This window comes from Aulostomus chinensis, chromosome 20, assembly GCF_037954235.1.
Source record: "Aulostomus chinensis isolate RoL2024-O1b breed Wild chromosome 20, RoL_Achi_v1.0, whole genome shotgun sequence".
In the NCBI taxonomy this organism is placed as follows: domain Eukaryota; kingdom Metazoa; phylum Chordata; class Actinopteri; order Syngnathiformes; family Aulostomidae; genus Aulostomus; species Aulostomus chinensis.
The window spans coordinates 7499865-7571953 of NC_141339.1; the positions used below are offsets into that span (position 1 = coordinate 7499865).

The 72089-nt window shown below is 40.7% G+C and overlaps 2 protein-coding genes across 2 annotated transcripts; both read left to right on the plus strand.

The window, feature by feature from the left end:
- Positions 1-9551: 9551 nt before the first annotated feature.
- ufl1 (UFM1-specific ligase 1) lies at positions 9552-30014 on the plus strand. Its single transcript, XM_086190213.1, has 19 exons — positions 9552-9759; positions 9905-10050; positions 10193-10221; positions 10355-10452; positions 10973-11087; positions 11427-11557; positions 11716-11774; positions 11873-12019; positions 12857-13032; positions 13133-13312; positions 13435-13561; positions 13678-13800; positions 13984-14104; positions 14189-14355; positions 17068-17198; positions 17297-17377; positions 17464-17549; positions 18006-18186; positions 27659-30014. Exons 1-19 carry the CDS (start codon positions 9683-9685, stop codon positions 27881-27883), a joined length of 2400 nt encoding a protein of 799 aa, XP_086046339.1. The 5' UTR covers positions 9552-9682; the 3' UTR covers positions 27884-30014.
- A 39019-nt stretch (positions 30015-69033) lies between these two features.
- LOC147242703 (uncharacterized) lies at positions 69034-70478 on the plus strand. The gene is made up of 2 exons (XM_086189289.1): positions 69034-69130; positions 69225-70478. Exon 2 carries the CDS (start codon positions 69527-69529, stop codon positions 70475-70477), a length of 951 nt encoding a protein of 316 aa, XP_086045415.1. The 5' UTR covers positions 69034-69130; positions 69225-69526; the 3' UTR covers position 70478.
- Positions 70479-72089: the final 1611 nt, after the last annotated feature.

Genomic DNA, 72089 nt, shown 5'->3' on the forward strand with positions numbered 1-72089 from the left:
ATGGAGCCAGGCTGGATGTCTCCAGTGGAGCCACACCTAGGCTGACGGCAGCGCTGTGCCGAACCAAGACCCTGGTCCTCGGACAACTAGTGGACATTGCGGGGCCGGCACTGGTGGATTCCCAGGCTGTGGCCTCTCTGTTGGGTATCAAGTCCACCAGAGTAGCTCAGAAGGTCCTGGGCTTTTGGAGGCAGAGGCTCTCTGGGAGGGAGAGAAGCCTCCTCGTGGACCACAACCGAGGCACCGAACCTGATCAAGATGATCCTTTCCCAGAGGTATATATGAGTCCTAATTTTGGAGAGCTGGATGGACCTCTCCTAAAAAACTCCAGGATGCTCAGCCTGCACACAGCCGACAGAAAAACCCTCTACAAAAACTGCGTGAAAGTGTTGAACAGTAAAGGACTGTGTAGCAGAGCGGCCACTGCATGGACCGACAGGCTGAGAGGAGATGGAGTGAGTCCACAGTGGAGAGTTTTATACAAACCTCCCCTCAAGAAAAGAACAGCTGACCTCCAGTGGAGAATTTTACATGGCCATCGCCTCAAATGCTTTTATTTCTGTTCTTAATCCTGCTGTGTCAAACCAGTGCCCATTCTGTCACCTCCGCGAGACAGTATTTCATGTTTTTAAGAGACTCACAGTGCTCTTCACTCTTTTAACAAATGTTTTTAATTTATTTAATGAAACCTTTTGTATTACAAAGTTAATTTACGGTGCAGGGTACCAGAAAACCAGTAAGGAAAAATGGCAGCTCCTAAATTTTATTTCTGGCGAAGCTGAGCTGGCAATTTACGTGTCCAGAAAAAACAAGTGGAGGATAAAGCAGGTCAGGAAGCAGCCTCAGTGTGGCGCTGCAATATGAGATGCAGACTGAGGCTAGAATTTGGGTTTTATAAGATAATCAATGATCTAGACACTTTTAAAAACTTTTGGTGTCACCAAAGTATCCTTTGCACTGTTTTTAAAGACAAACTGCAATTTGCACATTTTTTACGTGAATGAGTGTCTCTTTGATTTTTTATGCATATTTTATTTATTTTACTTATTTATTCTCAGGTAAAATATATATTTTATTTTTATAGGTGAAATGTATATTTTTTCACAAGTAAAATCTGAGTAATTTCTCAGGCACTCCGTGCAGTTAATGTTAAGTGAATTTTGTGAAATGTAAATAGTGTTTTTTAAAAATCAAAAATCTTCATTTCCGGCAGGCCAGATGCCTTGCGGCATATTGCTGCCTCTCACCGGTTAATCACGGAAATGCTTCAAATGGAAATAACTCCTGTTGCTGAAATAAAATCCAGTACTGCGTTGATAATTATGGACTGGTTTCTTGATGGGCTTAAAAGGTGCTGAAGAGATACATGATCTATTCCTGTATCTGATACCACAGCAAACATTTTCCCTCTTTGCTCCTTATATAATGGACATTCCATCAAGACGTGTTCCACCGTCAGTTGTTTGTTGCAGATCCTGCAGAGTCCATCCTTGTTTTCACCCATCTTTGAAAGATCCCATGCCAGTCCACAGTGACCTAACCTGAGTCTTGTCATAATTACAGTTAGCCTCCTTCCTTTTCCAAGATAGCATGGTTTAGTGGTTACGCTGTTCTGAATGGAGAAAAAATTGTGTCCTTTCTCCTCATTCTCCCACTGCTTCTTCCACAGTGCTGCGCAATTGTCTTTGGTGACAGATTGCCATTCACTCACCCCCATACACACCAGCAAATCAGTCTTTCTTCTTAGAGCCAGTTTAGCTGCCAAGTCTGCAGTCTCGTTTCCATCCACCCCTACATGGGCAGGCACCCAGAGAAACCCCACTGACACTCCAGCCTTTTCAATCCCATACAACAGAATCAATAGTTCTATCACAAGGTCTGGCCGGGCACCTAAATCTCTCTTTTGCAAAGTTTCTAAGACTGATGCTGAATCAGAGCAGATAACAACCCACTCTGGTCTGACCTCCTTCACCCACTTTAGAGCCCAGGTAATTGCAGTCAACTCTGTTGTATAGACTGACACCCCCTCAGACATTCGGATGAGCTTTACAATGTCACATTCTGGAATGAAAAAAAACAAAACCAGCTCTGTCACTCTTAGGATCTTTGGCACCGTCTGTATAAATTTGAAGAAAACCTCCCCAATTAGTTTCCTACCTTTGTTTCACCATACTTTTATAAGCAATGCTCTGAACAGATTTCATATGATTCAAAATACTAAAATCTACCTCTGGATTGGGCAGTACCCATGGCGGTACAATTGGCCAGAGGATACGAGGGGCCACTCCTTCTCCCAATCTCAGTTTCTCCAATTTTCTGCACATATTAAACACAAAGCTTTCTTTTTTTAACTTTTGCCGCTCCCCACTCCCAAGCATCGTTCATCACAGATTTTGTTGGATGTTCACCTTGATATCCTTTCAATTTCACGACATACTACCGAAAGCCGTTTTGTGTGCTACTGAACCATCCTGCTTTCTCTAATTTGTACACTAATCTATCTGTAACCATCCTTTCCATGATTTTACAAAGCACAGGAGTTAGAGCAATAGGTCTATAAGATTCAGCTCTGGAAGCATCTTTCCCAGGTTTTAGAACTGGAACCACTACTGCTTGTTTCCACAAACTAAGAAGAGCCCCCTCTTTCCATACGCAGTTAATTCATGATAATATTTCATCCAGCACCAAGTCATTTAAGTTCTGAACAATCTCATAGCTTATACCATCCTTTCCAGGAGCTGATGATTTTCCTCTTCCAATTGCTCTACATAGTTCATCTTTAGAAAAATACAAGTTACAGACATCTGCGTTTTCCTCATTCATCTCCATTACAAATTTGTCATTTTTAATGTTTCATTCCTTTTATTTACGCCCTCTTCACCTTTGTTTTCACCACCATGAACTGCTTCAAACTTGTTCTCAAACACTTTTGCTTTTTCAATATCACTCATTTCAAACATTCCCTCATTCTCTAAGATCGTGATTCCAGATCTCCTACACACCCCAGACATACGGCATACTGCCCGCCATATTTCAGTTACGGATATTACCACACTCAATCCTCCACAATATTTCCTCCAACATTCCTTTTTAGCTGACTTAATCACCCTTCGTTCTTTTGCCCTTAATCTTTTATATTCAATAGCTTTATTTTCTTTCGGATATTTCCTTAGTGCTCGATATGCACAATTTCTATTTCTCACAGCTTTGGTACACTCACTATTCCACCATGGTACACTGATTTTCCTTTTTGACATTTTCCTTATTGGAATACTTGTACTTGCACTATTCATGATCATTTCACACAGACTGTTATTCCACTCATGAAGTGATCCTTCACCTTTCACCCTTACAATGGCTTCATTGCTATTATCCCTGAACAAATCCCAATCTGCTTTATGGCACTTAAAAATCCTGGACTTTTCTGCTTCTCTACTTGTAAGGACTTGCCGAATCTCAACAGAATCAGAAAATGATCGCTACTTATTGTATAGCAGTCCAAGGAGTCCCATTCCCCAATCCATGTCAAATCTCCAGTTACTAATGCTCGGTCTATGTGAGATAGATTTCCTGTCCTAACATCAAACCTTGTGGGTCTACTATCATTTAAACAAATTAACTCCCACCTGTCCATGAATTCTTCCACTGAATAACCATTATTATCTTTGGCTGAACTGCCCCATAAAGGATTGTGTGCATTAAAATCCCCCACCCAGATAACTGGGGTCTCTATCTGCTCCATAATGCTCTCTAGTTCAGTAATATTTAACTGTTTACAAGGGTTATAGAAGTTTACAATGTGTACCCAGCTGCTTTGCCCCCATACCCTGACTGCCACACATTCTAAGGTAGACTTTAAAGCAACCTTCTGATATTGCAGATTAGATCGAATAAATGTTGCACACCTACTGATTTCTCATATCTGTCAAATCTGACACTGTCATACCCTGGAATCACAAAATCAAGCTGTGGTTTAAGCCAGGTTTCCTGGACGCAGATTATCTCTGGGAGACTCTTAAATTCATCTACAATCAATCAGTTCATCTTCTTGGCATTTCGCCCTGGGCTCGATCCCTTGGTGACAATAAAGGCGACTTATACTTATAAATCTTTTAAATTCTTGGCTATTAGACTCCTTGCATTCCATTGTTGGATAAAAAACATTAATAATTCAACAATCATCTTCAAAAGCGTCTTCTCCTCACTTCTATCTGTACACCTTCTTTCTCTCCTTCCCCTCTCATACTGCTCTACCCTCTGCCTCATGTATTTGTGTAGCTCTTCTGGGTCTAGATATTTCTCCTCCAGGAATCTCTCTCCAGCTTCCACCACCACCCTGATGATATCAGATGTCCTTGTTTGACCCCTAACAGCCCACAACACATCAACCATGAAAGCAAAAAATGACTGGGTTCCCACCATTTGTCCTCTTGCCTCCCTACCAGGCGGCATCACAGAGGGTGCAGCAGCTGCCACATGTCTACCAGGGTCCCCTGCTCCCCCCACCTTTTTCACTGCTTCTGCATATGAATGTTTGCCTTCAATTTTCACTTTCTCTATTTCAGCAGTCCTGAAATGGTGTTTGCACCCTCTGAAGGAGGACATATGGTTTCCCCCACAGTTACAACATTTAACATCCACACTTTGACATGGTTTAAATTCATGACTGCCTCCACATTTCCCACATCTTTGGCTTCCTCTGCAGGCTGCTGCCATATGCCCAAAGCGCTGGCATTTGAAGCAGCGCACATATTGCCTTACTGGATAACTCATGTACCCCAAACTCATTCTAGCTGGCACAGTGTCTCCCCCAAACGTTATCAATACTGCTGTACCAGATTCCTTGAACCGATGAAATTCTTCAACCTCAGCTTCTTTCAACTCTTTTAGTTAGGCAATCTCTGATACCTCAGGGCTTACTTACACTCCTTTGGCTTTTTGAGCCTGGCCAGGAATGAAACACTTAATAGGCCTTTCTAGCAGCTGACGAACCTTCATGGCATTTTGCCTCTGAGCCTCACTTTTACAAAACACAAGTATGTTACCATTCAACAGCATTTTCACATTCAGCAAACCTTTCACTATTTTATTTTTTAGCTCATCCGATAGCCTGAGAAGGTTCAAGGCCTTGTCACTTCTATCCTTGAATTTAATGATAAACTTAAATTCAACACTGTCATCCATTTTCGACACTTTCCTTATTTCTAGAGAATCTTCACTCTCACTACCATTGGTGGACCTATCTCTTTTCTGAGCTTTATCAGTGCTTTTACTGTCACTCTTCCTCATTTCTTTTTGAGTACCTCCTGGAGGCATAGCAGCCTAGCTCACCCCAGTGGGGAAGTCTGCCAGCTGTTCTCAAAGTCCATAATCCAAGCTCGTTATCCTTGTACCAGAAAAAAGTCAGAAAACCACAAACCAGTCCCAGTTTTAATTCAGCAAGTCACTTAGCTTTGAATATCCCTCCAACCTTCCATCTGCTTCCGACCACACTTCCGCCGACCAGTGGCAACGTCCCGGAAACCGCCTCCCGTCTGAAAGGCGCTTAAGAGCCGCATGAAACCAGCCAAAGAGCCGCATGAGGCTCGGGAGCCGCGGGTTGGCCAGGCCTGTTGTAGAGGAATAGCTTGAATGGCTATTCCTCTGGTGATTGATCCTCTGATGTAGCTCCACCTGTTGAACTTCACGAGGTCTTGCAGAGTTTTGGCCCTGGTGATGTCGTCAGCAGGGTTCAACACTGAATCCATGTAATACCAGGCGTGTGGGCTAGGTCAGTTCTTGTATTTTTGTTACTCTGGTGCCAACAAAGATCTTGAAGCAGCAGGACTCCAACTGCAGCCACATCAACACAGTTGTGGAATCTGTCCACATGATGGTCTGGTCTTTCTGCAGTGTAAGGTCTCTCTCCAAGAGTTTAGCCAATTTAGCTCAAGTGACTGCTCCACTCAGTTCTAGTCAGGGCATGGAGAGAAGTCGCTTGAGTGCAACTCTGGACCTGGCCAGGAGGAAAGACAGGTGGACTTGACCTTGACTGTTTGCTGTTCTCAAGTATGCCACTGAGCCATAAGCTTGCTCAGATGCATCAGTGAACACATGGATTTCATGGGTGACACTAGATTTATCTACTTCAGCAGGCACATGCTTGTGACAGACTGAGTTGAGGCAGAAAATGTAGTTCTTTAACCCAGTCATTCCAGGGTTGTAGGACGTCTTGGGGGAGGAGAGGATCATCTCAGTCTTGGTGCTTGTCCTAGAGGCCTCTGATCAACACTTTGGCCCCGGTGGTGTAAGGTATGATGAACCCCAAGATGTCATACTGACTTAATAGGACCCAATAAGTGTTCCGCATTGTGGGAACACCATACTCTATGGGTCAATGTTTGTAGCCTATGGTGTCTGTTTCACAGCACCAGCTGAGTCCTAGGGTGGATTCGGGGGAGTCAACTCTGTCTTGGGTGAGCCCGAGCTCAAGGGTGTCAGACCTGGCCTCCTTGGGTAGGTGTTTAACGACTGTTGGCATGTTGTTGGCCCACTGGCATAGGTCAAACTCACCGGATGCTAGGAGCCCGTGAAGTCTGGCTGTCTGTCTGGCATATTCAGCCATAGGCAGACTCTGCAAGAGGTTGTAGAAGCATCTCTCTATAGAGAACATCACGTCTTCTCCTGGATGGCTATGGTCAGCTACATGGTGCTGCAGGGCGAGTGTGGTGAAGCATGGACTGTGAAGCCTCGACTGTGAATTGTCAATAGAGCGGTGGCGATGTTCTGAGACATCGTTGGTATCAAAGTCACAGCCAGGGGTTGGGCATTCAACGACAACCATGGCTTCTACACGACTTTACTTTATGACAGAGCTTTCAGTTAGGACTAGTTCAGGTAGCTCTGGACCAGTGATAGCTTTGCTGCTATAGGCTTAGACTGCTGGGGGACACATCAGGTTACATGGAGCCCTCTCCTCTCCTCTCCCCTCCTCTCGTCTCCTCTCCTCTTTCCTCCTCCCCGCACATTTTGGAACTGTCATTACCATTACTTGTTGCACTTTGTAGTTTGACCTTGGTGTCTCGCAGTCTCCTTGTGTTTCCACAGATCCACCGGAGCTCCATCTCTCTGCTCCAACCGCCGCCTGCATCGCCCCCCCACCCCCTTTTTTATCCCCTGCTGTTACGCCAGCCTGAGCTCCCCTTCCATGAGCCAGTCTGCCATCCAGTCCCCCATCAAGCTGGGTTACTCTCCCTGCCTCCCCTACCAGAAGCTTCCTTCTTCAACTGTTATTAACATTTCCATGTTTTCCACATTTTGTATTGTAAACTGTTTTCTTCTCTGTAACAGCATCTACTGCACGTCTGTCCGTCCTGGGTGAGGGATCCCTCCTCTGTTGCTCACCCTGAGGTTTCTCAGACTTTTCCCTGTTAAAAGGGTTTTCTATGGAGTTTTTCCTCAGTCGATGTGAGGGTCTGAGGGCAGAGGATGTTGTTATGATGCCATGTGAAGCCCTTTGAGAAAAACTGTTTGTGTAAACGGGCTATACAAATAAAACTGCCTTGCCTTGCCTTGCCTAAGACTTGGTTTACAAGTCTTTGGTCCTGAGTGGGGATGGTCGACTTACCTATTAGAATGTAAGTGGGGAATGGACCGTGTGGTAGGTAGGCAAGTTTTAGTTTAATGTGTATTAGTCTTTGCGAGGGAGTTGCTTGGAAGGAAGGAAGCCTCTGGTAGGGGAGGCAGGGAGAGTAACCCAGCTTGATGGGGGACTGGATGGCAGACTGGTTCATGGAAGGGGAGCGCAGGCTGGTGTAACAGTAGGGAACAAGGGGGGGGGGCGATGCAGGCGGCGGTTGGGGCTCTGGTGGATCTGTGGAAACACAGAGAGACTGCGAGACACCAAGGTCAAACTACAAAGTGCAACAAGTAGTGGTAATGACAGTTCCAAAAATGTGCAGGGAGGAGAGGAGGAGAGAGGGGGAGAGGAGAGGAGAGGATAGGAGAGGGGGGAAGGGCTCCATGTAACCTGATGTGTCCCCCAGCAGTCTAAGCCTATAGCAGCATAGCTATCAATGGTTCAGAGCTACCTGAACCAGTCCTAACTGAAGGCTCTGTCATCGAAGAAAGTCTTAAGCCTGGACTTAAACGTAGTTAAAGTGTCTGCCTCTCTGACCCATGGAGAGAGCTGGTTCCATAGTAGAGGAGCCCGGTAACTAAAGGCTCTACCTCCCAGTCTGTTTTTATTGATACTGGGAATCACTAAAAGACCTGCATTCTGGGAGCGGAGTGCTAAGGTAGGACAGTAGGGACTAATGAGCTCTTTCAAATAGGATGGAGCTTTATCATTGAGAGCCTTATAAGTTAGCAGAAGGATTTTGAAGTCGATTCTCGATCCTACAGGAAGCCAGTGGAGCGAAGCTAAAGTGGGAGAGATGTGTTCTCTCTTCTTAACTCCCGTCAAAACCCTCGCTGCAGCGTTCTGGACCAGCTGGAGACTCTTTAGGGAGTATTTACTCTCCACATGACTGATATATGAGAATACAAGGCACGATCTGTGTAGGCCTAGAGCCCAAAATGCTTAGTTGTCATACACCCAGAAGGAAGGGATTTGATATATATATATATATATATATATATATATATATATATATATATATATATATATATAGTAGATAAATTTATTCATATATTTGCTTTAACTGTAGATTAATCCATACATATATATTTGCTTAAACTGCAGTTAAATTTATTCATATATTTACTTAAAATAGAGTGCAGGAAACACAAGGCAGTGAAGCACAGACCAGACTGTTTAAGAGTGGACAGGTCAGAGTGAAAAGGTCACATCAGGGAATAGCAGGAGTGTAGCTCATGGCTAGCATCACTCCCTCAAACTAATTAAGTCAGAACAGAGTCCACAGAATTTCTACGGTGGAATGAAGTAGAGGGAGATAATAGCAAGGCCGTGAATCAAGGAGAGAGAGGTTTTAATTCACAGCTGCAATTATTGGCTGGCACGAGGTCAGACAGAAGATTCTGCAAAAGAACATGAAGATCAAAAATACACACTTACATGCAGAAGCGATCACGTAAGCACCTCCCTATAACACAGAAAACTGGAGAAGATAGTTCGATCGTTGGACTTCTTGCCCCAACGACAGAGACGACGCATCTGCGTATGCTGACTCCAGGATAGGGGAAGACGATCTCCAGAGCTTTGTATTGTTTCCTGTTAATCTGAATAAATTCTTTTGAACCAACTGGAAGGTGTCCTCTCCGGATATTGAACAGCGCAATATAGACTCTGTGGGTCCTTCTGATTGATTAATGACGACTTGTTGAAAAAATCCTACAATATATATATATATATATATATATATATATATATATATATATATATATATATATATATATATAAATAAAGCCCTGCCTTGTCAAAAAATCCTACAATATATATATATATATATATATATATATATATATATATATATATATATATATATATATATATATAAATATATATAAAGCCCTGCCTTGTCAATGGGCGGCGAGTGAATGAAATTTGACCCTTCTGGCTGGCCGTCTAGGTCGCTGCGTCAGTGTATGTTGACGTGTGATTTTACCGTGCTGGAGCTACGCCGGAGTGTGGAAGCATTGCAGTAACGACTGATTGTTTTAGCAAAGGAATACGCTTATAACAATGGCAGCTGACTGGGAAGAAATTCGACGCCTTGCTGCAGATTTCCAGAGAGCACAGTTCGCTGAGACTGTATTAAGGTGACCACATATAACGTGTATCGCAACTGGTAGTCGCAAAGCTAAAGCTAGCCAACACTAATATTTAATATAATGTTTTTTTTTTATTGTGATTCCCTTTCCAAACATACGTCCTTTAACGAAATATGCCTCTACTTCTTGACAGGCTATCAGAGAGGAACTGCATTGAGATTATTGCAAAACTTGTTCAAGATAAGAAGCTTGATGTGGTTCACACACTTGACGGAAAGGAGTACATCACCCCAGCACAGATCCATAGAGAGATCAGAGATGAACTTTACGTGCATGGTGGTCAGTTTTAACACAATGTGCAGAAATTTCCGTTCCGAAAATGTTACGTAATCTCTTGACATGACCCACGAATAATGTATAATGTTAATAACAAGATTAAACGTGTAAAAAGTCTCAAACACCCTGTAATTATATTCCGCAGGTCGAATCAACATTGTGGAACTTCAGCGGGTATGTATTAACAAGCTAAAATAAGTTGAATCCTGTGCCCCTTACCTGCTATCGGCTATGACTCAGAATCATGTTCATTGTAGTTTTTGAAGTACATATATTCAAATATTTTATCAATATTGTCTCCCTTCAGATTATCAATGTTGATTGGGTTCATGTTGAAAACAGAGCCAGTGACATTGCAAAATCGGATAAAGGTGTTCAGCTTGTTCTGGGCCAGCTTATAGATGAGTGAGTATGACATGATCCTAAGACATGTTGTGAAATAATGTTATTGAAATTCCTTATTATGTTGAATGATAACTATACTACTTCAAGTAATAATAAGCTTAATAATAATGTTCCTGGTAAACTGGTTGGGTGCAGCTGGAGTTTAATCCAAACTGTATTTTTCCTTAATTCGTTGATTAAAATGGAAGAGCAAGCATTACCTTTCATTATATATGGTCCTAAAAAATTTAAGTAATCTTAAACTTAATTTGTTGAGCCATGCACCTGAGTTTTCTGTAGTGTTTCACTAACTGGCAAGCCAATGAAATAATCTATTAATCTATTTGTATTTCACTTCAAGAAAATAAATTGTTAGACTGAGTCAGTGATGAACATTAAGAAAATGGCAGTTTTTCCAGTAATCAGCCCCCATCTCTGCCAGTAGCCAATGCCACACCAGTTGTAAGAGTACCGTGCATTTCACAGCAGAAATTTGAATTTTTACCGTTGTCTCAATAATTTGATCATCCTGTATTTGTAGCAACTACCTGGACCATTTAGCTGAGGAAGTAAATGACAGACTGCAGGAGGCTGGCTTGATCAGTATTTCAGAACTGTGTAAAAACTATGACCTTCCAGGAGATGTATTAATTGAGGTGAGTCACACTACAGCTTTGACCTGTGAGTAAGACCTTCATGTCTTAATCACAAAATATCAAGGTGAACAGATTTGAAGACTATATCATTATATATTTAAAGTATTATTGTATTTTTTATTTGCGCAGACAGTGACCTTGCGTGTCCTAAAAAGCGCCTTTAAATAAAATGTATTATTATTATTGTTGTTTTTATTATTATTATTATTATTATTATTATTATTATTACTTTTATGTCATCATTTGTTATTACATGATTGATCTGTCTTGGCATTCTCAAACAATGTCAGCTATTTCTTACAATGTTGGAATAAGGTAGATTAATCTGTATTCTGTCAGGAGTTGTCAAAGCGTCTTGGGGGGATCGTCCAAGGAGAAATGGATCAGTACAAAAAAGGGGTGATATTTACATCAGCTTTTGTTGCACGCCACAAAGCCAGGATACGAGGGCTTTTCAGTGCCATCACACGGTATTTATATCTAAAATATGGAACTCCTTCTACAATTAATCGACTGTATTTTACACATTGCCTAATTTATTTGTATGTTAAGTTTACAAACTCATCAACTGATTTGTATTTGAGAAAAAAAAACTATAGGTGGTCAAAACACTTTCTTTATACTCTAGGCCAACGCCTGTCAGCAGCATGATCAGCGCTTTTGGATTTCAGGAACATCTCCTGTATTGTAAGTAGAGGATGTGTTATATATTACCAAAAAAAAAACAACAAACAACAACCCACAAAAAAGTGTACTGTTTTGATGATGGATTTTGTTGTTGCTAGCTGTCCTGGAGGAACTGGTGAACTCTGGCAGACTAAAAGGAACAGTGGTGGGAGGGCGACAAGACAAAGCTGTGTACATCCCTGATATTTACTCCAAAACACAGAATGCATGGGTGGACTCTTTTCTCCTGCAGAATGGATACTTAGGTTGTTCTCATTATTTAAAGATTGTATTTGGCACATTACTGATGCATTGCATTTTCTTTTTTAATCAGTTTTACTGGGGTTCTCCCCTCCAAACTTGCAATATAGAGAAAGGCCTTATACCATACCCTGCCAAAGAGAGAGTGTGGGAGCACTGCAGGTTTTACTCTGTCCATATCTCTGTCACACACACACATCAGTGAGAGCCAATGAGATCATAGGTAGATTGTTGAGATTTGTTAGTTTTACCTGAAAGGTTGAAGGATTTAAACAAAAAATCAACTTGTGGTTATTTTGAATAATATTGCAATAACATTATGATTCACAATAGGATATGGAATTAATGTTATGCTATTATTTCCATTTGAATATAAAAAAATGTATTGAAATTATCATTTCAATGCTTTTTGCTTACTGCTGAGATGCTTTTTTTATTGTGCAGCATACTATTTTCATGCAGGGATATTGCTGCAGCACCAAAATACTTAAGAATAGTATTTTGATATACATTGCAATTTATTGTGATTTCAGATTCAGATTCACTTTATTGTCATTTAATGAGTACAACGGAAGGTAAAGAGCAGGCTTTGCAGTGCAGAAAAAAATTTGCTATTGTGCTAAGACACACTGCAATGTAATAACATTTCGATATATTAAGTCCTATTTAACAGCATTCACAGAGGCACTGTGCATTTCAGAATGTTTTCTCTCCTCCTGACCTGCTGGTATAGTGCCTCTGTTGTAGGACCTCATGCTTTACAAAGTGATTACTGCCACGCTCCTCTTGGACCAAAGTTTTATTTTGTGTCTGCAGTGACAAACTAAGTCTTCTTCCCATAGAGTTTGATGCCTTGGCCAGGCTGGGGATTCCTGATCCCACCAGCTACATCAAAAAGCGCTTCAGGTCCAACAAGTTGCTGTTCCTCAGAGCAGCCTGTGTAGGTCAGGCTCTGGTTGACCAGGTGGAGGCTTCTGTGGAAGAAGCTGTCAACTCTGCTACATGGACTGATATACAGGTGCCCAGTCTTGCCCTTTCTTTGCCATTACATTCATTGTCTTCATTGGTAAAGGGTATTAGTCACTCTGCTTTCTCATGCCCATTGTCATTCTGACTAGCCAATTTTGCCAAGCTGCCTGTCGATGGACGACATTGGAATTTTGATCAGCCAGGCACTTAGGAACATTAATGTGCAGTCCTCTACCAGACTGCTGGGTGGCACAGTTGTTGTCAGTGACAAATTCATCGGCAACTGCTTATCTGTATTTGATGAAGCCATACAGCAGAAAGCTCAGAAGGTACAGCTTAATTTGTCACACAATTCAATGTGAATGTGCTCAGCTTTGTAGATTCAACAGTTGAAATGGCCAAATGAAGTTTGAAATTCAAACATGTGTCTTTCTATTATTTGGCTCTTAAGGAAGTCAAGAGTAATCTGGTGTTTCTAATAACTGAAGAGGATCCGAAGCAAGCATGTGTATTGGCAGAAAGCTCAGTGCTGTCGAAAAAGGAGAAGAGAGAAGCAGAGCGAAGAAAGAAATCCACAGGTCTGCTTAATCTCTGCAACTCACCCTCACATTTAACACACACTCAACAGAAGTCCTTTAATATTCGGTGGATTGAATAAGATTATTTTTTTCATGTAATCATTCATGTGTCCCAGAGGGCAGTGGCAATGTGAAAGCAGGGGGAGGAGGCAACGCTAGAGAGATCCGGATTCGTAAAACCAAGAAGAAAGGGAGGAAAGACGAGGACACAGATGAAGAAACTGGATCTTCTCAGCAAAGTATATCCATGGCCACAAAAACACATTCATATCAGAAAAATGTTTCTATATTCATATCAAACTTGTTCAATCAGAACAAGGGTGTAATAGCTTTTTCTTTGGTTGTTCAGCTTCTTTGTCCAAGAGAAAGGTATCTGTAGTATGCCTTTGAGAGTAATTAACTTAAATTTCATGTTTGCCAAGCTTGCAGCAAACAGGCTGAAGCCTTCTTCATGGCCCAGGAAGAGATAGTAGCTGTATTAGAAGAGCAAGTGAGGGACTGTCCCCAAGAAATCCTTTCAGAACTGGCAGAGCATTTAGTACGGTAATGTATACAGTTTTTCAAATGTTTCAAAACTTGTCTAGCCTTCCAAATTATTCTCACTGATGAGCAGTCCTGTCTTTGCAGGCCTTTGACGAAAACCTATCAGGAGGTGCTTCGGAGTGTGTTCATGTCCTCCACCAGCACTTTATCAGGGGCCAACATGAAGAAGAGCATCAAGGATCTGCAGGAAGAGATAACCAACCTTTACAACAACATACGGTTGTTTGAAAAAGGCACAAAGTTCTTCTCAGGTAAGTCTATCATCTAGCCATGACCCAATGTTCTTACAGTCATTACTCAGAGCAGAATGCACAAATTTCATACACTCAGGAGGTGTGAATATTCATCATTGAAACAATAAAGCACCTCATTTAAACAGTAAGATACAACTGCTTTGATTCACCCAGGCTGTATTGATGTACAGCTGGATGTCAATCATGGATATAACATTGGTGGATCAATGCATCGTAATATGACTTATCTGTGCCACCTACCCTCTCCTGTTTTTTCTCTTCATGTCTTAAAAACATGGAGAGTTGACGGCATGGCACCAAAAGTTAATTCATTGTGGATTAAGGTCAGAAAGATGTAAAACATTAAAATCAAAACATGAGATAACTTTAGTCTAATCTTCTAACCCACCTAAGAAATATTCATAAAACTGACAAAAAACTGTTATAGAGATTATGTACAGTATCTGTTTAAGCCACAACGTCATCATTAACCCCACTTTTCTCTTGTTACATGAACTAAGAGAGCTTTCAAGAATTTTGTTTTGCATCTAAAAGTAGAAACAGAGCATGCTTTATTGTTTGTTGTATTGGATATTAATATTCACACTTATATTACATCATATTGTACTTTGATGTGAATTTGTATCTCAGTCATCGGGGGGGGGGGCGGGGCTGGAGCCTATCCCGGCGGCTTTAGGGCGAGAGGCGGGGTACACCCTGGACAGGTTCGCCAGTCCATTGCAGGGCCAACAGATATAGACAGACAACCATTCACCCTTACAGTCATACCTGCGGTCAATTTAGAGTATCCAAGTGGCCTAGTCCCCAATTGCATGTCTTTGGAGGGTGGGAAGAAGCTGGAGTACCTGGAGAGAACCCATGCAGGCAGGGGGAGAACATGAAAAGTCCACACAGAAAGATCCCGTGCCCGAGCCAGGACTCAAACCCGGAAACTTCTTCCTGTGAGGTGACAGTGCTAACCACTGCACCAAGTATTAGTCATTACATTTTAAAAAATGTCTCCATAGTGCAGTGTTTCACGAACTTTTTTAGTGCTTACTACCTCAGACAAAAATACTCCAAGCACCACCTTTATTGCCAAAGTTAAAATCACAGTACCATAGTGTACGCTATTCCGGGATGGACGGAAGTGGGAAGATGGCGGATGGCGTGGGTCGCAACTCAGCAGCTCCTTGCCTTAACCGGCCTTGATTAAAACCTTTTATCTACAGAACAATTGACGATCAAGTCATTGTAGAGGATGAGTTTCTCAACTTTCTTGTGGGCAAAATGAAAACAATGACCCTAGATGAACTGGTCCTTTTAGCTTCAAACACCTTTGACTCTGAGTGGATTATGTCCTCTAAAAAAGTGCTGTTTAAACTCTGTCCTGACACCAAACAAAGATGCGTGTCCTTTAAAGGCAACCAGAAGGATGTCAATAATATTAAAAGTTGCCTAAAAGTTTTGAATCAACGTGGGGAAAATATTCCCCAGTTCATTTCTCACTATCTGGATGAGCTGCCACCTGTGTCATTCAACAACCTGCACGTCGCTCACGTTCTGGGCAAGATTGAGCACCTGCACAGTGAGGTCTCCGCACTGAGCCACACGCTGAAACTTCAGGCAGAAATTGGTGAGGATCTGCTTGTGGTGACTGCTATTACTGACAGTAGAGGTTCCGCAGTGGAGTGCAGGATGGAGCTGCGTTGTGTACCGAGCGTCGCTGGTTCACCCTGCCACAGCGCGCAGAAGGACAACCCGGCAAGCATGGATGGTGAGGTGTTGGGAGAGGATACGTGCACCACTGGGTCTTCTGCTTACTGCTCCTGCGATCATAAAGGTCGGCGTGAGCAATGGTGGAGCTGCGGTCAGTTCACCTAAATGGTCTAAAGTTGTGAAGCTGGGTTGTCCTAAGAGGAATAATGTTGAGGGCCAACCTGATTTTTGATATTTAATCCCTGACAGTAGCTCTGATGCTCACTAGTCCTCATCCTCCCTCTTTCCACTTAGTGTACAGCCTCAGAATGCTGGACTTAGCGTGAAACCGTCCATGCATAGTGAGGATTTTTCTGGTCCTGACATCTGTGGCTTCTATCTCTTCCTTTGGCCAGCTTATGATCCCAGCGGGGTCTCTGATGACCAACAGTGCATACATGTTGATGGCCTTGTTCTTACTGTTCAGCTGACTTCTCAGTACTTGTCTTACTCTTTGGAGAGATATGGCAGTGGTTGACTTCCTTGCTACCTCCTCGTGGTTTCCATTAGCCTGTGGGATCCCAGGGTACTTGTAGCTGCTCTGGATGACACCTGTATTTCCTTCTGGAAACAAGGCATTATCGGTGAGCGGGTGGGCCCATTAATGCCAAAAATAAAAGCCACTCATGTTAAAGGATATAACTGTAATTTATCTGGCATGAACATTACTTTATATTGGTGCATCCCATACATCCTGAACCACGAAGGGTTCCACAGTCTTCCTTTATTAACATATTTGGAGGCTTCCATTTCCGTCTTCTTTTTTCATCATAATTGATCCCAGATCTAGCAAAAATTTCCCTTTGTGTTTACCCTATTTATCCAATTGACAGTCAACAGCTTGAGTTTAGCTTGACTCTGGCTGCAGTGATGAATTCTGTTAATGTTCAAACTGCTTTATATATTATAGATAGCACAAACTTTGGATAATTTACCTTGATTGATATCGTTTTGATATGCCCTCCCCCACAGATGAAACCCAGGTCCTCATTGCAAAGCATGCTCTAAAAACCGTATGCACAGATGTCACCAACATCCTGGTCAACTTCCTGGCTGCTGATCTGATGATGTCTGTGGAGAACCCCAGCGCCATGCCCAGTGAGGTCTGTATAAATTCATGATCTGCTTTTTTGTCTCTATCAAAAGTCTGTGAAGTCAGTTTTTCCCTTTCCTTTTTACTGTCCATGTAATGTTACCTTAGGTAAGAGTGAAGATGCTTTGTAAGCTGCCAGATGAGACCAAAGGGCCCCTGATGAAGCTACATAACTGTTTGAATGGCAAGGTATTTTTTTTTTTTGCACTGTACAGCATAAGCGCCTGTGTAAAATGGAGACAGAGAAGGCAAGCTGAAAATATTGTAATTTACAGACAATAGAAGATTTCCTGATCAATATGGAAATCTGCGCAGATGTGTGTGGCATCATGCTGAAGAAGGGAGACAAGAAAAAGGAGAGGTATTTATTTATTTTATGGTTTATATAATAGGGACAGATACAATATACATACTAATCCTGAAAACAGCCATCCAATACAATTATTAGTGTTAAATGAATGCTAATTTGCGCCAGCCATCCATAGAAGTTTTATGAAAATAAGATATTGAATTGAAAGAGGAGGATGGTAAGTTGAATACAATAAAGTATCTTAAAACTAAGTAAAAACCAAGTACAGTAGAAAGAAATCAAGTAAGCATTTAAAGACATCTAAAAGCTATACAATGTACAGTACAAGTATATGTTGATAAATTAACTAAGATTTGATAGCTGCCTCAAAAATGTGTAAATCATGCACACATTTAAAGATATATTTAAAACCTAAAGTCTTGAAAAAAGTTTTTTATTATTTTTCTGTTGTTTTTCTTGTTGTTTGACTTGCTTTTCTGTGTGGTTGTGTTCATGTGCTCCTCTTAGACAGGCGCTGTTCCTGCACCGTCAGACTCTCACTGAGCAGCTGAAGGAGACAGAGGATCCTGCCCTGGTCCTTCACCTCACCAGTGTGCTTCTGTTTCAGGCCAGCACCCACTGCATGTTACATGCTCCAGGACGCTGCGTGCCTCAGATCATTGGCACCCTCATTGGCCGGATACCCTCAGTATGTCTGTCTCTCAATGTGTATGATATTGTGTGTTACAGTGCTGTAGTCAAACAAAGAAAAACTTGGTCAATCAAAATCGTAGTTTTTTCCTCCTAATAATAGAGCTAATCAGATGTTATCTCATTCATAAAAGCATAATTAAGACTCCTATTGACTATGAACTCAGCTTTTTTTCTTAAATACACTAAATACAAAGAAAGGGAAAGCCACTGTAAAAAGAACATTTACCATCAAACTAGTACAATGTAAGAACAATTTAGGCAAGGCAAGGCAATTTTATTTGTATAGCCCATTTTTACAAACAGTTTATCTAAAAGGGCTTTCCATGGCATCATAACAACATCCTCTGCCCTTAGATCCTCATATCGACTGAGAAAAACTCCATAGAAAACCCTTTTAACAGGGGAAAATCTGAGAAACCTCAGGGTGAGCAAAAGAGGAGGGATCCCTCACCCAGGATGGACAGATGCGCAATAGATGTTGTTACAGACAAGAAAACTGTTTATAATACAAAATGTGGGCCTCTGGTAGGCAGGGGGGGTAGGGAGAGCGAGCCAGCTTGATGGGAAGACTGGATGGCAGACTGGTTCATGGGAGGGGAGCACAGGCTGGTTTAACAGCAGGGAATAGGGGGGTGGAGGGTGGGGGGATGATGCAGGCAGCAGTTGGTGCAGAGAGATGGAGCTCCGGTGGATCTGTAGAAACAGAGAGACTGCGAGACACCAAGGCCAAACTACAATGTGCAACAGGTAATACCAGAATACCAGAAGCTTTTATGGTCACACAAGGGATGAACCCAGGGCGAAATTCAATTACACACTCAATTGCCTGATACAGCTACTGGTTGATCATAATAATGGCACACATCATAATTAAACAAAGCACTTATACATTTAATTGTGTATGCACACTAAACTTGAGCAATCCGTTGTACAAATGGAGGCAGAGAGAGTGTGAGGCATCGCAGCGTGCGCTGCGCCAACATTCCTGGGGGAGGGTAGGCTGCAGCTAGGGCCTCGGCTGCCACCCAAGGAGGTGGAGAGGGCAGAGGCAGTATGGCGTGGCGGAAAGGGTGGAGAGGATGGGGGGAGGTCAGGAGCACAAGAAGGAGGGGGGAGAGTGCGTGCAATTCACCAATGCTGTTTATCCTGAAGGATAAACAATGGGGAGATGTCCTTCAGCAGCTGATAAGATGGCCGTGTTTGGGTTTGGGGCAGAGGAGCACACATTCCAGTCAGGCTTCTCTTACAGTCCAATCCAAATTGGTATTATACTAAATTTAAAATTTTTCTGGTACTCAGCATCAGCCTCTTCGCAGGGTGGTCAACTCTTTCGAGTTGGTTACCACTGTGCGTTTCAGTTCATGAACTAACACAGTCAGTTGTTGCACCGCTCTGCCAACCTCATTAATCATATATCATATAATGATAATGACAGTTAAAACATGGGGGGAAGAGGAGAGGAGAAGAGAAGAGAGGGCTCCATGTTACCAGACGTGTCCCCCAGCAATCTAAGGCAATAGCAGCATAGCTATAAAATGGTTCAGAGCTACCTGAACCAGCCCTAACTGAAAGCTTTGTCATAGAGGAAGGTCTAAGCCTAGACTTAAATGTAGTTAGTGTGACTGCCTCTCTGACCCATGGAGAGAGCTGGTTCCACAGTAAAGGAGCCCGGTAACTGGAGGCTCTACCTCCCAGTCTGTTTTCAGAGATACTGGGAGTCACTAACAGACCTGCATTCTGGGAGCAGAGTGCTCTGGTAGGACAATAAGGAATAATGAGTTCTTTCAGATAGGATGGAGCTTTATCATGAAGACCCTTACAAATTAGCAGAAGGATTTTGAATTGTGTTCTATATCCTACACGAAACCAGTGGAGAGAAGCTAAAGTGGGAGAGATGTGTTCTGTCTTCCTAACTCCTGTCAAAACCCTTGCTGCAGCATTCTGGACTAGCTGGTGACGCTTTAGAGAGCTTTTTGGACTTCCTGACAGGAGAGAGTTACAGTAGTCCAGCCTAGAAGAGATAAATTCATGCAACAGTTTCTCAGCATCACTCTGGGAAGGGATATTCCTAATCTTAGTGATACTGCGCAGGTGGAAGAAGGTGGTCCTATCACATGCTTTATGTGGGAGCTGAAGGAAAGGTCCTGGTCAAAAATGACTCCAAGGTTCCTTGAGGTTGTACTTGGGGTCAGGGTGATGCCAATTTAGGCTACTCTCATCTGACAGGAGAATGCATCTGGTCCATGTTTTCTCCTCCACTGGTTTAGTCGGATGCTGACCTTGCTCACTCGCTCTCTAAGTGATGGTTGATTGTGGTGGACACAGCTTTCTTTTTTTAGTTTGTTTATAGAACATTACAATTCACTTTTTGCTGAACAATAACTGTGGTTGTGTAACCAGAATGGGAGGCAGCAGACAAAGCAGGTCGAAAATCATGTTCCTGTAAGTGCTTGTTGAACTGGTCTTTTGATGCACATATTCTATCCATCAATCCATTTTCTACCGCTTATCCTGTTGCGGGGGGGCTGGAACCTAGCTCACCTGCCTTCGGCCGAGAGTCAGGGTACACACTGGACGGGTCACCAGTCCATCACAGGGCCAACAAGTATAGACAGACACCCATTCGCTCTCACAACTACACCTACAATCAATTTATAGTATCCAATTAACCTAGTCCCCTATTGCATGTCTTTGAACTGTGGGAGGAAGCTGGAGAGAACACACGCAGGCACAGAGAACACGCAAACTCCACACAGAAAGACCCTGTGCTCAAGTCGGGGCTTGAACTCTGAACCTTCTTGCTGTGAGGTGGCAGTACTAACCACTGCACTACTGTGCCGCCCTGCATATATTCTTTTTGACGTAGTAGTTTTGGAGTTTTTTACTGTCGTAATGAGTGTGTTTTTGGTCAGCACAGTGGCCACTCTGATCTATAATCAGACTGCCGTCCGCTCCCTGTTCATCTGCGTGTGTTATAGAAACAGCAGAGGCAGAGTATATGTACTACAACCATAATAGCCTAGTCTTAGCTCTAAAAGTTGGTCAGGTGCTCTGTCATTCTGACATGATGCGGTCAGTGCATACCTCCCAATTTTTTCAAGGAATGGAAGAACACCCTCAGTAAATAAATCGTGAAAGACAAAAAAAAAAAAGAATTTGTAAGCAAGTAAAACCCTTTGCAGGACTAGTAGGTAAAACATATGCAGGACTGGCATTTCCAGATTTGAGTTGCCGTTCCTGTGGTGCTAAGATTAAGATTATAATGGTGTGGTTAAGTGATACGGCAAACCTGAAATGGAAAGGAATTGAAAATAAATTTTTCACTTTTAAACAATATTCTGTTTAAACAAGATGGCATTTGGAACGATTAAATAACTACCGTATAACCTGCACAGGAAATATATTTTGGAGAACATGCAAGCTATACCTAGGGTTGGGGCATATGACAAAAATATCATATCCTGATTTTTTTTTTATGGCAGTATCACAATCTTGATTTATATCACAGGTTGTCTAGTTTCTCATTTTATTTAAAATATTTTAAATGTTATATCAAATTTAGGGCAACAATTTTGCTTACAAGCATGTGGAAAATGTATCTGTGGTTCCTTGTTGCTCAGAATAATTTGGTTTTGATTTAGGAATTATCAAATCTAAATTAAGTAAATGTGTTTTGGTAATTAACTGCTGCAGGCTATGAAGAAAGAACAAAAGAAATTGTCAGGCATTTTCCTGACGTCGCTGTCATCCTTAAAGTAGGAATATCCCAATATCTGGACTCTGAATTGGACAAGCAGTCAAAACAGTGCTGTGTATGAATACTCTGAGCTCCTACAACACCATTTTATACACAACAGGATTATGTACCAAACCAAAACATGATGTTAAGTTTTACAATGTTTCAAGGATTTCTACAACTAGTACAGAGCAGAAATGCTGATTATGTACCTAGATAACGACAGAAGAGATGGCAAGCCCCCCTCTTCATGACATTAACCTTACTAACATTATCCTCTGTACTGTGGCTGTGTGTATCTTAACAGACCAGCAGATGATTTTATTTACCTGGATTTTGTTTCCTGGATGCGATGTTAAGTTTTCAGTCCGAGGAGGACCTCCATATCTGATAAAATGCAGCTAAAATGTGTATGCCAACAGTTGTTAAAGGTGTGGTTATTTATTCAGGATTAGATAAGGGGAAGAAGTCTAACCCTTACTTAAGATTTTATAAAGGAAGTGACTCACAAAATAATAACTATGGAAGATCTGTTGTGGAAAAAAAACAAACATGGAATATTGACACATGATAACTGCACATCCAAAAGTACCAGCTCTTGGATCCTCTTCAGTTCTTCACTGACATCTTCTGATGCATCTGAATACATCTTTAGCAATGTAACAAGAGATGGTTATTTTTTTCGGGATTTCTTTAACATCAAACAACCTAGCCCAGTTAACTCAACCAGCTTATGTTCAGATGGCACTTGCTTGTCCCCTCTCAGATCTCCTCTCCAGATACAGAGCCACCTCAAGATTTTCTTAGCTGGTTGTGGTTATGTTTTTGATGGGCTTGCTCTTTGTTACGCCTGTGATGCCCAAGAAATCCTCTTTGGTCAACCTTGATGGGCAAATATCTAGCCATCCAGCCCTTTGAGTGACAGTTGGGGACCAGCTATTCATATGTTGTCTTCTTTGTTTAATGAGCCACCTCAATCTCAATACAGAGGATAATTGTGCTCAGAGTGGTACTGATGTTTTGACTGGGGAGTGTCAGCCATTTTGCCATGTTCACAGAGAGCCAGTCCTTGTCTGCCCTCTTATGTCCTGATAATGGCAGGTGTTGTAATCAGTTTCCACACCTGGTTATTGTGCCAGGTATATTGGCTCCACTGTGCTCCAGTGTCCCTTGGTCAGAACAGAGCATAGTGGGGAGAACAGAGCTTTCCTTTTTCTCTAGTGAAAAGTTGGGGTTGGTGGGGAAGTTATTAACTGTGAATAATAAGGATATACTGTAAAGCTTGTGATTTGCAAAACATGTAAGACAAATTATCTGTGGGGGAGACATAGTGAAAATGCCCCAAATAACCAGACATTTAAAAACTCTTGACTCTGCCTAGTTTGAAGTAGCAAACAAAGAGCTTGGAACCAAGAACTAGCCTGCAGCCTCTCCTATCCTTCTTTGGCTGCTGTACTGTACTCATTTTGTTCCATAAGTAAAAGATGTGTGAGACAAAAAAAAGTGTCTACAGCAGCTCATTATCAGTATAATTGTATTTGTTCCTCTTGGACTTTATTTTTTAGAGTTGTTAAAGTCAGAGAAAATCCAGTGCAACCTAGTGTAATTTGAGGGAAACTGTTACTAATATTTTCTTCAGTTATGAAAATAAACTGTCATATATAGTTCCTTCAAATATCATAATTGGCAAGACACGTTAACAGAAAAATTGGAAATTGAAATTGACCAAGATAAATGCAACTGATGCATCTCGACTGCCTTCCCATTTTCACTTACATTCCTGCCTGGGCCACCCTGGTAGTCCATGTGTTGACCTTGCCTGGAATGTCTGACCAGTCAGTTGACCGAACAGATGCAGAGTCCCTAAGGTTCCTACTGTTTAAGACCTTGCCTGGCTCTTCACTTGCTTTTCAGTGATCATTTGAATAAGTAACCCATAGTTGAGCCCCTCTTCAGTTCAAAGAATCTTGACTTTGTTGGCTTTTCTTGGCTAAAAATATTTGATGCCTGATTTTCTTGCAAAGAATAAGTTTACAATCTTGTAATCAGAGTGAAGCTGGCTGTCTCCTGTGAGTGACAGGCCATAATGTGTTTAGCATGAAGAAGAGATCTCTGTCAATACCTTCAACTACAGCTACTTTCTTCCAATCTGCAACAACAGGACCTTGGCCACTTTGAAACAAAACGTGCAGAACCTCAGACCTCAAAGATGCAGCTTAGAACAATATTGTCCGTTACCCTTGTAGAATTAATTCTACCCAGCAGTTGTATCCAATGTGTCACACTGGCTCAGCATTACCTGCCTGTTAACATCACTGTAAGTGCTCAGATGGTGGAGCTTGATCTCTCGTTGTCTCATCTTATCTGGGCCTGGGTCACGGGGGAGCAGCCTCAGCAAGGAAGCCCAGACTGTCCTCTCCCTAACAACTTCCACCAACTCTTCCGGGGGAATCCCGAGGCGTTCCCAGGCCAGCCGAGAGATCTAATCCCTCCAGCATGTCCTGGGTTGGCCCTTAGGCCTCCTCCTGGTTGGACATGCCTGGAAGACCTCCTGACGGAGACGTCCAGGAGGCATCATCACCAAATTCCAAACCACGTCAACTGACTCCTCTCGACATGCTCTACTCTTGAGTCCCTCTGGAATAACCGAGCTTCTTAATCTTTGTCTAAGGGAGAGCCCATCCACCCTGCAAAGGTAGCTCATTTCGGCTGCTTGTATTCGCGATCTTGTCCTTGCGGTCATTAACCAAAGCTTGTGACCATAGGTGAGGATCGTAACGTAGATTGATCGGTAAATCAAGAGCTGCGCCTTTTGACTAAGCTCCCTCTTTACCACAACTGACTGGTTTAGCACCCACATCACTGCGGATGCCGCCCCATTCCACTTGGCAATCTCCCTCTCCATCCTCCACTTGCGAACAAGATCCAGAGATACTTAAACTCCTCCCCCTGAGGCAGGACCCCTGACCTGGAGTGGGCAGGCCACCCTTTTCTGGCTGAGCACCATGGCCTCAAACTTGATTCTTATACCTGCCTCTTCACATTCGGCTGCTTCAACAAGAGCTGGAGGTCATGGCTTGACGGAGCTAAGAGGACCACATCATCCGCAAAAAGCTGAGACAACATCCTCCCGCCACTAAACTCAACCCCCTCCACCACATGGCTGTGCTCGAGAAATTCTGTCCATAAAAGTAATGTACAAAACCGGTGACTAAGGGCAGCCATGGTGGAGTCCAACCCTCAATGGGAACAGGTCAGACACTCCCGGCAACGTGAACCAGACTCTCACTTCTATGGTAGAGAGCTGATGCACGGTTCCACACGCGGGACAAAAACCACATTGCTACTCTTCAATCTGAGGTTCGACTATTGCCCTGACCCTCTTCAACCTGGTGTAGACCTTTCCAGGGAAGCTGAGGAGTGTGATCACCCATTAGTTGGAACACACACTCTGGTCCCCTTCCATAAAGATGGGCACCACCACCCCGTTCTGCCACTCAAAAGGCACTGCCCCTGCGTCACGCAGTGTTGCAGGGACATGTCAACCAAGACAGCCCTACAACACCCAGAGCCTTGAGATACCCAGGGCAGATCTCATCCAACCCCCGGAGCTCTGTCACCGCTGAGTTGTTTCACTGCCTCAGTGACTTCAGCCCTGGAGATTGGACCCCCCCTGTGTGTCCTCAATGGAATACGTGTTGGTGGGGTTGAGGAGTCCCTCAAAGTATTCCCTCCACTGTCCAATTATCTCCCCAGTTGACATCAGCAGCCTCCCATCCCCACTGTGCACAGTGCAGGCAAGTTGCCCCCCCCCCCCCCCCCCCCAGGCCACAAACAGTTTGCCACAACCTCTTCAGAGCCGACTAATTGTCATTCTGCATGGCCTCAGAAAACAACTCCCACACCAGAGTTTTTGCCTCGCTGACTGCCATGGCTGCACACCGCTTGGTCTGCCAGGACTAGTCGGCTACCTCTGGAGACCCACAGAGCAGCCACGCCCTATAGGCCTCCTTCTACAGCCTGACGGCTCCCTTCACCTATGATATCCACCAGTGGGTTTGGGGATTACCACTGCGACAGCCGCCTCAACAATGGCAGAGCAGAACATGGTCCACCTGGACTCAATGTTCCCCACTGCTCCTGGGATGCGGTCAAAGCTCTGCCGGAGGTGGGAGTTGAAGGTCATCCTGACAGGTTCTTCCACCAGGCATTCCCAACAAACCACCATAACTCATCTGGGCCTACCAGGTCTGCGCACCATGTTCCCCTGCCACCTGATCCAACTCACCACCAAATGGTGATCAGTTGACAGCTCAGTGCCTCTCTTCATCCCAGTGTCCAGAACAGGACAGATGATACGACTATAAAATTGATCACAGACCTACGACCTAGGATGTCCTGTTGCTACATGCATCAATGGACATCCTTATGTTCCAACATGGTGTTAATCATGGAAAAACTGCGACTTGCACATAAGTCCAATAACTGCACACCACTCGGGTTCAGGTCGGGTCTGCTGTTCCTCCCAATCATACCCCTCCAGGTCATGCTGGCATTGCCCACGTGAGCATGAAGTCCCCCAGTAGGGCAATGGAGTTTCCAATCAGGGCGCCATCCCGCAGCCTTTCCAGGGACTCAAAACAGTGGGTACACTGCACTGCTGTTCAGTGCCTAAGCGCAGACAACAGTCAGGACCCATTCCCTGATTTGAAGGGCCAAGGAAGCAACTCTTTTGTCCACGGGGTAAACCCAAACATACAGGAAGAGAGTCTGGGGGCTATCAAAAAGCCCACCCTGGCCTTACGGCTCTCACCTGCAGTAACTCCAGTGAAAGAGAGAGTTGAACCCCTCTCAAGGACTTATGTTACGGACCCAGAGCTATGTGTGGAGGTGAGGCTGACTATATCTAGTCTAGCTGGTAACGGTCAATCTCATCCTGAAGCTCCGGCCCCTTCCTTGCCAGAGAGGTGACATTCCATATCCCAAAAGCCAGCTTCCATGTCTGGGGATCAGACAGCCAAGGACCCTGCCTTGGTCTGCCGCCCAAACCACACTGCACCAGACCCTTCCTGTTCCTCCTGCAGGTGGTGGGTCCATGGGGGGACGAGTCAATGTAACGTTTTCGGGCTGGGCCCGGCAGGACCCCTTGGGCTATGGCCCGACCACCAGGCGCCCGCCCACGGGACTCCTACCCCGGGCCTAGGTCTAGGCTGGGGCCCCGGTAACCCTCCGGGCTGGGTACACAGTCTCTTTATTTTCCTTTCCATGAAGGGTCCTTTGAGTCATTCTTTGTCTGGCCCTTCACCTAGGACCAGTGTGCCTTGGGTGACCCTGCCAGGGGCAAAATGCCCTCGACAGCATAGCTCCAATGGTCCTTAGGGAACTCAAACTTCTCCACCATGATAAGGTGACGTTTCCAGGAGGATGGTGCAGCTTGATTTTCTCTTTTGAGCTGGTCAGGTTCTCATTCTGCTTTTCAGTTAAAAATGATCTCAGTCAACATGTTCAGTAAATAACATGCACACTTGGGTATTCATACACATAAGTAATGTGTGCATACATATGTTACCGGTTTAAACCTCTAAATTTACTCCATTTTAGGACCATTAAATTCTAATCTTCAGACATGGCAGCTGTCTACCATCTCTGTCTGACATGGACAAATTGCCATTTGTGCATATGAACGTTTGTTTGCTAAGTCCAAGTGTGAGTGTTCTTTTATGTGTTGCAGGAGAAGCAGCAGCTGCTCTCTGCCTACCAGAGCCTGGTCGTGAAGCAACTGGTGAGCCAGAGTCAGGGCAGAACAGGCAAACAGGAGGATGCTGAGGGTGGGGAGAACAAAGCAGAGGGGCTGAATGAGGAGTCAAGGAACATTCAAGTACAGCTCATGTCTCTGACGCCTCAAGTTAAGGAGCTGGTGCTGTCCCAGAGGAAGACGTCCATGACAGAAGAGTGAACGCTCAGAATAATGTGTGGGGACGAACGTAAAATACATCTTTCAATGGTCTTTTGTTTTCAGATAATTGCACCTAAATTAGCTGTTATTTTTTGTTTGTTTGTTTTTTGATTTTCCATGTTCACATAATTCAAAATTATAAAGTCAACATGAAAATCTTCAATAACAGTATGAATTCCATCCCTAGAGAATATGGTCATTTTTGTTATAATTAATTTTGAAAATATCATCAGTGGTTGTGTATTACTGTTCTTATTTGAGAGTCATTCTTTTTTATCTCTGTTGCAACTCTGATGCCCCTACTCAGGTTTGGGAGGATTGCTACATAAATTTAGCCCATTATAACTTAATGTTGAAAAATGTTTTGTGTCCCTCGTAAGAATCACAATGTAAAAGTAATGTAACATAGATACATTTCACTACTGTTAGATTTCTTCAAAAATAAGCTCATAAAGTAAATATGTCATTTTTCAAAACAGTATAAATTTAATGCCTCATAAAATCACATGAATGAATTACAAAATGTTGTTCACAGTTCCAAGTTATTTGTGAATGACATTAAATCATTCTAGTATCTTTTGAAACATTTTGAATTTAAGTGTTCTAAAGCCAAAAACGTCCTTAATGTGTGTCCAGTATTCTGACCAAGCAGTCCAGAGCAAAGAGGTTGTCATGAGACTCCTGAATTCATCACTGTGGTTGTGTCATCTCCCATTACCTCTAAGAGACAGAGTGTGTGTTTGAAGGGACAAAAATAATAAGGTGAAGAAAAAACTTGTCTAAAAGTATTTCAGCAATGCTTAACTTTTTCTGATGGAGTTTCCTTTATATTCAATTGGTTCATCAGTTGCATCAAAATGCTGCTGACAATGGCTCTGAAAAATTATTGTGGACATGGAAAAGGGTACAGTCACTGATGCAACCTCTTTAACAAATCATTTAAAGAAACAATATACAAAAAAAAAAAAATCACCTGATTGTGATGTGATTAAAAGGTATGTTGAGCCAAAAGCCAGTATTGTCTGTCCTACAAAGGTGTTTCTCTTTTATCTTGGCCAGATCAGCATGGTAACATATGCTGCCGACCTAACCTTCTCTTGACCAGTTTCCCCAGATCTCAGTCCAATCAAGCATCTGAATGGATGTGCTTGACAAACAAGTCAAATCATGGAGGCCCCAAACTCAGAATTTATAGGAACAAAAAGATCTACTGTTAATTTCTTGGTGCCAGATTGTGCAGAACAGAGATCTAATGGAGTCAATGACTCGATGGGGAAAAAAAACTGTTCTTGTTTTAAAAGGAGACCTTCCCTGTATTAGAGGTTGTCATTATGTTATGGCTAATGTGTTTAAATCCTTACCTCATTTTAAGGTGGTGAACACTACATTTCCTGAGCATTGGTTGACATTGGGTTCAGAATAAGGGCAGTACAACTGAACACAAAACAGGCTGGAAGCTCAATCATATCTCAGATTCTAGTATAAAAAGTTGTGCATAAAACATAGATGGATAGAAATTCTCTCTCCCCTCATCCTCAATTTGAACTTCCAGAAGTTGGCAACCTGAATGTCAGAGCAGGTCTGGGACTGCAAAATGACCCCGTTTGTGTTGTTGTGTTCTTTGTTTATTAATAACTACAACAACATAATATGTAAAAACAAGTGTGGATATATTGTTGGTCGGCAGTCATGGTGAAATGATGATTATAATGCTTTAGACTATTATATTCTGCTTTGAAATAAGTTCCATTTAACTTGCTAGTGCATACTTAAGCTCCAGAATGTGGTTTGGTCTTCACTCAAACAGGAGCTTTTCAACTATGGGGAGTCACTCACATACTAATGGAATCACTCAGTCACTAAGCCAACCCTGACAGGGTTAGCGCAGTGTAACAGATGGGATTTTAAAAAAGATGTTACCAATTATTTGTACAAAATGTGACAGATGGAATTATTTACAATGGGATTTGTAAAAAAAAAAAAAGCATCAATTTGATAAGTAATTGGTCAAGAGAAACAGTTCAAGTTGTGTAGACATGTCCTATGATAAATTGAATGGTGAATATTACTAATTACTGTGAAGACTAATGAATGACATTGATGCCAATGTTAGCACGTAATTGTTAGCAATAAAAAGCTGTTGATAAGATGTTTTTCTGAGAAATTATGATCTTGTGCATCCAGTAGAGGGCACTCCAATTCCTCTCATCAAATTCATATATACATATAGAGTTAAGCTCACTTGGGGTTTGACTGTTCAGAGCAATTCTGTCATGGGATTGGTTCAGAGGAACACATAGCAAAGTTAACATCAAAGAGCAATTTTCAACTTAAATTATCACCAATCAAAATAATCAAAAATGCTAATCTGTGCAGTTTATGGCTGCACAGCAAGAGCAGGGCAGAAACAATGCATCGTTTTCTTCGTCTTCGTCGTCCTCCGCTTCATCCCTTGGGTCCGGGTCGCGGGGGCAGCAGTCTCAGCAAGGAAACCCAGACTGCCCTCTCCCCAGCCACTTCAACCAGCTCTTCCGGGAGGATCCCAAGGCGTTCCCAGGCCAGCCGAGAGATAAATTCCCTCCACCGTGTCCTGGGTCGGCCTCGAGGCCTCCTCCCAGTTGGACATGCCTGGAAAACCTCCAAAGGGAAGCGTCCAGGAGGCATCCTCACCAGATGCCTGAACCACCTCAACTGGCTTCTCTCGACATGGAGGAGCAGCGGCTCTACTCTGAGTCCCTCCCGAATGACTGAGCTTCTCACCCTATCTCTAAGGGAGAGCCCAGCCACCCTGCAGAGGAAACTCATTTCGGCCGCTTGTATTTGCGATCTTGTTCTTTCGGTCATTACCCAAAGCTCATGACCATAGGTAAGGGTTGGAACGTAGATTGACAGGTAAATCAAGAGCCTCGCCTTTTGGCTAAGCTCCCTCTTCACCACAACAGACTGGTTTAGCACCCGCAAGACTGCGGATGCTGCCCCAATCCGCTTGTCAATCTTCCGCTCCATCTTACCCTCACTCGTGAACAAGAGATACTTAAACTCCTCCACCTGAGGTAAGACCTCCCCCCCCCCGACCCGGAGTGGGCAAACCACCCTTTTCCGACTGAGGACCATGACCTCAGACTTGGAGGTGCTGATTCTCATCCCAGCCGCTTCACATTCGGCTGCAAACTGTCCCAGCAAGAGCTGGAGGTCATGGCCCGATGGTGCTAAGAGGACTACGTCATCCACAAACAGCAAAGACGACCCCCTCCACCACCCGGCTGCGCCTAGAAGTTCTGTCCATAAAAGTTATGAAGAGAACCGGTGACAAAGGGCAGCCTTGGCGGAGTCCAACCCTCACTGGGAACAAGTCCGACTTACTACCAGCCACGCGGACCAGACTCTCACTCCTCCGGTAGAATGACCGAATGGCCCTTTGTAAGGGCCATCCACCCCATACTCCCGGAGTACCCCCCACAGTATGCTCCTGGGAACACGGTCGTAGGCCTTCTCCAAGTCCACAAAGCACATGTGAACTGGTTGGGCAAACTCCCATGCCCCCTCCAGCACCCTAGCGAGGGTGAAGAGCTGATCCACGGTTCCACGGCCAGGACGAAAACCACACTGCTCCTCCTCGATCTGAGGTTCGACTATCGCCCTGACCCTCCTCTCCAGTACCGTGGCATAGACCTTACCAGGGAGGCTGAGAAGTGTGATCCCCCGATAGTTGGAACACACCCTCTGGTCCCCTTTCTTAACAACGGGGACCACCACCCCAGTCTGCCACTCCAAAGGCACTTCCCCCGATGTCCACGCAATGTTGCAGAGACGTATCAGCCAAGACAGCCCCACTACATCCAGAGCCTTGAGATACCCAGGGCGGATCTCATCCATCCCCGGGGCTCTGCCACCGCGGAGTTGTTTAACTGCCTTGGCGACTTCTGCCCCGGAGATTGGACGACCCCCCCCCCCCCCCCCCAAGCACTCCCCAGACTCTGTCCCCTCCATGGAGTACGTGCTGGTGGGATTGAGCAGTTCCTCAAAGTATTCCTTCCACCGCCCAATTATCTCCCCAGTTAACGTCAGCAGCCTCCCGCCCCCACTGTAAACAGTGTGGGCAAGTTGCCGCCTTCCCCCACTGAGGCGACGGACGGTTTGGCAGAACCTTTTCGGAGCTGACTGACCGATAGTTGTTCTCCATGGCCTCACCGAACTCTTCCCACGCCCAAGTTTTTGCCTTGGCGACCGCCACAGCTGCACACCGTTGGGCCTGCTGGTACTGGTCGGCTGCCTCTGGAGACCCACAGGCCAGCCATGCCCTGTAAGCCTCCTTCTTCAGCCTAACGGCTCCCCTCACCTCTGGTGTCCGCCAGCGGGTTCGGGGATTACCGCCGCGGCCGGCCCCAGCAGCCTTGCGGCCACAGCTCACAACAGCCGCCTCGACAATGGCAGAGCGGAACATGGCCCATTTGGACTCAATGTCCCCCACTACCCCCGGGATGTGATCAAAGCTCTGCCGGAGGTGGGAGTTAAAGATTGTTCAGACTGGTTCTTCTGCCAGGCGTTCCCAACAAACCCTCACTACTCGTTTGGGCCTGCCGGGTCTGCACGGCGTCTTCCCCTGCCATCTGATCCAACTCACCACCAGGGTTCAGGTCGGGCCTGCCGTTCCTCCCAATCACACTCCTCCAGGTTATGCTGTCGTTGCCCACGTGAGCGTTGAAGTCTCCCAGTAGGACAATGGAGTCCCCAGCCAGGGCACCATCCAGTACCCTTCCCAAGGACTCCAAAAAGGGTGGGTACTCTGAACTGGTGTTTGGCGCATACGCGCAGACCACCGTCAGGACCCGTTCCCCGACCCGAAGGCGCAGGGAAGCAACCCTTTCATCCACCGGGGTAAACCCCAACGTACAGGCAGAGAGTCTAGGGGCGACCAAAAAGCCCACCCCCGCCCTCCGCGTCTCACCTGGAGCAACTCCAGCAAAAGAGAAAGTCCAACCCCTCTCAAGGACTCGGGTTCCGGACCCAGAGCTATGTGTCGAGGTGAGGCCGACTATATCTAGCCGGTAACACTCAACCTCTTCCACCAGCTCCAGCTCCTTCCTCGCCAGAGAGGTAACGTTCCATGTCCCAAAAGCCAGCTTCCATGTCCGTGGTTCAGACAGCCGAGGCACCCGCCTGGAACTGCCACCCAAACCACACTGCACCGGACCCCTCCAGTTCCTCCTATGGGTGGTGAGTCCAAGGGAGGACGTGCCCGTGTCTCCTTTTCGGGCTGGACCGAAAGAAAGAACGCAACCATCGCTCTGACGCGAGCCAGAGGAGTGAGCCAGAGAGAGTGTGGCCAGGTTGGCCGTCTGCCTTATAGCTGGGATTCGCCGGGCCCAGGTGCTCCCAACCAGCTTAATTAATCAGCAGCTCCGCCCCGTGAAGCTACAACCTGGAAAGGGAAGGAAGTCAACATAACTGATGCCACGCCCCCATGCCCGTGACCATGGGGACGTGACAACAGGCCCATGTTGTTGGTAATGAGAACAACTGGTGGCTGCTACTTTAAAAAAGTTCAGCATCCTCAAATTTAAGCTGTCGACCAGCATTCATCCTATCACCGCCCACACTGTCCCATTAAAATGTCTATGCCACCTCCAATGGGGATAGTTCAGTCACATAACTAATGCACACAAGAGGATTATATGTCAATGACCCTACAAAAACATTTTCCAATGGACACAAATATTTATTCTTTATAAATGTGTAAGGAATGGCACAAACATTTTCTGGTATTCAAAAAAATAATTAGTCATGGCTGCACCAAACCATGCCAAGTGAACATACTTAAGTCTGTCCTTCCAGAAATATGCAGAGTTTTTTTGTGATTGTTGCAGGTGAAAGTCCTTGATTATGAAGCACGTTTCCTTAAAAAATGCGATGGAATATGTGGGATATTTATGCAACTATATGCGTGAAATCACATAAATTGCGGTAACTTGCAAAAACTGCAGTTGGATGAATAAGAAAAAAAGGGATTCCCCAACACTCTATTCTGAAAGGATGAAAAGAACAACAAGGAGTTTGATTACCCAGCCTGGAGGGGCACCGGGGCCCTACCCTGGAGCCAGGCGGTAGGAGCTCGATGGCGAGCACCTGGTGGTGGCCTTGGTTTATGGGGCCTGGCTGGGCCTAGCCCGAAGGCGAGACATGAACTCATCCTCCAATGGACCCACCACCTGTAGGAGGCACCAGAAGGGTCCGGTGCTTTGTGGCTTGGTTGGCAGTTCAAGGCGCCGGCCTTGGCTGTCGGATCCTCAGGCATGGAAGCTGGCTTTTGGGACATGGAATGTTACCTCTCTGGCGGGGAAGGAGCCAGAGATGGTGGAAGAGGTTGAGTGTTACCGGCTTGATATAGTCGGCCTCACCTCGACACATAGCTCTGGGTCTGGAACCCAAGTCCTTGAGAGGGGTTGGACTCTCTCTTTCACTGGAGTTATTCCAGGTGAGAGGCGGAGGGCCGGGATGGGATTTTTGATCGCCCCCAGGCTTTCTTCCTGTACGTTGGGGTTTACCCTGGTGGACAAAAGGGTTGCTTCCCTGCGCCTTCAGGTCGGGGAATGGGTCCTGACTGTGGTCTGTGCGTATGTGCCGAACAGCAGTTCAGAGTACCCACCCTTTTTGGAGTCCTTGGGAAGGGTACTGGATGGTGTCCCGACTGGGGACTCCATTTTTCTACTGGGAGACTTCAGTGCTCATGTGGGCAATGACAGCGTGACCTGGAAGGGCGTGATTGGGAGGAATGGCAGGCCCGACCTGAACCCCAGTGGTGTGCAATTATTTGACTTCTGTGCAAGTCACAGTTTGTCCATAATTAACACCATGTTTGAACATAAGGATGCCTACTGGTGCACGTGGCAGCAGGACATCCTAGGCCGCAGGGATGATCGGTTTTTTAGTCGTGTCATCTGACCTGTGACCGAATGTTCTGGACCCTCGGGTGAAGAGAGAAGTTGAGCTGTCAACTGATCACCATCTGGTGGTGAGTTGGATCAGGTAGCAGGGGAAGACGCCGCGCAGACCCGGCAGGCCCAAACGAGTAGTGAGAGATTTGGTGGGAATGCCTGGCAGAAGAACCTGTCAGAATGATCTTTAACTCCCACCTCCAGCAGAGCTTTGACCTCATCCTGGGGATGGCGGGGGACACTGAGTCCGAATGGGCCACGTTCTGCTCTGCCATTGTCAAGGCAGCTGTTGTGAGCTGTGGCTGCAAGGCTGCTGGGGCAGGTCGCGGCGGTAATCCCCGAACCTGCTGGTGGACACCAGAGGTGAGGGAGCTGTCAGGCTGAAGAAGGAGGCTTACAGGGCATGGCTGGCCTGTGGGTCTCCAGACGCAACCTACTGGTACCGGCAGGCCAAGCAGTATGCAGCCATGGCAGTCAACAAGGCAAAAACTCTGGCTTGGGAGGAGTTCGGTGAGACCATGGAGAATGACAAACTGTCCGTCGCCTCAAGGGGGGAAGGCAGCAACTTGCCCACACTGTTTACAATGGGGACGGGAGGCTCCTGACGTCAAATGGGGAGATAATTGGGCGGTGGAAGGAATAATTTGAGGAACTCCTCAATCCCACCAACCATGGAGGAGACAGAGTTTGGAGAGTGCTTGGGGAGGGGTTGTCCAATATCTGGGGCAGAAGTCACCAAGGCAGTTGAGCAGCTCCACGGTAGCAGAGCACCAGGGGTGGATGAGATCCACCCTGGGTACCTCAAGGCTCAGGATGTTGTGGGGCTGTCTTGGTTGACACGTCTCTGCAACATTGCATGGACATCGGGGGCGGTGCCTTTGGAGTGGCAGACCGGAGTGGTGGTCCCCATCTTTAAGAAAGGGGACCAGAGGGTGTGTTCCAACTGTAGCAACTTGATAAGCCGAGGATGATGATGATGTATCTTTAGGATTTTACACAGTTGTTACTTTGGGCACCACTCGTAATTTAGTTTCGTCCAACGAGAAACGATCAGTCTCATATTAAAGCTTATCAATGAGTTCTTTGCGGATCAGTGGCTTGCATACAAATATAAAACGAGTTGGGACACTTCTGAGAGTTTCACATAAATTTTAATATAAAAAGGTAAACACGAAACAGAATAATAGTTCAAGCAAAGCAATTAAGGCAAATGTGGAGGATCGGACATAAATCATAAGATTTATCTGAGACTCAAGTGGACGGCAAAGGTAGCAAATAAAAAGGTGTGCGGTCAGGGCCATACCCAGGATTTTTCAAATACTGAGGTCAAATATTGCCACGCATCTTATTTGACAGAAAAACATCGTAATTTGGTGACTTTTCATACATTTTGAAACGTGAATAAACAGAGTTCAAATCACAAGCCCATCAAGGAGGTGAACATGTTTATTTTAACAATTCCAAAACGGAGTGATCACAAAAGTAGATGATTAATGTGTGTTTGTGTGTGTATGTGTGTGTGTAACAACGTCATAAACAACAGGTTGCGACGATTTTCTAGCCTTTTTTGAATCTGAAATGCGCCAAAATCAAATCATGAGTGATGAAAAATCCACAACCTACTCTCCAAGCATTTTTGTGCTGACTGGAAAACAAAATCCTATCTAGCCAGTTGTTGCTTGAACAACTGTTGCTTGAAATGCTAATTAAAAACTACACTGATGATAATGATCATTGATCAAGCTTCCCTAGCTGCCATGCAAGGACATAGTCTGAAGGGTGAGGCACACGTAGAGAGGAGTTACATTGCTACAGGGGAAACACAGGGAAAACCAAATACTGCACCGTCTCACTAGCGAAAGCAACTCACCTCCTTCTCTCTTTCTTTTCCCCGGGCCTGTTGGCTTTCCAAAGCTGAGTTTCGTTTGTTTTAGAGTAGAATTCTTCATCTTGCTTCCATTTTCAAATTCCGCCCCGACAAAAAATACTGGCTGCGCGGAGTTTGACGAGGACGTAGGTTATATCCCGCGGTGCTGAGCTGACTTTCGCGAGGCTGCGTCATATGATACAATGTTTCAAGTGTTGGATAGTTCAGCTACGTTGTAAAATGGTGATGATAAAAAAGATTGTCTTTTGTGGACTTTATTTTCAGAATAAACAAATGAGAATAGCTGCTGAATTGTCCACCAATCAATCAAAGTCAGACGGATTTTTACAATAAATTTATTTAACATTTCTGAGTTAAAAAAAAAAAAGTGGGAAAAAAATACCGAGGATATGACCTTGGTGTCCTCAATGGTAGTTACGGGCCTGTGTGCGGTATTAACGATTAGTGACCTACAAACTAAAGAAAACTATTGAACAGACGTTGGGCAGACTCTGAGGAGTCTGGCGAATTTGGCAGTAAAAAAGAGAGAGAGAGAGACAGAGGCCTGAACAGATGCAGTGCTGGTCTTTGTGATTGCGACAGCACGAAAACCAATGGAACCGGCTTACATTTTCAGCTGGATTGCTCCCGTTGATGTATGGTAACTTCTCCAACGAACTGGTGGGAAGACGACCTCCAAAGCCTCCGCTTCGATGACCGTGGCTCCCGCAGGGATTTGCTGGATGGAGAAGGGAAGCGCATTGGTTCGCTACCGTCTGATGTCAGGCTGCTCATGGGAGGTCAAAGGTACAGTGACTGTGAGCTGCGATCGATGATGAGTTACAAAAATAGAAAATCAAGAATTTAACTGCTACACAGAACGATGCGTTCATGAACTCAAAAATGAGAGGCACGTTCAACTCCAGCTTTACTAATAGAAAAGTTGTTGCAAGAAAAGAAAAGAAGTTCTGTGTATCAAGCAGAATAGAAAAAGAAAAGGGGAGAGATGGACCAGCTGTTCTGTCCTGTCACTTCAAAGTTTTGCATCTTTCTATGCTATCAGGTTAAAACTGGACTCAAAACTCACTTTGAAAAAAAGTTATGGCTGTTTTGTATCACAGATCACGAATAGCAATTTCTCAGCGAGAAAAGGCCAAAATGAAAACTCCGTGCATAACTCCTGTTTTTTGAGGAAAATTGAGTGAAATCCTTACCTGTTACTTCAAGTTTATGCATCTTTCTATGCTTTCAGGTTGAAATTTGACTGAAAACTCACTTTGAAAAAAGTAATGGCCGTTTTGTATCACAGGTCACGAATAGCGTTTTCACAGCGAGAGAATGCCAAAATGAACAGTATGCATAACTCCTGTTTTTTGAGGAAAACTGAGTGAAATCCATCTCTAACTTCAAGTTTTTTTAATCTTTCTATGCTTTCAGGTTTAAACTTGAGTGAAAACTCACTTTGAACAAAAGTTATGGCTGTTTTGTATCACAGGTCACAAATAGCGTTTTCTCAGCGAGAGAAGGCCAAAATGAACACTTCATGCATAACTCCTGTTTTCTCAGGAAAACTGGGTGAAATCCAACTGTTATTCAAGTTTATTCATCTTTCTATGCTTTCAGGTTGAAACTTGAATGAAAACTCACTTTGAAAAAAGTTATGGCTGTTTTGTATCAGAGGTCACGAATATCATTTCTCAGCAAGAGAAGGCCAAAATGAACACGTCATGCATAACTCCTTTATTTTGAGGAAAATTGAGTGAAATCCAACACTTACTTGAGTTTCATGCATCTTTCTATGCTTTCAGGTTGAAACTTGACTGAAAAGTCACTTTGAAAAAAAGTTATGGCTGTTTTGTATCAAAGGTCACGAATAGCGTTTTCTCAGCGAGAGAAAGCCAAAATGAAAACTTCATGCCTAACTCATGGTTTTTGAGGAAAACTGAGTGAAATCCACCTCTAACTTCAAGTTTTTCATCTTTCTATGCTTTCAGGTTGAAACTTGACTGAAAACTCACTTTGAAAAAAAGTTATGGCTGTTTTTATCACAGGTCACAAATAGCGTTTTCTCAGCGAGAGAAGGCCAAAATGAACACTTCATACATAAGTCCTGTTTTTTGAGGAAAACTGAGTGAAATCCACCTGTTATTCAAGTTTATGCATCTTTCCATGCTTTCAGATTGAAATTTGACTGAAAACTTACTTTGAACAAAACTTATGGCTGTTTTGTATCACAGGTCACAAATAGGGTTTTCTCAGCGAGAGAAGGCCAAAATGAACACTTCATGCATAACTCCTGTTTTTTGAGGAAAGCTGAGTGAAATCCACCTGTTACTTCAAGTTTATGCATCTTTCTATGCTTTCAGGTAAAAATTTGACTGAAATCTCACTTTGACAAAAGTTATGACTGTTTTTTATCACAGGTCACAAAAAGCGTTTTCTCAGCGATAGAAGGCCAAAATGAACACTTCATGCATAACTCCTGTTTTTTGAAGAAAATTGAGTGAAATTGACCTGTTGCTTCAAGTTTATGCATCTTTCTATGCTTTCAGGTTGAAATTTGACTGAAAACTCACTTTGAAAACAGTAATGGGCGTTTTTCTATCAAAGGTCACAAATAGCGTTTTCTCAGCGAGAAAAGGCAAAAATGAACACTTCATGCATAACTCCTGTATTTTTTGGAAAACTGCAAAAAATCCACGTCTAACTTAAAGTTTATGCATCTTTCTATGCTTTCAGGTTGAAACTTGACTGAAAACACACTTTGAACAAAAATTATGGCTGTTTTGTATGACAGGTCACAAATAGCATTTTCTAAGCGAGAGAAGGCCAAAATGAACACTTCATGCATAACTCCTGTATTTTGAGGAAAACTGCGTGAAATCGAACTGTAACTTCTCTTTTATTCATCTTTCTATGCTTCAGGTTGAAACTTGACTGAAAACTCACTTTGAACAAAAGTTATGACTGTTTTGTATCACAGGTCCCAAATAGTGTTTTCTCAGCGAGAGAAGGCCAAAATGAACAATTCATGCATAACTCCTGTATTTTCAGGATTACTGAGTGAAATCCACCTATAACTTCTCTTTTATGCATCTTTCTATGCTTTCAGGTGGAAATTTGCTTGAAATCTCACGTTGAAGAAAAGTTATTGGTGTTTTGTATCACATGTCGCAAATAGTGTTTTCACAGCGAGAGAAGGCCAAAATGAACACTTCATGCATAACTCCTGTATTTTTTGGAAAACTGCATAAAATCAACGTCTAACTTAAAGTTTATGCATCTTTCTATGCTTTCAGGTTTAAACTTGACTGAAAACACACTTTGAACATAAATTATGGATGTTTTTTATCACAGGTCACAAATAGCGTTTTCTCAGCGAGGGAACGCCAAAATGAACACTTCATGCATAACTCCTGTATTTTGAGGAAAACTGAGTGAAATCCACCTGTAACTTCTCTTTTATGCATCTTTCTATGCTTTCAGGTTGAAACTTGACTGAAAACTCACTTTGAAAAAAAATTATGGCCTTTTTGTATCACAGGTCACAAATAACATTTTCTCAGCGAGAGAAGGCCAAAATGAACACTTCATGCATAACGCCTGTATTTTGAGAAAAACTGCGTGAAATCCACCTCTAACTTAAAGTTTATGCATCTTTCTATGCTTTCAGGTTGAAACTTCACTGAAAACTCACTTTGAACAAAAGTTACGGCTTTTTTGTATCACAGGTCACAAATGGCGTTTTCTCAGCGAGAGAAGGCATACATGCACACTTCATGCATAAGTCCTGTATTTTAAAGAAAACTAAGTGAAATCCAACGATAACTTCTCTTTTATGCATCTTTCTATGCTTTCAGGGGGAAATTTGCTTGAAAACTCACCTTGAACAAAAGTTATGGCTGAATTGTATCACAGGTCCCCAATAGTGTTTTCGCCGCGAGAGAAGGCCAAAATGAAAACTTCATGCATAACTCCTGTATTTTGAGGAAAACTGCGTGAAATCCACCTGTAACTTCAAGTTTATTCCTATTTATGTGCTTTCAGGTTGAAACTTGACTGAAACTCACTTTGAACAAAAGTAATGGCTGTTTTGTATCACAGGTCCCAAATAGTGTTTTCTCAGCGAGAGAAGGCAAAAATGAACACTTCATGCATAACTCCTGTATTTTGAGGAAAACTGACTGAAATACAAATCTAACTTAAAGTTTATGCATCTTTCTATGCTTTCAGGTTGAAACTTGACTGAAAACACACTATGAACAAAAGTTATGGCTGTTTTGTATCACGTCACAAATAGCGTTTTCTCAGCGAACGAAGGCCAAAATGACACTTCATGCATAACTCCTGTATTTTGAGGAAAACTGCGTGAAATCGAACTGTAACTTCTCTTTTATTAATCTTTCTATGCTTCAGGTTGAAACTTGACTGAAAACTCACTTTGAACAAAAGTTATGACTGTTTTGTATCACAAGTCACAAATAGCGTTTTCTCAGTGAGAGAAGGCAAAAATGAACCCTTCATGCATAACTCCTGTATTTTCAGGATTACTGAGTGAAATCCACCTATAACTTCTCTTTTATGCATCTTTCTATGCTTTCAGGTGGAAATTTGCTTGAAATCTCACGTTGAAGAAAAGTTATTGGTGTTTTGTATCACATGTCGCAAATAGTGTTTTCACAGCAAGAAAAGGCCAAAATGAACACTTCATGCATAACTCCTGTATTTTTTGGAAAACTGCATAAAATCCACGTCTAACTTAAAGTTTATGCATCTTTCTATGATTTCAGGTTTAAACTTGACTGAAAACACACTTTGAACATAAATTATGGATGTTTTTTATCACAGGTCACAAATAGCGTTTTCTCAGCGAGGGAACGCCAAAATGAACACTTCATGCATAACTCCTGTATTTTGAGGAAAACTGAGTGAAATCCACCTGTAACTTCTCTTTTATGCATCTTTCTGTGCTTTCAGGTTGAAACTTGACTGAAAACTCACTTTGAAAAAAAATTATGGCCTTTTTGTATCACAGGTCACAAATAACGTTTTCTCAGCGAGAGAAGGCCAAAATGAACACTTCATGCATAACTCCTGTATTTTGAGAAAAACTGCGTGAAATCCACCTCTAACTTAAAGTTTATGCATCTTTCTATGCTTTCAGGTTGAAACTTCACTGAAAACTCATTTTGAACAAAAGTTACGGCTTTTTTGTATCACAGGTCACAAATGGCGTTTTCTCAGCGAGAGAAGGCATACATGCACACTTCATGCATAAGTCCTGTATTTTAAAGAAAACTGAGTGAAATCCACCGATAACTTCTCTTTTATGCATCTTTCTATGCTTTCAGGGGGAAATTTGCTTGAAAACTCACCTTGAACAAAAGTTATGGCTGAATTGTATCACAGGTCCCCAATAGTGTTTTCGCCGCGAGAGAAGGCCAAAATGAAAACTTCATGCATAACTCCTGTATTTTGAGGAAAACTGCGTGAAATCCACCTGTAACTTCAAGTTGATACATATTTCTGTTCTTTCAGGTTGAAACTTGACTGAAAACTCACTTTGAACAAAAGTTATGGCTGTTTTGTATCACATGTCACAAATAGCTTTTTCTCAGCGAGAGAAGGCAAAAATGAAAACTTCATGCATAACTCCTGTATTTTGAGGAAAATTGAGTGAAATCCACCTGTAAATACAAGTTTATGCATGTTTCTATGCTTTCAGGTTGAACCTTGACTGAAAACTCACTTTGAACACAAGTTACGACTGTTTTGTTTCACAGGTCACAAATAGTGTTTTCTCAGCGAGAGAAGGCCAAAATGAAAACTTCATGCATAACTCCTGTATTTTGAGGAAAACTGCATAAAATCCATCTGTAACTTAGAGTTTATGCATCTTTCTATGTTTTCAGGTTGAAACTTGACTGAAAACTCACTTTGAACTCGAGTTTTGACTGTTTTGTATCACAGGTCACAAATAATGTTTTCTCAGTGAGAGAAGGCCAAAATGAACACTTCATGCATAACTCCTGTATTTTGAGAAAAACTGTGTGAAATCCACCTCTAACTTAAAGTTTATGCATCTTTCTATGCTTTCAGGTTGAAACTTGACTGAAAACTCACTTTGAACAAAAGTTATGGCTGTTTTGTATCACATGTCACAAAGAGATTTTTCTCAGCGAAAGAAGGCCAAAATGAACACTTCATGCATAACTCCTGTATTTTGATGAAAACTGAGTGAAATCTACCTGTAACTTCTCTGTCACGCATTTTTCTATACTTTCAGGTTGAAACTTCACTAAAAACTCATTTTGAACAAAAGTGATGGCAGTTTTGTATCACAGGTCACAAATAGCGTTTTCTCAGCGAGAGAAGGCATACATGCACACTTCATGCATAAGTCCTGTATTTTAAAGAAAACTGAGTGAAATCCACCGATAACTTCTCTTTCCTGCATCTTTCTATGCTTTCAGGGGGAAATTTGCTTAAAAAAACACACTTTGAACAAAAGTTATGGCTGTATTGTATCACAGGTCCCAAATAGTGTTTTCTCCACGAGAGAAGGCCAAAATGAAAACTTCATGCATAACTCCTGTATTTTGAGGAAAACTGCGTGAAATCCACCTGTAACTTCAAGTTGATACATATTTCTGTTCTTTCAGGTTGAAACTTGACTGAAAACTCACTTTGAACAAAAGTTATGGCTGTTTTGTATCACATGTCACAAATAGCTTTTTCTCAGCGAAAGAAGGCCAAAATGAACACTTCATGCATAACTCCTGTATTTTGAGGAAAATTGAGTGAAATCCACCTGTAAATACAAGTTTATGCATCTTTCTATGCTTTCAGGTTGAACCTTGACTGAAAACTCACTTTTAACAAAAGTTATGACTGTTTTGGATCACAGGTCACAAATAGCGTTTTCTCAGGGAGAGAAGGCCAAAATGAACACTTCATGCATAACTCCTGTATTTTGAGGAAAACTGCATGAAATCCACTTGTAACTTCTCTTTTATGCATCTTTCTATGCTTTCAGGTGGAAATTTGCTTGAAAACTCACTTTGAACATAAATTATGGCTTTTTTTAATCACAGGTCACAAATGGCGTTTTCTCAGCGAGAGAAGGCCAGAATGAACACTTCATGCATAACTCCTGTATTTTGAGGAAAACTGAGTGAAATCCACCTGTATCTTCTCTTTTATGCATCTTTTTATGCTTTCAGTTTGAAACTTGACTGAAAACTTACTTTGAACAAAAATTATGGCCTTTTTGAATCACAGGTCACAAATAACGTTTTCTCAGCGAGAGAAGGCCAAAATGAACACTTCATGCATAACTCCTGTTTTTAGAGGAAAACTGAGTGAAATCCATCGATCATATCTCTTTTATGCATCTTTCTATACTTTTAGGTGGAAATTTGCTTGAAAACTCACTTTGAACAAAAGTTACGGCTTTTTTGTATCACAGGTCACAAATGGCGTTTTTTCAGCGAGAGAAGGCCAAAATGAACACTTCATGCATAACTCATGTTTTTAGAGGAAAACTGAGTGACATCCATCGATCATATCTCTTTTATGCATCTTTCTATACTTTTAGGTGGAAATTTGCTTGAAAACTCACTTTGAACAAAAGTTATGGCTGTTTTGTATCACATGTCACAAAGAGCTTTTTCTCAGCAAAAGAAGGCCAAAATAAACACTTCATGCATAACTCCTGTATTTTGAGGAAAATTGAGTGAAATCCACCTGTAAATACAAGTTTATGCATGTTTCTATGCTTTCAGGTTGAACCTTGACTGAAAACTCACTTTGAACAAAAGTTATGACTGTTTTGGATCACAGGTCACAAATAGCGTTTTCTCAGCGAGAGAAGGCCAAAATGAACACTTCATGCATAACTCCTGTATTTTGAGGAAAACTGCATGAAATCCACCTGTAACTTCTCTTTTATGCATCTTTCCATGCTTTCAGGTTGAAACTTGACTGAAAACTCACTTTGAACAAAAGTTACGACTTTTTTGTATCACATGTCACAAATAGCTTTTTCTCAGCGAAAGAAGGCCAAAATGAACACTTCATGCATAACTCCTGTATTTTGAGGAAAATTGAGTGAAATCCACCTGTAAATACAAGTTTATGCATGTTTCTATGCTTTAAGGTAACCCTTGACTGAAAATTCACTTTTAACAAAAGTTATGACTGTTTTGGATCACAGGTCACAAATAGCGTTTTCTCAGGGAGAGAAGGCCAAAATGAACACTTCATGCATAACTCCTGTATTTTGAGGAAAACTGCATGAAATCCACTTGTAACTTCTCTTTTATGCATCTTTCTATGCTTTCAGGTGGAAATTTGCTTGAAAACTCACTTTGAACATAAATTATGGCTTTTTTTAATCACAGGTCACAAATGGCGTTTTCTCAGCGAGAGAAGGCCAGAATGAACACTTCATGCATAACTCCTGTATTTTGAGGAAAACTGAGTGAAATCCACCTGTATCTTCTCTTTTATGCATCTTTTTATGCTTTCAGTTTGAAACTTGACTGAAAACTTACTTTGAACAAAAATTATGGCCTTTTTGTATCACAGGTCACAAATAACGTTTTCTCAGCGAGAGAAGGCCAAAATGAACACTTCATGCATAACTCCTGTTTTTAGAGGAAAACTGAATGAAATCCATTGATCATATCTCTTTTATGCATCTTTCTATACTTTTAGGTGGAAATTTGCTTGAAAACTCACTTTGAACAAAAGTTACGGCTTTTTTGTATCACAGGTCACAAATGGCGTTTTTTCAGCGAGAGAAGGCCAAAATGAACACTTCATGCATAAAGCCTGTTTTTAGAGGAAAACTGAGTGAAATCCATCGATCATATCTCTTTTATGCATCTTTCTATACTTTTAGGTGGAAATTTGCTTGAAAACTCACTTTGAACAAAAGTTATGGCTGTTTTGTATCACATGTCACAAAGAGCTTTTTCTCAGCAAAAGAAGGCCAAAATAAACACTTCATGCATAACTCCTGTATTTTGAGGAAAATTGAGTGAAATCCACCTGTAAATACAAGTTTATGCATGTTTCTATGCTTTCAGGTTGAACCTTGACTGAAAACTCACTTTGAACAAAAGTTATGACTGTTTTGGATCACAGGTCACAAATAGCGTTTTCTCAGCGAGAGAAGGCCAAAATGAACACTTCATGCATAACTCCTGTATTTTGAGGAAAACTGCATGAAATCCACCTGTAACTTCTCTTTTATGCATCTTTCCATGCTTTCAGGTTGAAACTTGACTGAAAACTCACTTTGAACAAAAGTTACGACTGTTTTGTATCACAGGTCACAAATAGCGTTTTCTCAGCGAGAGAAGGCCAAAATGAACACTTAATGCATAACTCCTGTATTTTCAAGAAAACTGAGTGAAATCCACCGATAACATCTCTTTCATGCATCTTTCTATGCTTTCAGGTGGAAATTTGCTTGAAAACTCACTTTGAACAAAAGTTATGGCTTTTTTGTATCACAGGTCACAAATAGCGTTTTCTCAGCGAGAGAAGGCCAGAATGAACACTTCATGCATAACTCCTGTTTTTAGAGGAAAACTGAGTGAAATCCATCTATCATATCTCTTTTATGCATCTTTCTATACTTTTAGGTGGAAATTTGCTTGAAAACTCACTTTGAACAAAAGTTACGGCTTTTTTGTATCACAGGTCACAAATGGCGTTTTTTCAGCGAGAGAAGGCCAAAATGAACACTTCATGCATAACTCATGTTTTTAGAGGAAAACTGAGTGAAATCCATCAATCATATCTCTTTTATGCATCTTTCTATACTTTTAGGTGGAAATTTGCTTGAAAACTCACTTTGAACAAAAGTTATGGCTGTTTTGTATCACATGTCACAAAGAGCTTTTTCTCAGCAAAAGAAGGCCAAAATAAACACTTCATGCATCACTGCTGTATTTTGAGGAAAACTGCGTGAAATCCACCTGTAACTTCTCTTTTATGCACCTTTCCATGCTTTCAGGTGGAAATTTGCTTGAAAACTCACTTTGAACAAAAGTTATGGCTGTTTTGTATCACATGTCAAAAAGAGCTTTTTCTCAGCAAAAGAAGGCCAAAATAAACACTTCATGCATAACTCCTGTATTTTGAGGAAAATTGAGTGAAATCCACCTGTAAATACAAGTTTATGCATGTTTCTATGCTTTCAGGTTGAACCTTGACTGAAAACTCACTTTGAACAAAAGTTATGACTGTTTTGGATCACAGGTCACAAATAGCGTTTTTTCAGCGAGAGAAGGCCAAAATGAACACTTCATGCATAACTCCTGTATTTTGAGGAAAACTGCATGAAATCCACCTGTAACTTCTCTTTTATGCATCTTTCCATGCTTTCAGGTTGAAACTTGACTGAAAACTCACTTTGAACAAAAGTTACGACTTTTTTGTATCACATGTCACAAATAGCTTTTTCTCAGCGAAAGAAGGCCAAAATGAACACTTCATGCATAACTCCTGTATTTTGAGGAAAATTGAGTGAAATCCACCTGTAAATACAAGTTTATGCATGTTTCTATGCTTTCAGGTTGAACCTTGACTGAAAACTCACTTTTAACAAAAGTTATGACTGTTTTGGATCACAGGTCACAAATAGCGTTTTCTCAGGGAGAGAAGGCCAAAATGAACACTTCATGCATAACTCCTGTATTTTGAGGAAAACTGCATGAAATCCACTTGTAACTTCTCTTTTATGCATCTTTCTATGCTTTCAGGTGGAAATTTGCTTGAAAACTCACTTTGAACATAAATTATGGCTTTTTTTAATCACAGGTCACAAATGGCGTTTTCTCAGCGAGAGAAGGCCAGAATGAACACTTCATGCATAACTCCTGTATTTTGAGGAAAACTGAGTGAAATCCACCTGTAACTTCTCTTTTATGCATCTTTTTATGCTTTCAGTTTGAAACTTGACTGAAAACTTACTTTGAACAAAAATTATGGCCTTTTTGTATCACAGGTCACAAATAACGTTTTCTCAGCGAGAGAAGGCCAAAATGAACACTTCATGCATAACTCCTGTTTTTAGAGGAAAACTGAGTGAAATCCATCGATCATATCTCTTTTATGCATCTTTCTATACTTTTAGGTGGAAATTTGCTTGAAAACTCACTTTGAACAAAAGTTACGGCTTTTTTGTATCACAGGTCACAAATGGCGTTTTTTCAGCGAGAGAAGGCCAAAATGAACACTTCATGCATAAAGCCTGTTTTTAGAGGAAAACTGAGTGAAATCCATCGATCATATCTCTTTTATGCATCTTTCTATACTTTTAGGTGGAAATTTGCTTGAAAACTCACTTTGAACAAAAGTTATGGCTGTTTTGTATCACATGTCACAAAGAGCTTTTTCTCAGCAAAAGAAGGCCAAAATAAACACTTCATGCATAACTCCTGTATTTTGAGGAAAATTGAGTGAAATCCACCTGTAAATACAAGTTTATGCATGTTTCTATGCTTTCAGGTTGAACCTTGACTGAAAACTCACTTTGAACAAAAGTTATGACTGTTTTGGATCACAGGTCACAAATAGCGTTTTCTCAGCGAGAGAAGGCCAAAATGAACACTTCATGCATAACTCCTGTATTTTGAGGAAAACTGCATGAAATCCACCTGTAACTTCTCTTTTATGCATCTTTCCATGCTTTCAGGTTGAAACTTGACTGAAAACTCACTTTGAACAAAAGTTACGACTGTTTTGTATCACAGGTCACAAATAGCGTTTTCTCAGCGAGAGAAGGCCAAAATGAACACTTAATGCATAACTCCTGTATTTTCAAGAAAACTGAGTGAAATCCACCGATAACATCTCTTTCATGCATCTTTCTATGCTTTCAGGTGGAAATTTGCTTGAAAACTCACTTTGAACAAAAGTTATGGCTTTTTTGTATCACAGGTCACAAATAGCGTTTTCTCAGCGAGAGAAGGCCAGAATGAACACTTCATGCATAACTGCTGTATTTTGAGGAAAACTGCGTGAAATCCACCTCTAACTTAAAGTTTATGCATCTTTCTATCGTTTCAGGTTGAAACTTGACTGAAAACTCACTTTGAACAAAAGTTATGACTGTTTTGTATCACATGTCACAAATAGCGTTTTCTCAGCGAAAGAAGGCCAAAATGAACACTTCATGCATAACTCCTGTATTTTGAGGAAAATTGAGTGAAATCCACCTATAAATACAAGTTTATGCATCTTTCTATGCTTTCAGGTTGAAACTTCACTGAAAACCCACTTTGAACAAACGTTATGACTGTTTTGGATCACAGGTCACAAATAGCGTTTTCTCAGCGAGAAAAGGCCAAAATGCACAATTAATGCATAACTCCTGTTTTTTCAAGAAAACTGAGTGAAATCCACCGATAACTTCTCTTTTATGCATCTTTCTATGCTTTCAGGGGGAAATTTGCTTGAAAACTCACTTTGAACAAAAGTTATGGCTATTTTGTATCACAGGTCCCAAATAGTGTTTTCTCAGCGAGAAAAGGCCAAAATGAACACTTCATGCATAACTCCTGTATTTTGATGAAAACTGCGTGAAATCCACCTCTAACTTAAAGTTTATGCATCTTTCTATGCTTTCAGGTTGAAACTTGACTGAAAACTCACTTTGAACAAAAGTTTTGGCTGTTTTGTATCACTTATCACAAAGAGCTTTTTCTCAGCGAGAGAAGGCCAAAATGAACACTTCATGCATAACTCCTTTATTTTGATGAAAACTGCGTGAAATCCACCTCTAACTTAAAGTTTATGCATCTTTCTATGCTTTCAGGTTGAAACTTGACTGAAAACTCACTTTGAACAAAAGTTTTGGCTGTTTTGTATCACTTATCACAAAGAGCTTTTTCTCAGCGAGAGAAGGCCAAAATGAACACTTCATGCATAACTACTGTATTTTGAGGAAAACTGCGTAAAATCCACCTGTAACTTCTCTTTTATGCATCTTTCTCCCCTTTCAGGTTGAAACTTGACTGAAAACTCACTTTGAAAAAAATTATGGCTGTTTTGTATCACATGTCACGAATAGCGTTTTCTCAGCGAAAGAAGTCCAAAATGAACACTTCATGCATCACTGCTGTATTTTGAGGAAAACTGCGTGAAATCCACCTGTAACTTCTCTTTTATGCACCTTTCCATGCTTTCAGGTTGAAACTTGACTGAAAACTCACTTTGAAAAAAGTTATGACTGTTTTGTACCGCACGTCACAAATAGGTTTTTCTCAGCGAGAGAAGGCCAAAATGAACACTTCATGCATAACTCCTGTATTTTGAGGAAAACTGCGTGAAATCCACCTGTAACTTCAAGTTTATGCATCTTTCTATCCTTTCAGGTTGAAACTTGACTGAAAACTCACTTTGAAAAAAAGTTCTGGCTGTTTTGTCTCACAGGTCACAAATAATATTTTCTCAGCGAGAGAAGGCCAAAATGAACACTTCATGCATAACTCCTGTATTTTGAGGAAAACTTCGTGAAATCCACCTCTTACTTAAAATTTCTGCATCTTTCTATGCTTTCAGGTTGAAACTTGACTGAAAACTCACTTTGAACAAAAGTGATGGCTTTTTTTGAATCACAGGTCAAAAACAGTGTTTTTTCAGCCAGAGAAGGCCAAAATGAACACTTCATGCATAAATCCTGTATTTTGAGGAAAACTGCGTGAAATCCACCTGTAACTTCTCTTTTAAGCATCTTTCCATGCTTTCAGGTTGAAACTTGACAGAAAACTCACTTTGAACAAAGTTATGGCTTTTTTGTATCACAGGTCAAAAATAGCGTTTTCTCAGCGAGAGAAGGCCAAAATGAACACTTCATGCATAACTCCTGTATTTTGAGGAAAACTGCATGAAATCAACCTGTAACTTCAAGTTGATATATCTGTCTATGCTTTCAGGTTGAAACTTGACTGAAAACTCACTTTGAAAAAAAATTATGGCTGTTTTGTATCACAGGTCACAAATGAGTTTTTCTCAGCGAGAGAATGCCAAAATGAACACTTCATGCATAACTCCTTTATTTTGAGGAAAACTGACTGAAATCCACCTCTAACTTAAAGTTTATGTATCTTTCTATGCTTTCAGCTTGAAACTTGACTGAAAACTCACTTTGAACAAAAGTTATGGCTGTTTTGTTTCACAGGTCTCAAATTGTGTTTTCTCAGCAAGAGAAGGCCAAAATGAACACTTCATGCATAAGTACTGTATTTTGAGGAAAACTGACTGAAATTCACCTGTAACTTCAAGTTGATGAACCTTTCTATGTCTTCAGGTTGAAACTAGACTTAAAACTAACTTTGAAAAAAAGTTATGGCTGTTTTGTATCACACGTCACAAATAGTGTTTTCTCAGCGAGAGAAGCCCAAAATGAACACTTCATGCATAACTCCTGTATTTTCGGGAAAACTGCGTGAAATACACCTGTAACGTCAAGTTTATGCATCCTTCTATGCTTTTAGGTTGAAACTTGACTGAAAACTCACTTTGAAAAAAAATTATGGCTGTTTTGTATCACAGGTCACAAATGAGTTTTTCTCAGCGAGAGAATGCCAAAATGAACACTTCATGCATAACTCCTGTATTTATAGGAAAACTGCATGAAATCCACCTATAACTTCTCTTTTATGCATCTTTCTATGCTTTCAGGTGGAAATTTGAATGAAAACTCACTTTCAAAAAAATTTATGGCTGTTTTGTATCACAGGTCACAAATAGTGTTTTCTCAGCGAGAGAAGGCCAAAATGAACACTTCATGCATAACTGCTGTATTTTTAGGATTACTGAGTGACATCCACCTATAACTTCTCTTTTATTCATCTTTCTATGCTTTCAGGTGGAAATTTGCTTGAAAACTCACGTTGAACAAAAGTTATGGACGTTTTGTATCAAAGGTCACAAATAGTGTTTTCTTAGTGAGAGAAGGCCAAAATGAACACTACATGCAGAACTCCTGTATTTTGAGGAAAATTGCGTGAAATACACCTGTAACTTAAGGTTTATGCATCCTTCTATGCTTTCAGGTTGAAACTTGACTGAAAACTCACTTTGAGCAAAAGTTATGGCTGTTTTGTATCACATGTCACAAAGAGCTTTTTCTCAGCAAAAGAAGGCCAAAATAAACACTTCATGCATAACTCCTGTATTTTGAGGAAAATTGAGTGAAATCCACCTGTAAATACAAGTTTATGCATGTTTCTATGCTTTCAGGTTGAACCTTGACTGAAAACTCACTTTGAACAAAAGTTATGACTGTTTTGGATCACAGGTCACAAATAGCGTTTTCTCAGCGAGAGAAGGCCAAAATGAACACTTCATGCATAACTCCTGTATTTTGAGGAAAACTGCATGAAATCCACCTGTAACTTCTCTTTTATGCATCTTTCCATGCTTTCAGGTTGAAACTTGACTGAAAACTCACTTTGAACAAAAGTTACGACTGTTTTGTATCACAGGTCACAAATAGCGTTTTCTCAGCGAGAGAAGGCCAAAATGAACACTTAATGCATAACTCCTGTATTTTCAAGAAAACTGAGTGAAATCCACCGATAACATCTCTTTCATGCATCTTTCTATGCTTTCAGGTGGAAATTTGCTTGAAAACTCACTTTGAACAAAAGTTATGGCTTTTTTGTATCACAGGTCACAAATAGCGTTTTCTCAGCGAGAGAAGGCCAGAATGAACACTTCATGCATAACTCCTGTTTTTAGAGGAAAACTGAGTGAAATCCATCTATCATATCTCTTTTATGCATCTTTCTATACTTTTAGGTGGAAATTTGCTTGAAAACTCACTTTGAACAAAAGTTACGGCTTTTTTGTATCACAGGTCACAAATGGCGTTTTTTCAGCGAGAGAAGGCCAAAATGAACACTTCATGCATAACTCATGTTTTTAGAGGAAAACTGAGTGAAATCCATCAATCATATCTCTTTTATGCATCTTTCTATACTTTTAGGTGGAAATTTGCTTGAAAACTCACTTTGAACAAAAGTTATGGCTGTTTTGTATCACATGTCACAAAGAGCTTTTTCTCAGCAAAAGAAGGCCAAAATAAACACTTCATGCATAACTCCTGTATTTTGAGGAAAATTGAGTGAAATCCACCTGTAAATACAAGTTTATGCATGTTTCTATGCTTTCAGGTTGAACCTTGACTGAAAACTCACTTTGAACAAAAGTTATGACTGTTTTGGATCACAGGTCACAAATAGCGTTTTTTCAGCGAGAGAAGGCCAAAATGAACACTTCATGCATAACTCCTGTATTTTGAGGAAAACTGCATGAAATCCACCTGTAACTTCTCTTTTATGCATCTTTCCATGCTTTCAGGTTGAAACTTGACTGAAAACTCACTTTGAACAAAAGTTACGACTTTTTTGTATCACATGTCACAAATAGCTTTTTCTCAGCGAAAGAAGGCCAAAATGAACACTTCATGCATAACTCCTGTATTTTGAGGAAAATTGAGTGAAATCCACCTGTAAATACAAGTTTATGCATGTTTCTATGCTTTCAGGTTGAACCTTGACTGAAAACTCACTTTTAACAAAAGTTATGACTGTTTTGGATCACAGGTCACAAATAGCGTTTTCTCAGGGAGAGAAGGCCAAAATGAACACTTCATGCATAACTCCTGTATTTTGAGGAAAACTGCATGAAATCCACTTGTAACTTCTCTTTTATGCATCTTTCTATGCTTTCAGGTGGAAATTTGCTTGAAAACTCACTTTGAACATAAATTATGGCTTTTTTTAATCACAGGTCACAAATGGCGTTTTCTCAGCGAGAGAAGGCCAGAATGAACACTTCATGCATAACTCCTGTATTTTGAGGAAAACTGAGTGAAATCCACCTGTAACTTCTCTTTTATGCATCTTTTTATGCTTTCAGTTTGAAACTTGACTGAAAACTTACTTTGAACAAAAATTATGGCCTTTTTGTATCACAGGTCACAAATAACGTTTTCTCAGCGAGAGAAGGCCAAAATGAACACTTCATGCATAACTCCTGTTTTTAGAGGAAAACTGAGTGAAATCCATCCATCATATCTCTTTTATGCATCTTTCTATACTTTTAGGTGGAAATTTGCTTGAAAACTCACTTTGAACAAAAGTTACGGCTTTTTTGTATCACATGTCACAAATGGCGTTTTTTCAGCGAGAGAAGGCCAAAATGAACACTTCATGCATAAAGCCTGTTTTTAGAGGAAAACTGAGTGAAATCCATCGATCATATCTCTTTTATGCATCTTTCTATACTTTTAGGTGGAAATTTGCTTGAAAACTCACTTTGAACAAAAGTTATGGCTGTTTTGTATCACATGTCACAAAGAGCTTTTTCTCAGCAAAAGAAGGCCAAAATAAACACTTCATGCATAACTCCTGTATTTTGAGGAAAATTGAGTGAAATCCACCTGTAAATACAAGTTTATGCATGTTTCTATGCTTTCAGGTTGAACCTTGACTGAAAACTCACTTTGAACAAAAGTTATGACTGTTTTGGATCACAGGTCACAAATAGCGTTTTCTCAGCGAGAGAAGGCCAAAATGAACACTTCATGCATAACTCCTGTATTTTGAGGAAAACTGCATGAAATCCACCTGTAACTTCTCTTTTATGCATCTTTCCATGCTTTCAGGTTGAAACTTGACTGAAAACTCACTTTGAACAAAAGTTACGACTGTTTTGTATAACAGGTCACAAATAGCGTTTTCTCAGCGAGAGAAGGCCAAAATGAACACTTAATGCATAACTCCTGTATTTTCAAGAAAACTGAGTGAAATCCACCGATAACATCTCTTTCATGCATCTTTCTATGCTTTCAGGTGGAAATTTGCTTGAAAACTCACTTTGAACAAAAGTTATGGCTTTTTTGTATCACAGGTCACAAATAGCGTTTTCTCAGCGAGAGAAGGCCAGAATGAACACTTCATGCATAACTGCTGTATTTTGAGGAAAACTGCGTGAAATCCACCTCTAACTTAAAGTTTATGCATCTTTCTATCGTTTCAGGTTGAAACTTGACTGAAAACTCACTTTGAACAAAAGTTATGGCTGTTTTGTATCACATGTCACAAATAGCGTTTTCTCAGCGAAAGAAGGCCAAAATGAACACTTCATGCATAACTCCTGTATTTTGAGGAAAATTGAGTGAAATCCACCTATAAATACAAGTTTATGCATCTTTCTATGCTTTCAGGTTGAAACTTCACTGAAAACCCACTTTGAACAAACGTTATGACTGTTTTGGATCACAGGTCACAAATAGCGTTTTCTCAGCGAGAAAAGGCCAAAATGCACACTTAATGCATAACTCCTGTTTTTTCAAGAAAACTGAGTGAAATCCACCGATAACTTCTCTTTTATGCATCTTTCTATGCTTTCAGGGGGAAATTTGCTTGAAAACTCACTTTGAACAAAAGTTATGGCTATTTTGTATCACAGGTCCCAAATAGTGTTTTCTCAGCGAGAAAAGGCCAAAATGAACACTTCATGCATAACTCCTTTATTTTGATGAAAACTGCGTGAAATCCACCTCTAACTTAAAGTTTATGCATCTTTCTATGCTTTCAGGTTGAAACTTGACTGAAAACTCACTTTGAAAAAAGTTATGACTGTTTTGTACCGCACGTCACAAATAGGTTTTTCTCAGCGAGAGAAGGCCAAAATGAACACTTCATGCATAACTCCTGTATTTTGAGGAAAACTGCGTGAAATCCACCTGTAACTTCAAGTTTATGCATCTTTCTATCCTTTCAGGTTGAAACTTGACTGAAAACTCACTTTGAAAAAAAGTTCTGGCTGTTTTGTCTCACAGGTCACAAATAATATTTTCTCAGCGAGAGAAGGCCAAAATGAACACTTCATGCATAACTCCTGTATTTTGAGGAAAACTTCGTGAAATCCACCTCTTACTTAAAATTTCTGCATCTTTCTATGCTTTCAGGTTGAAACTTGACTGAAAACTCACTTTGAACAAAAGTGATGGCTTTTTTTGAATCACAGGTCAAAAACAGTGTTTTTTCAGCCAGAGAAGGCCAAAATGAACACTTCATGCATAAATCCTGTATTTTGAGGAAAACTGCGTGAAATCCACCTGTAACTTCTCTTTTAAGCATCTTTCCATGCTTTCAGGTTGAAACTTGACAGAAAACTCACTTTGAACAAAGTTATGGCTTTTTTGTATCACAGGTCAAAAATAGCGTTTTCTCAGGGAGAGAAGGCCAAAATGAACACTTCATGCATAACTCCTGTATTTTGAGGAAAACTGCATGAAATCAACCTGTAACTTCAAGTTGATATATCTGTCTATGCTTTCAGGTTGAAACTTGACTGAAAACTCACTTTGAAAAAAAATTATGGCTGTTTTGTATCACAGGTCACAAATGAGTTTTTCTCAGCGAGAGAATGCCAAAATGAACACTTCATGCATAACTCCTTTATTTTGAGGAAAACTGACTGAAATCCACCTCTAACTTAAAGTTTATGTATCTTTCTATGCTTTCAGCTTGAAACTTGACTGAAAACTCACTTTGAACAAAAGTTATGGCTGTTTTGTTTCACAGGTCTCAAATTGTGTTTTCTCAGCAAGAGAAGGCCAAAATGAACACTTCATGCATAAGTACTGTATTTTGAGGAAAACTGACTGAAATTCACCTGTAACTTCAAGTTGATGAACCTTTCTATGTCTTCAGGTTGAAACTAGACTTAAAACTAACTTTGAAAAAAAGTTATGGCTGTTTTGTATCACACGTCACAAATAGTGTTTTCTCAGCGAGAGAAGCCCAAAATGAACACTTCATGCATAACTCCTGTATTTTCGGGAAAACTGCGTGAAATACACCTGTAACGTCAAGTTTATGCATCCTTCTATGCTTTTAGGTTGAAACTTGACTAAAAACTCACTTTGAAAAAAAATTATGGCTGTTTTGTATCACAGGTCACAAATGAGTTTTTCTCAGCGAGAGAATGCCAAAATGAACACTTCATGCATAACTCCTGTATTTTCAGGAAAACTGCATGAAATCCACCTATAACTTCTCTTTTATGCATCTTTCTATGCTTTCAGGTGGAAATTTGAATGAAAACTCACTTTCAAAAAAATTTATGGCTGTTTTGTATCACAGGTCACAAATAGTGTTTTCTCAGCGAGAGAAGGCCAAAATGAACACTTCATGCATAACTGCTGTATTTTTAGGATTACTGAGTGACATCCACCTATAACTTCTCTTTTATTCATCTTTCTATGCTTTCAGGTGGAAATTTGCTTGAAAACTCACGTTGAACAAAAGTTATGGACGTTTTGTATCAAAGGTCACAAATAGTGTTTTCTTAGTGAGAGAAGGCCAAAATGAACACTACATGCAGAACTCCTGTATTTTGAGGAAAATTGCGTGAAATACACCTGTAACTTAAGGTTTATGCATCCTTCTATGCTTTCAGGTTGAAACTTGACTGAAAACTCACTTTGAACAAAAGTTATGGCTGTTTTGTATCACATGTCACAAATAGTGTTTTCTCAGCGAGAGAAGGCCAAAATCAACACTTCATGCATAACTCCTGTATTTTGAGGAAAACTGCGTGAAATCCACCTGTAACTTCAAGTTTATGAATATTTCTATGCTTTCAGGTTGAAACTTGACTGAAAACTCACTTTGAACAAAAGTTATGGCTGTTTTGTATCACAGGTCACAAATAGATTTTTCTCAGCGAGAGAAGGCCAAAATGAACACTTCATGCATAACTCCTTTATTTTGAGGAAAACTGACTGAAATCAACCTCTAACTTAAAGTTTATGTATCTTTCTATGCTTTCAGCTTGAAACTTGACTGAAAACTCACTTTGAACAAAAGTTATGGCTGTTTTGTTTAACAGGTCTCAAATTGTGTTTTCTCAGCAAGAGAAGGCCAAAATGAACACTTCATGCATAACTCCTGTATTTTGAGGAAAACTGCGTGAAATCCACCTGAAACTTCTCTTTTAAGCATCTTTCTATGCTTTCAGTTGGAAACTTGAATGAAAACTCACTTTCAAAAAATTTATGGCTGTTTTGTATCACAGGTCACAAATAGTGTTTTCTCAGAGAGAGAAGGCCAAAATGAACACTTCATGCATAACTGCTGTATTTTAAGGATTTCTGAGTGAAATCCACCTATAACTTCTCTTTTATTCATCTTTCTATGCTTTCAGGTGGAAATTTGCTTGAAAACTCACGTTGAACAAAAGTTATGGACGTTTTGTATCACAGGTCACAAATAGTGTTTTCTCAGCGAGAGAAGGCCAAAATGAACACTTCATGCATAAATCCTGTATTTTGAGGAAAACTGCGTGAAATCCACCTGTAACTTCTCTTTTATGCATATTTCTATGGTTTCAGGTTGAAACTTGACTGAAAATTCACTTAAAAAAAAAGTTATGGCTGTTTTGTTTCACAGGTCACAAATAGTGTTTTCTCAGCGAGAGAAGGCCAAAATGAACACTTCATGCATAACTCCTGTATTTTGAGGAAAACTGACTGAAATCCACCTCTAACTTAAAGTTTATGCATCTTTCTATGCTTTCAGGTTGAAACTTGACTGAAAACTCACTTTGAACAAAAGTTTTGGCTGTTTTGTATCACTTATCACAAAGAGCTTTTTCTCAGCGAGAGAAGGCCAAAATGAACACTTCATGCATAACTACTGTATTTTGAGGAAAACTGCGTAAAATCCACCTGTAACTTCTCTTTTATGCATCTTTCTCCCCTTTCAGGTTGAAACTTGACTGAAAACTCACTTTGAAAAAAATTATGGCTGTTTTGTATCACATGTCACGAATAGCGTTTTCTCAGCGAAAGAAGTCCAAAATGAACACTTCATGCATCACTGCTGTATTTTGAGGAAAACTGCGTGAAATCCACCTGTAACTTCTCTTTTATGCACCTTTCCATGCTTTCAGGTTGAAACTTGACTGAAAACTCACTTTGAACAAAAGTTATGGCTGTTTTGTATCACAGGTCACAAATAGTGTTTTCTCAGCGAGAGAAGGCCAAAATGAACACTTCATGCATAATTCCTGTATTTTGAGGAAAACTGACTGAAATCCACCTCTGACTTAAAGTTTTTGCATCTTTCTATGCTTTCAGGTTGAAATTAGACTGAAAACTCACTTTGAACAAAAGTTATGGCTGTTTTGTATCACAGGTCACAAATAGTGTTTTCTCAGCGAGAGAAGGCCAAAATGAACACTTCTTGCATAACTCCTGTATTTTGAGGAAAACTGACTGAAATCCAAATCTAACTTAAAGTTTATGCATTTTTCTATGCTTTCAGATTGAAATTAGACTGAAAACTCACTTTGAACAAAAGTTATGGATGTTTTGTATCACAGGTCACAAATAGTGTTTTCTCAGCGAGAGAAGGCCAAAATGAACACTTCATGCATAACTCCTGTATTTTGAGGAAAACTGACTGAAATCCAAATCTAACTTCTCTTTCATGCATCTTTCTATGGTTTCAGGTTGAAACTTGACTGAAAATTCACTTAAAAAAAAAGTTATGGCTGTTTTGTATCACAGGTCACAAATAGTATTTTCTCAGCGAGAGAAGGCCAAAATGAACACTTTATGCATAACTCCTGTATTTTGAGGAAAACTGACTGAAATACAAATCTAACTTAAAGTTTATGCATCTTTCTATGCTTTCAGATTGAAATTAGACTGAAAACTCACTTTGAACAAAAGTTATGGATGTTTTGTATCACAGGTCACAAATAGTGTTTTCTCAGCGAGAGAAGGCCAAAATGAACACTTCTTGCATAACTCACGTATTTTGAGGAAAACTGCGTGAAATCCATCTCTAACTTCAAGTTTTGCATATTTCTATGCTTTCAGGTTGAAACTTGACTGAAAACTCACTTTGAACAAAGGTTATGGCTGTTTTGTTTCACAGGTCTCAAATTGTGTTTTCTCAGCAAGAGAAGGCCAAAATGAACACTTCATGCATAACTCACGTATTTTGAGGAAAACTGCCTGAAATCCACCTGTAACTTCTCTTTTATGCATCTTTCTCCGCTTTCAGGTTGAAAATTGACTGAAAACTCACTTTGAACAAAGTTATGGCTGTTTTGTATCACAGGTCACAAATAGCGTTTTCTCAGCGAGAGAAGGCCAAAATGAACACTTCATGCATAACTCCTGTATTTTGAGGAAAACTGCATGAAATCCATCTGTAACTTCAAGTTTATGCATCTTTCTATGCTTTCGAGTTGAAACTTGACTGAAAACTCACTTTGAACAAAAGTTATGGCTGTTTTGTATCACAGGTCACAAATAGTGTTTTCTCAGCGAGAGAAGGCCAAAATGAACACTTCATGCATAACTCCTGTATTTTGAGGAAAACTGACTGAAATCCACCTCTGACTTAAAGTTTATGCATCTTTCTATGCTTTCAGGTTGAAATTTGACTGAAAATTCACTTTAAAAAAAAGTTATGGCTGTTTTGTATCACAGGTCACAAATAGTGTTTTCTCAGCAAGAGAAGGCCAAAATGAACACTTCATGCATAACTCCTGTATTTTGAGGAAAACTGACTGAAATCCACCTCTAACTTAAAGTTTATGCATCTTTCTATGCTTTCAGGTTGAAATTAGACTGAAAACTCACTTTGAACAAAAGTTATGGCTGTTTTGTATCACAGGTCACAAATAGTGTTTTCTCAGCGAGAGAAGGCCAAAATGAACACTTCTTGCATAACTCCTGTATTTTGAGGAAAACTGACTGAAATCCAAATCTAACTTAAAGTTTATGCATTTTCTATGCTTTCAGATTGAAATTAGACTGAAAACTCACTTTGAACAAAAGTTATGGTTGTTTTGTATCACAGGTCACAAATAGTGTTTTCTCAGCGAGAGAAGGCCAAAATGAACACTTCTTGCATAACTCCTGTATTTTGAGGAAAACTGACTGAAATCCAAATCTAACTTAAAGTTTATGCATTTTCTATGCTTTCAGATTGAAACTTGACTGAAAACTCACTTTGAAAAAAGTTATGACTGTTTTGTACCGCACGTCACAAATAGGTTTTTCTCAGCGAGAGAAGGCCAAAATGAACACTTCATGCATAACTCCTGTATTTTGAGGAAAACTGCGTGAAATCCACCTGTAACTTCAAGTTTATGCATCTTTCTATCCTTTCAGGTTGAAACTTGACTGAAAACTCACTTTGAAAAAAAGTTCTGGCTGTTTTGTCTCACAGGTCACAAATAATATTTTCTCAACGAGAGAAGGGCAAAATGAACACTTCATGCATAACTCCTGTATTTTGAGGAAAACTTCGTGAAATCCACCTCTTACTTAAAATTTCTGCATCTTTCTATGCTTTCAGGTTGAAACTTGACTGAAAACTCACTTTGAACAAAAGTGATGGCTTTTTTTGAATCACAGGTCAAAAACAGTGTTTTTTCAGCCAGAGAAGGCCAAAATGAACACTTCATGCATAAATCCTGTATTTTGAGGAAAACTGCGTGAAATCCACCTGTAACTTCTCTTTTAAGCATCTTTCCATGCTTTCAGGTTGAAACTTGACAGAAAACTCACTTTGAACAAAGTTATGGCTTTTTTGTATCACAGGTCAAAAATAGCGTTTTCTCAGCGAGAGAAGGCCAAAATGAACACTTCATGCATAACTCCTGTATTTTGAGGAAAACTGCATGAAATCAACCTGTAACTTCAAGTTGATATATCTGTCTATGCTTTCAGGTTGAAACTTGACTGAAAACTCACTTAAAAAAAAAGTTATGGCTGTTTTGTTTCACAGGTCACAAATAGTGTTTTCTCAGCGAGAGAAGGCCAAAATGAACACTTCATGCATAACTCCTGTATTTTGAGGAAAACTGACTGAAATCCACCTCTAACTTAAAGTTTATGCATCTTTCAATGCTTTCAGGTTAAAACTTGACTGAAAACTCACTTTGAACAAAAGTTATGGCTGTTTTGTATCACAGGTCACAAATAGTGTTTTCTCAGCGAGAGAAGGCCAAAATGAACACTTCATGCATAACTCCTGTATTTTGAGGAAAACTGACTGAAATCCACCTTTAACTTAAAGTTTATGCATCTTTCTATGCTTTCAGGTTGAAACTTGACTGAAAACTCACTTTGAACCAAAGTTATGGCTGTTTTGTATCACAGGTCACAAATAGTGTTTTCTCAGCGAGAGAAGGCCAAAATGAACACTTCATGCATAACTCCTGTATTTTGAGGAAAACTGACTGAAATACAAATCTAACTTAAAGTTTATGCATCTTTCTATGCTTTCAGGTTAAAACTTGACTGAAAACTCACTTTGAACAAAAGTTATGGCTGTTTTGTATCACAGGTCACAAATAGTGTTTTCTCAGCGAGAGAAGGCCAAAATGAACACTTCATGCATAATTCCTGTATTTTGAGGAAAACTGACTGAAATCCACCTCTGACTTAAAGTTTTTGCATCTTTCTATGCTTTCAGGTTGAAATTAGACTGAAAACTCACTTTGAACAAAAGTTATGGCTGTTTTGTATCACAGGTCACAAATAGTGTTTTCTCAGCGAGAGAAGGCCAAAATGAACACTTCTTGCATAACTCCTGTATTTTGAGGAAAACTGACTGAAATCCAAATCTAACTTAAAGTTTATGCATTTTTCTATGCTTTCAGATTGAAATTAGACTGAAAACTCACTTTGAACAAAAGTTATGGATGTTTTGTATCACAGGTCACAAATAGTGTTTTCTCAGCGAGAGAAGGCCAAAATGAACACTTCATGCATAACTCCTGTATTTTGAGGAAAACTGACTGAAATCCAAATCTAACTTCTCTTTCATGCATCTTTCTATGGTTTCAGGTTGAAACTTGACTGAAAATTCACTTAAAAAAAAAGTTATGGCTGTTTTGTATCACAGGTCACAAATAGTATTTTCTCAGCGAGAGAAGGCCAAAATGAACACTTTATGCATAACTCCTGTATTTTGAGGAAAACTTACTGAAATACAAATCTAACTTAAAGTTTATGCATCTTTCTATGCTTTCAGATTGAAATTAGACTGAAAACTCACTTTGAACAAAAGTTATGGATGTTTTGTATCACAGGTCACAAATAGTGTTTTCTCAGCGAGAGAAGGCCAAAATGAACACTTCTTGCATAACTCACGTATTTTGAGGAAAACTGCGTGAAATCCATCTCTAACTTCAAGTTTTGCATATTTCTATGCTTTCAGGTTGAAACTTGACTGAAAACTCACTTTGAACAAAGGTTATGGCTGTTTTGTTTCACAGGTCTCAAATTGTGTTTTCTCAGCAAGAGAAGGCCAAAATGAACACTTCATGCATAACTCACGTATTTTGAGGAAAACTGCCTGAAATCCACCTGTAACTTCTCTTTTATGCATCTTTCTCCGCTTTCAGGTTGAAAATTGACTGAAAACTCACTTTGAACAAAGTTATGGCTGTTTTGTATCACAGGTCACAAATAGCGTTTTCTCAGCGAGAGAAGGCCAAAATGAACACTTCATGCATAACTCCTGTATTTTGAGGAAAACTGCATGAAATCCATCTGTAACTTCAAGTTTATGTATCTTTCTATGCTTTCGAGTTGAAACTTGACTGAAAACTCACTTTGAACAAAAGTTATGGCTGTTTTGTATCACAGGTCACAAATAGTGTTTTCTCAGCGAGAGAAGGCCAAAATGAACACTTCATGCATAACTCCTGTATTTTGAGGAAAACTGACTGAAATCCACCTCTGACTTAAAGTTTATGCATCTTTCTATGCTTTCAGGTTGAAATTTGACTGAAAATTCACTTTAAAAAAAAGTTATGGCTGTTTTGTATCACAGGTCACAAATAGTGTTTTCTCAGCAAGAGAAGGCCAAAATGAACACTTCATGCATAACTCCTGTATTTTGAGGAAAACTGACTGAAATCCACCTCTAACTTAAAGTTTATGCATCTTTCTATGCTTTCAGGTTGAAATTAGACTGAAAACTCACTTTGAACAAAAGTTATGGCTGTTTTGTATCACAGGTCACAAATAGTGTTTTCTCAGCGAGAGAAGGCCAAAATGAACACTTCTTGCATAACTCCTGTATTTTGAGGAAAACTGACTGAAATCCAAATCTAACTTAAAGTTTATGCATTTTCTATGCTTTCAGATTGAAATTAGACTGAAAACTCACTTTGAACAAAAGTTATGGTTGTTTTGTATCACAGGTCACAAATAGTGTTTTCTCAGCGAGAGAAGGCCAAAATGAACACTTCATGCATAACTCCTGTATTTTGAGGAAAACTGACTGAAATCCAAATCTAACTTCTCTTTTATGCATCTTTCTATGGTTTCAGGTTGAAACTTGACTGAAAATTCACTTAAAAAAAAAGTTATGGCTGTTTTGTATCACAGGTCACAAATAGTGTTTTCTCAGCGAGAGAAGGCCAAAATGAACACTTCATGCATAACTCCTGTATTTTGAGGAAAACTGACTGAAATCCACCTCTAACTTAAAGTTTATGCATCTTTCAATGCTTTCAAGTTGAAACTTGACTGAAAATTCACTTTGAACAAAAGTTATGGCTGTTTTGTATTACAGGTCACAAATAGTGTTTTCTCAGCGAGAGAGGGCCAAAATGAACACTTCATGCATAACTCCTGTATTTTGAGGAAAACTGACTGAAATCCACCTCTAACTTAAAGTTTTGCATATTTCTATGCTTTCAGGTTGAAACTTGACTGAAAACTCACTGTATTTTGAGGAAAACTGACTGAAATCCACCTCTAACTTAAAGTTTAAGCATCTTTCTATGCTTTCAGGTTGAAACTTGACTGAAAACTCACTTTGAAAAAAAGTTATGGCTGTTTTGTATCACAGGTCACAAATAGTATTTTCTCAGCAAGAGAAGGCCAAAATGAACACTTCTTGCATAACTCACGTATTTTGAGGAAAACTGCGTGAAATCCATCTCTAACTTCAAGTTTTGCATATTTCTATGCTTTCAGGTTGAAACTTGACTGAAAACTCACTTTGAACAAAGGTTATGGCTGTTTTGTTTCACAGGTCTCAAATTGTGTTTTCTCAGCAAGAGAAGGCCAAAATGAACACTTCTTGCATAACTCCTTTATTTTGAGGAAAACTGACTGAAATCCAAATCTAACTTAAAGTTTATGCATTTTTCTATGCTTTCAGATTGAAATTAGACTGAAAACTCACTTTGAACAAAAGTTATGGATGTTTTGTATCACAGGTCACAAATAGTTTTTTCTCAGCGAGAGAAGGCCAAAATGAACACTTCATGCATAACTCCTGTATTTTGAGGAAAACTGCATGAAATCCAAATCTAACTTCTCTTTTATGCATCTTTCTATGGTTTCAGGTTGAAACTTGACTGAAAATTCACTTAAAAAAAAAGTTATGGCTGTTTTGTATCACAGGTCACAAATAGTGTTTTCTCAGCGAGAGAAGGCCAAAATGAACACTTCATGCATAACTCCTGTATTTTGAGGAAAACTGACTGAAATCCACCTCTAACTTAAAGTTTATGCATCTTTCAATGCTTTCAAGTTGAAACTTGACTGAAAATTCACTTTGAACAAAAGTTATGGCTGTTTTGTATTACAGGTCACAAATAGTGTTTTCTCAGTGAGAGAAGGCCAAAATGAACACTTCATGCATAACTCCTGTATTTTGAGGAAAACTGACTGAAATCCACCTCTAACTTAAAGTTTATGCATCTTTCTATGCTTTCAGGTTAAAACTTGACTGAAAACTCACTTTGAACAAAAGTTATGGCTGTTTTGTATCACAGGTCACAAATAGTGTTTTCTCAGCGAGAGAAGGCCAAAATGAACACTTCATGCATAACTCCTGTATTTTGAGGAAAACTGACTGCAATCCACCTCTAACTTAAAGTTTATGCATCTTTCTATGCTTTCAGGTTGAAACTTGACTGAAAACTCACTTTGAAAAAAAGTTATGGCTGTTTTGTATCACAGGTCACAAATAGTGTTTTCTCAGCGAGAGAAGGCCAAAATGAACACTTCATGCATAACTCCTGTATTTTGAGGAAAACTGACTGAAATCCACCTCTAACTTAAAGTTTATGCATCTTTAAATGCTTTCAAGTTGAAACTTGACTGAAAATTCACTTTGAACAAAAGTTATGGCTGTTTTGTATTACAGGTCACAAATCGTGTTTTCTCAGCGAGAGAGGGCCAAAATGAACACTTCATGCATAACTCCTGTATTTTGAGGAAAACTGACTGCAATCCACCTCTAACTTAAAGTTTATGCATCTTTCTATGCTTTCAGGTTGAAACTTGACTGAAAACTCACTTTGAAAAAAAGTTATGGCTGTTTTGTATCACAGGTCACAAATAGTGTTTTCTCAGCGAGAGAAGGCCAAAATGAACACTTCATGCATAACTCCTGTATTTTGAGGAAAACTGACTGAAATCCACCTCTAACTTAAAGTTTATGCATCTTTAAATGCTTTCAAGTTGAAACTTGACTGAAAATTCACTTTGAACAAAAGTTATGGCTGTTTTGTATCACAGGTCACAAATAGTGTTTTCTCAGCGAGAGAAGGCCAAAATGAACACTTCATGCATAACTCCTGTATTTTGAGGAAAACTGACTGAAATACAAATCTAACTTAAAGTTTATGCATCTTTCTATGCTTTCAGATTGAAATTAGACTGAAAACTCACTTTGAACAAAAGTTATGGATGTTTTGTATCACAGGTCACAAATAGTGTTTTCTCAGCCAGAGAAGGCCAAAATGAACACTTCTTGCATAACTCACGTATTTTGAGGAAAACTGCGTGAAATCCATCTCTAACTTCAAGTTTTGCATATTTCTATGCTTTCAGGTTGAAACTTGACTGAAAACTCACTTTGAACAAAGGTTATGGCTGTTTTGTTTCACAGGTCTCAAATTGTGTTTTCTCAGCAAGAGAAGGCCAAAATGAACACTTCATGCATAACTCCTGTATTTTGAGGAAAACTGACTGAAATACAAATCTAACTTAAAGTTTATGCATCTTTCTATGCTTTCAGATTGAAATTAGACTGAAAACTCACTTTGAACAAAAGTTATGGATGTTTTGTATCACAGGTCACAAATAGTGTTTTCTCAGCCAGAGAAGGCCAAAATGAACACTTCTTGCATAACTCACGTATTTTGAGGAAAACTGCGTGAAATCCATCTCTAACTTCAATTTTTGCATATTTCTATGCTTTCAGGTTGAAACTTGACTGAAAACTCACTTTGAACAAAGGTTATGGCTGTTTTGTTTCACAGGTCTCAAATTGTGTTTTCTCAGCAAGAGAAGGCCAAAATGAACACTTCATGCATAACTCCTGTATTTTGAGGAAAACTGCCTGAAATCCACCTGTAACTTCTCTTTTATGCATCTTTCTCCGCTTTCAGGTTGAAAATTGACTGAAAACTCACTTTGAACAAAGTTATGGCTGTTTTGTATCACAGGTCACAAATAGCGTTTTCTCAGCGAGAGAAGGCCAAAATGAACACTTCATGCATAACTCCTGTATTTTGAGGAAAACTGACTGAAATCCAAATCTAACTTAAAGTTTATGCATTTTTCTATGCTTTCAGATTGAAATTAGACTGAAAACTCACTTTGAACAAAAGTTATGGATGTTTTGTTTCACAGGTCACAAATAGTGTTTTCTCAGCGAGAGAAGGCCAAAATGAACACTTCATGCATAACTCCTGTATTTTGAGGAAAACTGACTGAAATCCAAATCTAACTTCTCTTTTATGCATCTTTCTATGGTTTCAGGTTGAAACTTGACTGAAAATTCACTTAAAAAAAAAGTTATGGCTGTTTTGTATCACATGTCACAAATAGTGTTTTCTCAGCGAGAGAAGGCCAAAATGAACACTTCATGCATAACTCCTGTATTTTGAGGAAAACTGACTGAAATCCACCTCTAACTTAAAGTTTATGCATCTTTCTATGCTTTCAGGTTAAAACTTGACTGAAAACTCACTTTGAACAAAAGTTATGGCTGTTTTGTATCACAGGTCACAAATAGTGTTTTCTCAGCGAGAGAAGGCCAAAATGAACACTTCATGCATAACTCCTGTATTTTGAGGAAAACTGACTGAAATCCACCTCTAACTTAAAGTTTATGCATCTTTCTATGCTTTCAGGTTGAAACTTGACTGAAAACTCACTTTGAACAAAAGTTATGGCTGTTTTGTATCACCGGTCACAAATAGTGTTTTCTCATCGAGAGAAGGCCAAAATGAACACTTCATGCATAACTCCTGTATTTTGAGGAAAACTGACTGAAATACAAATCTAACTTAAAGTTTATGCACCTTTCTATGTTTTCAGGTTGAAACTTGACTGAAAACTCACTTTAAAAAAAAATTATGGCTGTTTTGTATCACAGGTCACAAATAGTGTTTTCTCAGCGAGAGAAGGCCAAAATGAACACTTCATGCATAACGCCTGTATTTTCAGGAAAACTGCGTGAAATACACCTGTAACATCAAGTTTATGCATCCTTCTATGCTTTCAGGTTGAAACTTGACTGAAAACTCACTTTGAAAAAAAATTATGGCTATTTTGTATCACAGGTCACAAATGAGTTTTTCTCAGCGAGAGAATGCCAAAATGAAGACTTCATGCATAACTCTTGTATTTTCAGGAAAACTGAGTGAAATCCACCTATCACTTCTCTTTTATGCATCTTTCTATGCTTTCAGGTGGAAATTTGCTTAAAAACTCACTTTGAACAAAAGTTATAGCTGTTTTGTATCACAGGTCACAAATAGCGTTTTCTCAGCGAGAGAATGCAAAAATGAACAATTCATTCATAACTCCTGTATTTTGAGGAAAACTGCATGAAATCCACGTGTAAATTCAAGTTTATGCATCTTTCAATGCTTTCAGGTTGAAACTTGACTGAAAACTCACTTTGAACAAAAGTTATGGCTGTTTTGTATCAGAGGTCACAAATAGCGTTTTCTCAGCGAGAGAAGGCTAAAATGAACACTTCATGCATAACTCCTGTATTTTGAGGAAAACTGCATAAAATCGTTCTCTAAGTTAAAGTTTATGCATCTTTCTATGCTTTCAGGATTATACCTTTATTGAAAACTCACTTTGAACAAAAGTTATGGCTGTTTTGTATCACTGTGATACAAAACAGGCATAACTTTTGTTCACAGTGAGTTTTCAGTCAACTTTCAACCTGAAAGCATAGAAAGATGCATAAAAGAGAAGTTACAGGTGGATTTCACGCAGTTTTCCTCAAAATACATGAGTTATGCATGAAGTGTTCATTTTGGCCTTTTTCCGCTGAGAAAACACTATTTGTGACCTGTGATATAAAACAGCCGTAACTTTTGTTCAAAGTGAGTTTTTTGTCAAGTTTCAACCTGAAAGCATTGAAAGATACATAAAAGAGAAGTTACAGGTGGATTTCACGCAGTTTTCCTCAAAATACAGGAGTTATGCATGAAGTGGTCATTTTGGCCTTCTCTGAACAAAGGCAGGCTCTGCTGACCCCATACCGGTGAGCGTGTTACGTCATTTCCTGCCTGTAATACTATCGCTGTGTTGTTCGACTTTCTCAATCCTCCCTCAGGTGTACTGCTAACTTAATCGCTTTAAGCACCACTGTATACGACGTTTTGGTGTAATACATAGGTTTCTGTCACTTAACTCTTTAGCAGGACCTTGCTCTGAAATTCCTCGTTCTATTTGTTATATTTGCCACAGGTCCGCTAGCTCACCTTAGCACACTAGCTATGGCCGCTCTCTCTGTTTCCGCCTCTCCCCCCACCTCTCCCTCCCTCTCCTGCTCCATGTGCCAGATGTTTAGTTACTCCTCTGCCTCCTTTAGTGATAATGGTACGTGTAAAAAGTGTAGTTTGTTTGTAGTCCTGGAGGCGAGGCTTAGTGAGTTAGAGACTCGGCTCCGCACCATGGAAGCTAGCGCTAGTCCTTTACCTTCAGGAGCTGCTCAGTCCACCTTAGTGGGTGCGGAGCCACCTAGCCTAGCCACCGCTAGCAGCTCCCCCGCGGCTCCCGAGCAGCCGGGAACTAGCCAGTCCCGCTGGGTGACATCACGAGGGAAACCTAGACGCAGTAAGCCCGTGTTTGCCCACCAACCCCTTCATGTTTCCAACCGCTTTTCCCCACTCAGCGACACACCCGCTGAGAGTGAAACTCTTCATGTCGGCTCTGTTGCTCGCAGCCCCGCTGTGAAGCCGACATTAGTTATTGGCAGTTCTGTTCTTCGCAACGTGAAGGTAGAGACACCAGCGAGCATAAAGTGCATCCCAGGGGCCAGAGCGGGCGACGTTGAGGCAAATCTAAAGCTGCTGGCAAAACGTAAGGTTAAATACAGTAAGATTGTAATACATGTCGGCGCTAATGACACCCGGCTTCGCCAGTCGGAATTAACTAAAGTTAACATGGCTTCGGTGTGCAACTACACAAAAACAATGTTGGACTCCGTAATTTTCTCTGGCCCGCTGCCCAATTTAGCGAGTGACGACATGTTTAGCCGCATGCGTTCATTCCATCGCTGGATGTCTAGGTGGTGCTTAGATAACAACGTGGCTTACATAGACAATTGGAGCTCCTTCTGGGGAAAGCCTGGTCTGATTCGGAGAGATGGCGTCCATCCTACTTTGGATGGTGCATCTCTCTTATCTAGGAACACTGGCCAATTTATTAGCAATACTAATCCCTGACAAGCAACCAGAGTTCAGACCAGCAGGCAGAGCTGCAGTTTAACACGCCCCTCTGCTGGTTCCTTCGTGTTGTCACCCACCCAGCCTATAGAAACTGTGTCTGCCCTGAGGCTTTATAAGCCTGCACCCAAATCTGGAGGAGTAACTTATAGCAACTTAGTTAAAATTAAAACCACTGCTCCAGCAAACCAACCCAGTAAAACTATTAAATGTGGTTTGCTTAATATTCGATCTCTTGCATCCAAGTCTCTCCTAGTGAACGATTTAATTACTAATTATCAGATTGGTGTATTAGCACTCACTGAAACCTGGGTGCAGCAAGATGAGTATGTTAGTTTAAATGAATCTTCCCCTCCTGGTTACATTAACTACCATGTACCTCGCACCACTGGCAGAGGAGGAGGAGTAGCTGCAATCTATCAGTCAAATTTGGTGCTTAACCCTCGACCTAACAGTTCATTTAACTCATTTGAGAGCCTTATTGTCAGCTTTTCCCACCCAGACTGGAAAGCAGAGAAACCACTCTTACTTGCTGTGGTGTACCGTCCTCCTGCACCTTATTCTGAGTTCTTAGAAGAATTCCCTGACTTTCTGTCTAACTTGGCATTGAACTCAGACAAAGTCATTATAGTGGGTGACTTTAACATCCATGTGGACGTCAATGATGATTCTCTGGCCACTGCGTTTAAGTCGCTTCTTGATTCTGTTGGCTTCTGTCAGAGGGTAAACAAACCCACTCACACTTTTAATCACATCCTTGATTTAGTACTCACTTATGGAATAGAAGCTGACCGCATCATAGTTCTTCCTCAGAACCCCGTCTTGTCTGATCACTCCTTAATTACATTTGACTTTACTTTAACAAATTATATTCTACCTGGGAAAAAGTCCCGCTTCAGTAGATGTCTATCTGACACTGCTGTTTCTAGATTTAAGGAGCTTATTCCAGCAGAGCTTGCTGCCACATCTTGTAATAATATATTGGGCAGTTATCCTGATTTCACCCCCTCGCAGGTAGACTATCTTGTGGACAGCACTGCAGCAGCACTCCTTGGGACACTTGATGCCGTAGCTCCCCTGAAGAAGAAGGTTATCAACCAGAAAAGAATAGTTCCCTGGTACAGCCCAGAGCTGCGTGCCTTAAAACAGAAGACCAGACAACTGGAAAGGAAGACACATTCCAGCCAGCACGAGGAAGTCCACCAAGCCTGGAAGGAGAGTTTATTAATATATAAAAAAGAACTCCGTAATGCCAGAAGTGCTTACTACTCGTCCCTGATAGAAAAGTATAAGAACAACCCCAGGTTCCTCTTCAGCACCGTGGGCAGGCTCACCAAGAACCATAGTGCTGTTGAGCCATGCATCCCCCCAACTCTCAGCAGTAACGACTTCCTTTCTTTCTTTACTGAAAAGATTGTGAATATTAGAACGAAGATTGCCAGTAATGGAGGACAGACTACAGTCCCCATAGAAGCACCTCCCAGACTTGGTGCATACTTGGACAGCTTCTCCCCCATTGACCTGTCAGAATTAACTTCTGCAGTCGGTTCCTCCAAGTCAGCCACTTGTCTGCTGGATCCCATTCCCAACAAGCCTCCTTAAGGATGCCTTC

Bases quoted from the DNA above. Each gene is read 5' to 3' on its own strand.
- LOC147242703 (XM_086189289.1), top strand. From the start codon at position 69,527: ATGGCCGCTCTCTCTGTTTCCGCCTCTCCCCCCACCTCTCCCTCCCTC.
- ufl1 (XM_086190213.1), top strand. From the start codon at position 9,683: ATGGCAGCTGACTGGGAAGAAATTCGACGCCTTGCTGCAGATTTCCAG. The intron at 9,760-9,904 runs GTGACCACATAT...ACTTCTTGACAG, and splicing joins TTCGCTGAGACTGTATTAAG to GCTATCAGAGAGGAACTGCA. The intron at 12,020-12,856 runs GTTGTTCTCATT...TTCTTCCCATAG, and splicing joins CCTGCAGAATGGATACTTAG to AGTTTGATGCCTTGGCCAGG.